Raw genomic sequence first — 72,089 nt, 5'->3', positions numbered from 1 at the left:
TCAACATTCTCTTTTGAATGCACGCTCTTGACGGGCGGATCGTGAAAAACTGGCACAATCACGCAAACATCACTGACAGTCAGAAAATTATCATTCATCAAGCTTTGGATGTCGTCTTGAACAGCATGGCAACCCAAAGGATCACGGAGGCATCCTAGACACTTGGCATGATCATGGCTGAACAGAGAAGCTTTGCACAGCTTGATGTGCAGAGGCACCAGAGGAGTTGCGACGTTGCGGACATCAAGTCTCGGAGCTTCCTCACACACTTCGATCATATTCACAGCGGCATGATTTGGTAGCGGATTGTCAAGGACATGTGGAACATTATTCTCAAAAGTCAGCTTCCCTTGATCAATGAGCTTCTTCACGATATACTTCAAAGCATAACACCCCTCGACATCATGACCTAAGGCACCTTGATGAAAGTCACATTTGAGATCAGACCTGAACCTCGGAGGCAACGGATCAGGTGGGGGCTTACCCTGTCTAGTTGTACAATGCCCTCTCTGGAGTAAAGTTGGAAGCAACTCAGCATATAACATCGGTATCGGAGGGAAAGTAGGCCTAGCTTGCTGATTTTGTTGTTGTTGTTGAACCGGCATCTGTTGTTTCATCTGTTGGGCAATCGCATTGACGGGCACTTGAGGCTGGCCCGGCGGCAAAGGGTACTGATGATAAAACGGCGGGAAGAACGGATGCTGAGAATACGGCATATATGGGTATGACGGAGGCATTTGAGCTGCATTGATAGGAGCAACAGTAGCCATTGATTGACCGGCTCCAGCTGACACCATCCCCACTTCCGTTTCTTTCTTCTTGTGGTGTCCATTACCATATCTCTTCGACGCATTTACAGAGGATTCAGCTTTCTCAAACACAATGATTCCATCCCTGACGGCTTCCTCAAGACGGGTTCCCATGGTGACCATCTCCGAAAAGTTGTTCGGGGCAGCGATGATCATCCTCTCAACATAATCTTTCTTCAACGTCTTTAAGAACGTCTGGGTCATTTCTTCCTCATCTAAAGCAGGAGTGATACGGGCAGCTGCCCCTCTCCACCTTTGCGCATATTCACGGAAACTTTCCTCCTTCTTCTGAGATAGGGACCTGAGAAACTCCCTATTTGGCCTCAGTCGAGTGTTAAACCCATAATGGCTCTTGAAAGCGGTGGCTAACTCATCAAAGGTATGGATGTCATTCTTACTCAAACTAGTATACCACTCTGCGGCATCCTCCATCAGACTATCCTGAAAACAGTGGATCATAAGGGAATCATTGTCTTTGTAATTGCCCATCTTCCGGACGTATTTGATGATGTGGTTTTGAGGACAAGTTAGCCCGTTGTACCGGTCGAAGTCCGGAATCTTGAACTTTTTAGGGACATCCACTTTTGACACTAAGCAAAGGTCTTGAGTTTTGACAGAGTCTGCATTCCCTCGATTGGCCTGGATCTCGTGACGGAGTTCTTTAGCAAGTTCCTCCATCATCTCTTCCATAGTCTTGGTTACGGGGATGCTTCTGTGCTGTGTGTTGATGTTAATACCTTGAGGCAGAGTATGTATCAGTGACTCAGTGACAGCAGCTGTTGTTTGTGGCAAAGTAGCATTGATAGAGGCAGCATTTGTTGCAGGGATCAGAACATTGTTAGCAGTGCCCGAGGTGCTTGCTGTAGCAACGGGAGTGAAGAACGGTGGAAGCCCATACGGAAACCCCACTGGCATAGTAAAGCGGTTGTCTGCAGAAGTGGTAGGGAGCACGCTTGTAGTTACTGGTGCAGCTGTGGTTGTAGGGATAGCTGTAGCTGATTGCTCTTGAGCAGCTAGTAGAGCAGTCATGACGTCATTAGCTTTAGCCAATTCCTCCTTTAGAGAGGCTAACTCGGTGCGAAGCTGAGCGTTCTCTTCTTCCATAGCCCTTTTCTTTCTTCTGTATTCTCTGGTTCGATCAATTCTATCTGGTTCGTAAACTCTCTGAGCACGAGCCACTTTTCACACTGCGGCAGAGGAACCAGGAGATAGTGAGCACTTGGAAGCCTTTGTGACCAATGCATGATGCATATGATGCATGATATGCAAATGCGAATGCAAAAGACTTATTTTTTCATCGAAGGATTTTAAAACAAATTAGAAATCTTGCAAATAATCAAAACTACATAGTATCTTTAACAGGAAGACTTTGAAATTTCAACAAGATAAACACATGAAGCTCTCAAGCATAGGAAGTAGTCGGAGGATCATCGGACTCGGAATCTGAATCACAGTATCTGTCAAAGAAATCTCGTCGTCCTCGAGCTCTCTTGGAATCCCTCATAAGCAGCTCGTCTTTCTCTTCCAATTCCCTCCGGGCCTTAGCTAGCTCTTTCTTCAACATTAGATTCTCATGAGTCTTCTGCTCATCTCTACCATCCAAAGTCATGATTAGATTTTCGGCTTGATTGTACCGAGCTTTCCACACTTGCTTCTCACGACTCTCCATGGCTAGATGCTCCTGATACATATCCTGAGTCGCAGGGAGCAAAGGTAGAGGCATAGATGGAGTGGATGAAGATACGTATCTCATAGCTGGATAAGGCATACCAATCTCCTCAGCTCGATCTATCACCCACTGAGTATAGGCCTCATGAGCGACACCGGATCTCACACCTAGATGCTTCACACTCTTCCTTCGAACCTTGGACCAAGCATCCATGAAAGCTTTCCTTTGTCCGGTAGGAGCATTCGCATAGAAGAAGAACTCTGGAGATGTAGCAAGATTGATGGGCTTCGACTTCATAGGAAAACCAAACTGTCTCATAGCAAGCTCGGGATTGTAGTTGATTCCTCCACGAGTACCAAGAAGAGGTACATTGAGAAAGTCTCCACAACCCATAATGATTTCCTTCACTTGAGCGGCAGGAGTGAGCCAGACGACCTCATTAGGAGTGAGGGCCATAATCCGCTGAGAGTAGGACCAGTTCTCCGAGTTGTCATGGAAGGAACTCGGAAGGTGCGAAATAAACCACCTATACAAAAGAGATGTGCAGCAAAGAATATACCCACGGCCCTTGAGAGTCCTGTCATGAATGGCGTGGTAGGTATCTGCTAGCAAAGTAGGAACCGGGTTCTTGGAATGAAAGATCTCGATAGCATTCATGTCCACGAAGTTGTCGAGGTTCGGGAAGAGAATGAGCCCGTAGATAAGCAAAGCAAGAATAGCCTCGAGCGTATCCTGACGAGTAGTACCGAGATTAGCCTGATCAAGAAGATACTTCGAAGTGAAACCCCGGATGTGAGACTTGGTAATAAGATGGTTGGAGACGTCGGAAGTCTTGAGGTAGAGATCCTTAGCAACAACCAGAGGAGTAAGAGGAGTCCCGGGACCGGCGAAAGGCGTCTTCTCGGCTATAGGTAAACCCACTAGATTGGAGTAAGCCTCGAGAGTAGGAACCAACTGGAAGTCCGGGAAAGTGAAGCAACGGAAGCTCGGATCATAAAATTGCACTAGAGTGTGCACTAGCTTCTCATCCACATCGGTTCGGAGCAAAGTAAGCAATCCCCCATACCGGAGTCGGAACCCTGTTTGACTCTTGACCTTGAGTGCCAACTCTCTCAAACCAACCAGATCCACTTCCTTGAACTTGTAGCACTTAGTCTTCTTCATACCTGTGATTATTTACAAAAAATTTCTATTTGTTTAAGCCCTTCGATGAATGCATGAAAAATGTTTATGCATGAATGCATGTATGTATGATGGTGTTGTTTAGTTTACAAAGGACAAGGTGGGTTGAGATTCAAAGTAACGGATGGACACGGCGTCCTGTGAACTAAGGCTTTGGATAGTAGTAACCAAGGTTCTAACACAGTTCCCAAACTGCAACCTCTCTCACATATATCATGGTAGTACAGGACGACACCCGTTCCATGATTATTTGTGAGAAGATCTAGTTTGAGTGTAGTATCGCGTGACGACTAAAGTTTTGAGACAACACTCAATTTAGCCACCGCACTACGTCCTAAAAAGGCTAGGATGGGTTTGGTAACTACGGTTCATAGCTTCGTCGAACAATTGAAAGTGAAGTGCCTAAGCATGACAACACACGCCGACAATATCACCTTCAAAATACCTCAGCTATGTGAGATTGATCGCATAATCCAATACACGAGGCAACCCCCGGATCGAATTGTCGATTATATCTCTACCTAAACATAAGTTCACTCAGCCCGGGTATAGGACTTTTGATATTCTCACCCCACACGTCAAATGAAAGTAAACAAGTATTCACATATGTAAGTAATAAAACAAAGCGTAAATATAAACTAAGGGAAACTAGGCGCGACCCGCTAAAAAATGTCCCCAGTGAAGTCGCCATTTCTGTTATCATGGTTTTGGGGTGCCAAGCCATTAATTGGACTTGAACCTTTCGACCGTTGATATCTCTCTTTTTTCTTGGGAAGGGTGAAAGGAGAAAAACCCTTGAGTTTCCGAATTCGGGGGTCGTTTTCGCTACGGGAAGGTGTTAGGCACCCGGAGCGATTATGGTATTCCATAAGAACCGCTCTCCTAAGTCGATTTCTACGCTTTATTTTTATTGCCTACTTATTGAAAGAAAAGAAGTTTTATTTGAGTGAAGAATGGGGGTGAGAAGAAGTAGAATTTGATTTTATTTCGGCTTGGATGAGTTTTGACTCATTGCCTACGTACCCTTTTAAGGGATCAAAACCGTTCGTAGTTCTTGCTAAAAAACTTGTTTTTGTTTTAATTGTTTGATTTTAAGTTTTGAAAATGGTTTTGAAGAAGGAGATTGGGAGGCTTCATGAGCATTAGATTTAGCAAAAAAGTGAGGTTTGATTAGTGATTAGAAAGAAAGTCTAAATGGTTAAGATGAATTGAATTTTCCTTAAGAAAAAGAAAAGAAAAAAAATGAAGTGTTGACTTCATATTTATTATGAAATTTTTTGAAGTGAAGTTCAATTGTTTTTTTTGGAAAAAGATGGATTTTCTCTAAGTGTTTAAAACCTAAACGCTTATTTAACCATACAATCCTATGCATACATCTAAGGTGAGTGTGTGCGTGTCGGTACGCCATAGTGTCCATAGTCCATATTACAACATTTCCTAAATACATTCTATGGCCTCTTTGCCAAGCTACAAACCAATGGTAAATTACATCTCTAAAATGAATTAAAACTTGCAAAAATAAATGCTAGACTAAAGAGGGTGGAGGGAATGCTAAATGAGATGCATGAAACATGGAAATAAACTTGTTAGTGAAAAGAAAAAAACATAACAAGTACTAAGAAATAAAAGCATGCAAGATGGCACAAAAAGTTAACAAAATGACATTAAACCCTAAAAACTTAGGTATGAAACCTAAAGCATTCTTGGCCTCTAATTCTCATGCTCTAACAAATTTTGAAAGAGTTTTCTTTATCTCAAGTTATAGCATGGAATTATTGGAAATATGCAAGCATGGTTTCATGCCATATTTTCTAGAATAAACTTGGCATTTCATATCTTTCAAAATATGCATATATTGTTCATAAAATCAAGAACTTATAAACCAAATCAAAACAGCAAATCAACATGAAATTATAAGCACGAATCTCTCATATTATCATATCAAGTAGCTTTTATCACATATTCTCACATCAAGGACAAATGTGTGAAGAAGAATCCATAACAAATAATTCAAAGAGAATTAAAATGCTATGAATTAATTATACAAAAAATTTCATAGATCCTTAATGTTCAAAAATGTCATAAAAACACTAAGAAAATATCAAGAAACATGTGATAATTTTTCTAGGAATTTTATCACAATTTTAATCAAGACATAGGTGCAGGTAGCAAAGACAGGCAGTGCAAATAGCAAGGAAATAGCAAAAAAAACGTACAGAAAAACTAAGCCCAGACCAAAGCCCACACTCAAAAGATCCGGATGCACAGGGGACGTACGATTGATCCAGGGTTCTGAAACCCTAGATCAAACGGCCAGGAACAAAGGGACTGGACCGGTCTTGGACCGGTCCGGTTCACTAGCTTATTTATAAGGCATGGCACCGGTTTTTCCCATTTGTAAACTCTCTTTCTCTCTCTAAGTTCAGAGCCTCTCTCTCTAAACTCTCTCAGCTCACCTCTCTCCTCCCTTCTCCGGTGGTTGTTGGCCGGAGAAGATGAAGGTTCCACCGGAAACTTCATCTTCTCCGGTGAGAAGTTAGGGTTCCGACGAGCAAATCACCCAGAATTCCAATTTTTTACACTTTTCTTGTTCGCCTTTAAACCCTAAACACGAATCTGACCTTGATTTTCACAAATAAAGCTTGAAACGACGTAGATCGGAGAATTTCCAAACGGTTTTGAAATGATTTTTTTTTTAGGGTTTTGAACGCGTGCGTTCAATACTCTTAAGGATCTACATCGTTTCGTATTTGTTACTTCTCTGATGCTTATTCCTGCTTACAAAACTTGGATCCTTATGGATTTGTGTTTTGGTGTTTACGGTTATGATTTTCTTTATGATTCTGGAAATTTTTTTTGGATCTTGTTTGCAGGTTTAACAGTGATTATACTTTTTAAAGAGAGAAAAATGAGTTTTACCTGAATTTGGTTGAGATTCTTGAAGGAGAAAATCTTTGGAAAACTTGAACGTTCTTTGATTCTCTCTGGACCGAAAATAAATCGGTTTACTGGCTTGGTTTCTTCATCTTCTCCGATTCTTTCTCTGATTATACGTTTGAACTTGCTTCTTTGATTTTTTTTGTGAGAGGCTCTCTGTGATCAACGCTTGAGCTTGCTTTGATGCGAGCTCGCGTTTGGAATTGCAGAGAATCAATCAATTCAGTGATGAAGATTCATACGAATCTCTGAGAATTGATACGAAAAACACTGAAACTTGATGAATTTGTGACCTTCTGGAAACGGTTAGGGTTTTGTTCTTGGTGTTCTTGATGAATCTGGGAAATTTTTCTGTTTTTGATTCAGTTGCTGAGAAAAAGAAACTTTTATTTGTGTTTATGAGTTGGCGTGTAGTTGTGGCTTTGCGTGGCACTGTGCACCTTTTATAGCATGACATGTGTGCCTCTGAACAAATGAGAAAGTGACACCTGGACCTGAAAAAAAAAGTGACACGGCCTTGTACAAAAAAAAAAAATGGACTTTTCTGCAAAAAACAACACTTAAGGACTAAACTGTAATTGACCAAAAAAGGACTAAAATGAAAATTGGAAAAGAAACTGGACTGACATGTAATTTTGGGACCTCATTTGAGGGACCAAACTGTAATTAAAAAATAAAATTGAATAAAAACGTAATTTGACCAAACGTAAAGTGAAACAAAAATAAAACTGACAAAACGGACTAAAACGAACCAATGGCTTAAATGAGGTACTTCAAAGTAACCTCCCCATGCCAAAATTTCATGTGAAATGACCAAAATGCCCCTAGGGCTAAAAACGACCTAAACTGAATCAAATTGACTTGACACTGACTCAGATGCAAGTTTGAAATGAATTTTAACAAAGTTTACTGATGAAATGTTTAAAAGTAATCCGAAAAGACTCAGAGACAGTCACAAGGATGAAAATGGGTCCCACTGCAGGAAATGACCAAGATACCCTTCTGTATGACTTTTTGCAAATTTTGAAATAAACTGTAGAAAAAGCAATGTAATGATTCAGAGACACTTTTGAACAACTTACAAGACAAGTAAAGACATTTCAAAAGGTTTTATGCAAGAAAAACATAGGTAAAATTGTGATTGAAAATACTGCGAGGCAGAGACAATTTGAACTGTGCAGTTGAAATTTGACATTTGACAAAGTTTGAAATGAAATTGGGCCCAGTATTTTTAGGTCCAAAAACAGGGTATAACAAGACTCAACCAAACTTTTTTTTTTTTTTTTTGTAGATAAACGAGATGACAAAGTCATCATAAACTCACGCACACAAAGTCGAGGTATCGGATTCGAACTCCGATCATGACGTCTGGCCTAACAATTTCAGCATTTTTACAGGTTAAGCGAATTTATGGGACTCAACCAAACTTAATTAACACAACTAAAACGTTTTTAGGTGATTTCAGGATGATTCAAATCACACAAATATTCTTGCTCCATATAAACAAATAAGACTCAGCCCGTCCATAATATTTGGTTCTCGCTCTCGTCGGCATTAATAAAAGGTTTCCATTTATGAATGTCAAAAATATTTTCTTAGGGAATATGAATGTCAAAGGTATTTTCTTAGGGAATATGAATGTCAAAAGTAATATCATAAGAAAAGTTAGGAATTAATAAAAGTATTTGAATTTTTCCAATCCTCGTAAGAAAAGTTAGGAATTTAACACATTTTTCACCTAATTTTTTAAATACCTTCAAAAAATTCAATGCACCTTTAAACATTAAGTAGGCAAAGTTTTGTGACATCATTTACCGAGTAACATAATACAATGAAGTACCTTTCAAAAAACAAATACAATGAAGTAAAGTTACAAAAGAATTTGGTTCAACGTAAAAACATTTAGAATAAATTAGTTATTTCAACAAAAGCAGAAATAACAAATCAAACAAAAATAAATTTTAAACCCTGCATGTCAATAGAAATAAGGCTGATTCTAAAAATAGAAAAATCCAAAGTCGATCTAAAAAAAATAAATACACTCTCTAGTCACTATTATAAACAAAAAGTCAATTTTAAATTTACTGAATAATTAACATATCTGATTATTATTATAAACCAAATGCACGCCAATTTTATTATACACGCTAATCATCATCTATTTCAATGAAGTGGATCCAAATAACTTCAGATTGATATATACATGTAGAAAGTCCACCTGCTATCATATGAATTGAAGAGTCATTTTCATGGTGACTTTAATACTCAACAAAAACTTTCAAGTGATACTTTGGATTTAAGAAATTAGACCTTCCCTTATACGTTTGGTTCGAGAATCAAAAGGGGAGGGGAGGGATTTTAACGGAGGGAAGGGGAAGGGGAAGGGGAGATATTTTAATAAAAAGTGTGTTTGGTTCACAAGGGGAGGGGAGGTATTTTAAAATTATTTTACTGTTTTACCCTTAAATTTAATTAAATAAGGATAATAAAGTAATAAAACGATAACGATGTAATCGATAACAACACGATGTAGATGATGAAATAATGGATTAATAATAGAGTTGTTTAAAGTAGTGATAAAAGTTGTTACAAGGAAAAATTGTTAATAATATGAAATAAAAGTCGTTACAAAGATTTCCCTAAAAAAAAAAAAAAAATTGTTGCAAAGATAATATAACCTAATAATAATAAAGGTTGTTACAAAATAATATAACATATAACATAATAATAATAATAATAATAAAATTAAAATTGTTACAAGCCTTTTCCTTAAAAAAAATTAAAAATAAAAGTTGTTACAAAGATAATATAACCTAATAATAATAATAAAGGTTGTTACAAAATAATATAACATATAACCTAATAATAATAATAATAATAAAATTAAAATTGTTACAAGCCTTTTCCTTTAAAAAAAATAAAAATAAAAGTTGTTACAAAGATAATATAACCTAATAATAATAAATGTTGTTATAAGGATAATATTGAGATTTTAAATTAACCAAAGGATAATTTTGGCAGTGTAATAAAATTTACTCCCCTCCTCTTCTAAAAATTGAACCAAACACGTCAAATTAATAATTTTTCCCCTCCCGCTTCGAAACTTTCGAACCAAAAGGACGTTACCTCAGCTTTTTTTTTTTTTTACTGATTCTACTTGTTCAATTGCCAACATATCATACATAATTTAAATGTGATACAAAATACAAATAATATCAATAAAATATTCTTTATTTTAAAATAAAATCTTGCATGGTCCTAACGTATAATATGGCGTAATCCAGTCTATTTCCACTTGTAGGTAAGAGTGATATATCTTGACACGCCATATAAAATAACTCACAGCAAATTCAGCATGTGCAATATTGTTGTAACTTATTAATTTCAAATTTCCAGAATTCTTTCAAAGATTGCATGAGCATACGTGCAAAACTATTTTTCAAGAGTCTACGAAACGTGCAAATTGAAAACAATTGTGGACTTTTTTAGTGTTTATTAGTTAAGAAATGATAAAAACTTGCCAAACCCGTCAGTCGTCGATACATCATTCTATATATATACATATCAACCATCTTATGATTTACATACTTCTCATATTTAAATATAACTATATCATAATTATATTATTTTATTCATAGAGAAATGGCCTGTGAGACTAAAATATGGTTAGTTTTGCATCTTCTTCTCTTGGTTGCATGCTACATGCAACATTATGTCCACGGACAAACACAAACATCTCAAGTGCCTTGCATATTTATATTTGGAGACTCCTTGTCTGACAATGGAAACAACAACAATCTTCGAACCAATGCAAAATCTAATTACAATCCGTACGGCGTCGACTTTCAAGAAGGTCCGACGGGAAGATTTACCAATGGAAAAACATCAATTGACATGATTGGTAATATTATTATCTGCACTATTAAAACCAATTATAATCACAATCTATCTATTTTTGTACTTTTAGAGATGTTAATCGTATGCTCACTATCAAGATTTTAAATTGCCTTTGCAGTTTTGGGAACTTCTACGATACACCTCATAAATTGAGGTGTATCGGTACTCTTACTTCTTAAATTTATAAATTAACTACCATTTCATAAAATAAAAAGCTATTTGATAATATTTATATTTTAGAAAACATAATTTCATAGGAAAAAAACATCATTTCATTGTTTATAAGAATTATATTAAATTTTTAACAATTTCTCATAAAAAATAATCAATATTCTTTGTTATGAGTAATAAAAATACAAAAAAAAAAGTAAATTTTATTTCGTCGAAGCTTTTGATAAATAAGATTGAATTATTGTAATTGTCAATGATAGAAAATAATTCATTTTCTTAAAAAAAAAAAAACAACTTATTTTATTAATAATTTAACGATTTGATGTACCGGTACACTCAAATTTTTGGATGTACCATAGAATTTTCCCATAGAAATATGTCGTGTTTGTTTACCAAACTTCTTTTAGGAAAATCGATTATACAAAATGATTTTTTTTTTTTAAAAGTTACTTAAAACAATTTCTCATTTGTCGTGTTTGTCTTCTTATTTCACCTTTTAGAATATGTGCAACAAACAAATGACTTTTTTTAAAATAAAAAAAAAATAGTTATTATCTAAAAGAATTGATATTCCGAAAAATAAACTATAACGAACATGCCCTAAATTGCCTAATATCTTGACCTTTCAAACTGTTGGTCAGAATCGTAGCAGTATACTTTTGGTAAACTTACAAGTATTTATAACTAACTATACCCACTTGTAAAAAATAAAGTATAACTAGACCGTAATTAATTTAATACTTCAGGAAAAATGCAACCACTGTAAATAACTATATCTAGGCCTTGAATATCAATATCTCAAAATCAGGATCGGTCCAACACATTTTTGATGTCTACATTGAATTTAAATGTGAGACTTTTTACGTGAAAGAAATAAAATGAAATCGCGAATTCTAAAAGATTAACAAAAAATATGTCTGAAAACTGGATTATCGGCATTTTATATTTTGTAAAGGGACCTTTTGGAAAAATAATAATTAAAAAAGGCTTTATTTAGGGGGCGTTTGTTTTTGGGAAACACAAACTATTCCCAGGAATAATATACTCGGGAATGAAAATATAAAAATTTGATTCTTGGATATTTGTTAAAAAAAGTGTTTGGCAAATAACTTGACATTCTTGGAAAAATTGAAAGTTACAATTTTTTTTTTTAAATCTATGCATAATATCATGGGAATGCACATTCCCATCTCTTTACATGGGAATAAATTCATGGGAATAATGGAAGTTATGGGAAGTTACTCCATTCCCAGGAACCTTTATACCCAAGAATATTTTTTTCTCAACCTCATAACAAACATGGGTATAATCATTCCCTAGCCATGTATTCCCGGGAATGTCATTCTTAACCTTGAAACAAACACCCCCTTAGAGATTTTTTATGAAGGGGCTTTATTTAGAGATTGATGGGTATTTTTTATATATATAATAAATACATTCAAATCAAATGTTTTGTTCTCACGTAAGTTTTATAAATTAATGTTTTGTTCTGATGTATTTCATTTAATAAATGGTTTTTGATATATATAACCTTAGATTTAATTTAATGGCTAGGGTTTATTTTTGAGAAAAATTGAGATAAAAGTGGATCGAGAGGATTTGGTTCCCTTAATGTCATCAAAAGTGTGTATTTTTCTTAATTCTATTTTTTTTGTTGAACTCACATAAGCTAACATTTTACCGTTGTAGGTGAAATGCTAGGATTTGCAAAATTCATCCCACCGTATGCAAACATTAGTGACTCAGACGACATACTTGGTGGTGTAAACTATGCATCTGGTGCATCTGGAATCCGCCAGGAGACCGCCAAACATATGGTATTGTGTGTGTATTTTACAATTATTAGATCAAAATAATTGTTTAAGATTAAAAGGTGACTTAAATAACTCATGTGTCCATCTTTCCCGTCCCATTTATATTTTTATACTACTTTATGAAAATATCGTTTTTTCTCCCTAACACCTTACAAACATTCTTCCTCAAGCACGGACGTACAACTTTATATTTAATCATTTCCCTCAAAAACATTATATATATTCATATTTTCAGTGATAGTAAATGCGACTAAATTTGTGTTATATTTGCAGGGTGATAATGTTGCCTTTGGATTACAAATATCACACCATAAAATCATCGTTGCCAGAATTGCTATCAGACTTGGAGGTTTTCGAAATGCCATAAATTATCTAAATAAGTGCTTGTATTATGTGAATATTGGCAGCAACGATTACATAAACAACTACTACTTGCCCCAATTTTACCCAACAAGTCGCATCTATAACACCGAGCAATATGCTGAAGTTCTTATCAAGCAGTATTCTCCTTATATAAAGGTATATCTCTTTCAGCTTTTTATATACGTGTGTGTTATTTGTATATATACTAAATATCATCCCGTTAGAGAAATATAAACAAGGTGTGAGTTCATTATAATACTTTAGAAGCAAAACAAGGTGTGAGTATTACTTTAGAAGCAAAATCATAAAAAAAGAACGTGTATCATTGCTAAATTGCATCATTTTTTAAAGAGTTGATTCATGGATTCAACTTCCGCTACCGATTTTTGGATGATCTGTAAATACTTTTCTAGGTATTCTTTAAACCTTGAGGCTTATCTTGATCTGATGAGCCTTCTAAGTCCAACTCGCATAAACTTTTTTTTTGGTCAAGTAGCCTAGTGGTTAGAGCTCACACAATTAAATTGTGGAGAAGTGGGGTGTCCGGGGTTCGAACCCCGGCCCTTGCATATAATATGCAATATCCCTGCCAACTGAGCTAAGCTCACAGGGGCATAAACTTTTTATTATAAGAAAAAATGACGTGTATCATTAAATATAGAGTTAAATATGATTTTAGTCCCTATAAATATACAAACTTTTTGGTTTAGTCCCTCTAAAAAATTTCTTCAACTTTTAGTCCCTATAAAATTTTCAATCACTACTTTTGGTCCCTATTTTTAATTTAATTTTTGTATTTTTTTTAATGAAATTGTGCAAAAATGTGTAAAATATTCTAAAAAAAATTAGAATTTTTTAACAAAACACAAATTAAATATGAATTTTTTACCGTAAAAAATATAAAAATTCATATTAAATTCATGTTTTGTTAAAAAATTCTAAATTTTTTTTGGAGTTATTCTTATAATATTTTGAATTTTTATGGAAAATTTGATTAAAAAATATGAATACTACATATGAGTTTACTTTAAAAGAGAGACCAAAAGTGAAGATTGAAAATTTTATAAGGACTAAAAGTTGAAGGAAAATTTTAGAGAAACTAAAAGGAAAAGTTGACATATTCATAGGGACTAAAAACATATTTAACCTTTAAATATATTACTAAATTATAAATTATATACATAATATAGTACCTAACAGAGGTGGACAATTTTAAGCTCTAAAACAAACTTAATTGTGAGACTTTTTATATATTAGAGAAATAAAAAAAAATCATTAGTGTGCGAGCAAAAAATTAAGAGACGCACACATCATAACAAAAGTAAAAATATGTTGATTCCTCGTTGAAAAAAAAATCAATTTTACTATTTTTTTTTTTAAAAAAAAAAAGATAAAGCAAAAATATGTCAGAAAAATGCATTATCAACAATTTATGTTTTGTAAACGGGCTTTCTTTGAAAAAAATTGTTTTGTAAACGGGCCTTTTTATCAAACGAAAAATTAAAAATGAGAATTTTTTTTACCATCCTTCTCATTTCATGTGCACCCTCCAAATTTATTAACGTGTTTGTGGTGTTTTTGATTATGCAATCCTAATTATGTAAACACTTAGACATAAATGAACAAAGAGCTATGTTCACAATCGTACCATCACTAGAATAACCGCACACCAGTTTTTGAGATGATATGAGTGTTCAACAGTGACCATAACATCTTAACAACGAACACACACTACAACTACCACCTAAAGGAAAATTACGAAAGAGAAGAGAAGAAGAAAACAATAGGAGAATTGAAATTAAAATTGAGAAGAATGAAAGGTTATTTATAGCCACAACACCATCCAAGATTGTAACTACACGCAAAAGAAACATGTCTAATGAACAAAATCTGCCACAAATGCATTGTACACACCATAAATCGTCCAACCTTGCTTCTACCGCCACAATTCAAATTCTGAGTTGATTCAGATTATATGATTTGAACACATGTCCAGTATTGGTTTGAATTATATAATCTGAAATGTACATATTTTGTTAAAAGTGGTGATTTGGAGGGTTTTACATGTTTCCGATTATATACTTTGAACCATGTTCAAAACACAAAAAATAGAAAAATTGTCATTAAATCAAGTTCTACAACATCAACAACAACATAAATTAAACATAACAATTTCAATAACATATCTTCAACAACAAAATACAACAAATCAAAACAACACATTTAAACACAAACAAGATCAAGGAATAACCAAACTACATTCTTCACCTGAGCTATCCATGTAAGCATTGATTTCTTCATAGGTGATGAGCCGAATCAAACTTTTCCCAATATCATGAAAAGATCCGATGAAGGAAATGTCTAACTCGATCGATCTCTGTGAAATTTACTGACCAAACATAGAGAATATGGTTCTCACGTCGTCGTTCTTGAGCTTAATCCAGATGAACTAAGCGCACCCATCGTAGCCGATCGACGGACGATGACGCTCAACATTGTTCACCCTTCTTGTGTCTCTGTGGTTGAGATGATCGTTAATTTACTTCAGTTAATCATTTAAACCAAACTGTCTGACATCATCATGGATCCTAAATAGACTAGGTTTACCTATGTTGTAGTAAACTACAACTAACTTATCGTTCATATAATTTGGATAAGTGTTCATGGTTTTGTGGTATGGTATACATATGAACCAAACACCAATTTATAAAATTTTATATTTGTCATGGACCACAAAAATTGCTGATGCAATGTGAACCATAATAAAATCATGTATTTGTTTGATTCAAACTATATAATTTGAAATATGTCAAACCCTCTATAACACAAGTTTCTACACAGTCTCAACACATTTTAGATTATATAATGTAAACAATTCTGATAATGATTTCGGATTATATAATTCAAAATGTACCTAAACTGTGAATGAATTCTCGGTCAGCAAGGTTGGTCGGTTTCATGCACTTTTTGAATGTTTGACCACATTTTGTCTGTTTGACCAACGTTGAAGAAGCATTCATGTAATTAGTCCTTCAACATTTGATAATGCATGAGAATCTGAGAGTGAAGTTTGAAAATGTAATAGGGTAACATGATTTATTTTATTTTTTTGCAACAATGATTTAAATGGCATTTTTTGTGGACAGTCTTTGTATGATAATGGGGCAAGAAAATTCGTGCATGTTGGAATTGGCCTTATAGGTTGCACTCCAAATTCAATTGCTACTTGAGGGACAAATGGATCATGTGTTGAAGAGCAGAATGCAGCATCATTAATATTTAGTCTCAAGCTTAGATCTCTAGTGGATCGATTAAATAACCAATATCCAAATTCTAAATCTATCTTTGTAAACAGTACTGCTGGATCCATAGACGAATCACTTGGTAAACATTTTAATTATTTTTATTTTATATTCTAGATTAACACTCCTTCCGATCTTATAAATAAGAAAAAGTTATATCAACAAAAGTTAATAATATTCGATCCAATTTTTGAATTAGATAGATCAATTTTTGTTGATAAAACTTTCTCTTTAGGATCGAAGGGTGTAATGAAACAATTTATAAATGTATGATATAGGTTGTTATAATCAATTAATGCAACTATGATATTTTGTATTTCAGGTTTTACGAATATAAATGCTCCTTGCTGTCAAGTGAGGTCAGATGGGATGTGCGCTCCTGATTTAATTTCATGCTCAAATAGAAATGTGTTTGTTTTTTATGATGCATTTCATACCACAGAGGCGGTGAACTTTCTCATTGCATTAACATCGTATGATAGTTCTTCTGCTCCAGGAACGACCTATCCAATGGATATAAAACAACTTGCTCAATATCCCATAAACTAAGTCAAGACACAATGTGTCCTTTAAATAAGCTCAACATGTTTGCATAAAAATAAATAAGTTCAACTTATCATGTATAAGCAAAAACAATGTATAAGCAATAAGCAATCATATGTTCATGAGTATAATAAATTAGGATTGGTGTCATAATCCATAATTGTACTAATGTTATAAACTTTAATAGATTTGAGTCTCTCTCTCTCTCTTTGTACTCAATTTGAATATATTTTTTTATAATTGAAAAAGGATTGAATATGACTTTAACAACATAATCCAATTAATATTCTAAAAGTAATAATCTAATTAATGAAGAAATGTATCAGTGCGGTCTCGGTGTCTGATCGCATCAACAACGTAATTCAAACATAAATTTCTTTCTATTATTTGAGTTAAATTCTTACAAACTTAATATTACTCATTTACCTTAATAGTTTTTCTAGACGCATCTTAAAAATATCTTGTTACATCCAAAGTTAATTAAAATTTATTAATAATACTGAAATTGTCATTGTTCGTATAAATTTATTAAAATATGTTTTTCATCTTTCATTCTAAACCTAGCTAGTATCCATGAATACGTGTTCCCTCAAAAAAAAAAAAAAGAATACGTGATCAAGTTCAATAAAAAATTAAAGGTTGGATCATGATGTATTCCATTATAACTCTATTACATATGATAGTGAACAATTGTTATTTATAAAAGTTGAGCTTTATGAAGTTGTAAGAACTTAAATTTATGGCTTAAACAGGTCTTTCGTTCCAGCAAATATAGATCATTTGAATTTTCCTCTCTAAAGTTACTAATCCTTTCATTTTGCCATTGCAAATATTAATCATTTGAAAAATGGTCCTAATTACATCTGATTAGTAACTTCATAAACGAAAATTAAAATGACTTATATTTGCAGGGACGAAAGACCTATTTAAGCCAACCACCTCGCCCAATCATCACTTGCCACATGGGCACCACATCGCTAATGACAGTCTATCTCAGCAAAAAAAAACCTAATTAAGATCAAAAGTCAAATGATTAAATTTTGCAGTGCCAAATTGGAAGGATTAGTAACTTCAGGGACGAAAGAACTATTTAAACAAAAATTTATCTATAATTGACACTAAACTAAATATATTATCAATATTATATTATCAATATTTATGCAACATCATCTCCCTTTAAACCAACAAAATTGATTAGGGTAACCAAATAATATATTAATGGGTTAGCTATACATAATCTTATACCAATTATTCAAGTTTTTTTCTTCTTTTGGGGTAGCCAATGCTACCCCATGGTTATGAAACCAATCGCCTCTTCTTGCATGAGAATTTAATTTTAGTTTAAGGGCATTTTGATCATTTTAGAGTATAACCAAATTTTAGGGGTTGTGACTATAAAAAATCTTATCTTAACTACTAATTTCTTCAATTTTTAGAAGAAGAAAAAATCTTCAACTAAGCATGAAATAGAGAAATGATGACAACCCATTTCGGGTTGGTCTAGCAGTTGGCTTGAAATCTTGGAATTTGCTCCTTCAGAGGTCTCATATTCGATTCTCTCTGGTGTCAATTTTGGTGGGCTAAGTCCATATAGAGCTTGCTCTGACTTTAAACGGAGCTCCCACAAATGGTCGGCGGGATTGATCCCTTCAGATGAGTCGATTATTGAATCGGATACCGAGATGAAAATGATATCCCCATGCTTTTTGCAAGGTGATGAAAATGATATACACCACAGGCACATAGATAGATATCTAATTCAATGTTTTTTTTTTTTCCTATAAATGTTGAATACTACTAAAATTTAGGTTTTTTTTTTTAGGATCTAAAATTTAGGCTTATTTAGTTATAATTTTGTTCTCTTCATTTTGAAAAAAAAAAAAAATCTGAATAAGCCAAGTTTTTTTAAAAAATCTCAATAAAATTCTAATTTATCTTCCTTTAATTTTTACAGCAAAACAATTATGTAGACCTAATCATTATTTTTTACAACAAAAGCACCATTTTTTTATAAACATAATCTTATTAATATAAAAAGATTACATTTTATCAAAAATGTTATATTATTTGAGAGTAAATAGATAATTACCCCATGAAATTGTAAGTTTCGTCAATTACTCTCCTGAAATTAACGAAACTTCAATTACCCCCTCAAATTGCACAACGTTAATCAATTTATCTCCTCCATCAAATTCTTCTGTTAGTCAACATGACGTTTTGCAAATACCCCATGAAGTTTTGCAGTTATGTGGGAAATGTCACCTGAACTTGAAAATTTATATATTTTTTTCTTATCCTTGACTCAAAAGATACTAAAGGCAAATAATTAACAATTAACTTAGGTCATAGTAGATTTTACAATTATCATTTTCTTCATAATTACCTTCATAGTAGATTTTACAACTTCCAAAACATGTTTCACAAGGAACAAGCTTTATATCACCGCAAGTCTCACATCCACCATCACCGTCTTCAATGTCATCAATCCTTTCACAACAATCAAGCAATTTCTCAAGCTTCTTGTTATCATGAAGTTTCTGAATTTCCTCAACTCCACCAACTTATTTATTTTCAATAAACACTTTTGGTAATCCTCCTTTACCATAGTATCCTTCACCAAGTAACTCTTTAAGTTCTTTCTTGAATCCTAAATGCATTTATCAAGCTTCCCTGTTTGCCTTTAATGTCTTTTGAGTCAAGTATAAGAAGAAGAAAAATATAAATTTTTAAGTTCGGGGGGCATTTTGCACATAAGTGCAAAACTTCAGTGAGGTATTTGCAAAATGTCATGTTGACTAGCAGAAGAATTTGACGGAGGGGGTAAATTAATTAACGTTGTGCAATTTCAGGGGGTAATTGAAGTTTTGTTAATTTCAGAAAGATAATTGACAAAACTTACAATTTCAGGAAGGTAATGGCCTATTATTTGAAGTTTTCTTAATTCAATCCAAATATCCAATAACGTTGTAGGTGCCAAAATTTAGAGCAATGATATATGAACAATCATTGGTGACAACTTCAATTTTCTCTATTTCTATTGGTAAAAATTAATAGAGAAAAAAAAAAGAATAAAAATATAATGTGAATATGAGAGAGAAAATTATCAAAAAGTTGTTGCAAAATGGATGTACTGATATCATTTCTCCAAAATTTATCAGCTGTCTGCCAAACGGAAACAAACGGAAACAGTCCTTTTCAATGTTCACCGCACAACATACAAATGGGGCCAACGATAGTATTTATTTATTTTTATTTTTTGAAGGAGGGACCAATGATAGTAATCGTTCTAGTTGTGTCAATTGAAATTAATTAAAAGTTATAGCAAAATTTAACTAAAATTTAATCGTGATATCAAAATTGCCCTGGTTTCATATAATTTTTTTAAAAATAAATCGCATCATTCATTCTAAACTTTTGCCTCTTCTGTCTCACAAACACCATGAATATTAAATCAAGTTCAATAAAAAAAATGAATGATTGAATCATAATGTATTCAATTAAAGTTACATATGTTAGTGATTTATAGGGTTTAAGACATTAATTTGTGTGATTTTGTTTTTTTTTCTTCGGATGCAATAAATCGAAGTGAATTTTGTTCACATATGTGTTCAAATATGTCTACATTATTAAAGTTACAAACTTTTGGAAAATTAAATTTTATGTAAACTTAATTTGCGGAAGCTTATGTGAACTAAGTTTGTGAAAATTTAAGTGAACTGAGTTTACACTACTTTTGTAAACCAAAATTTGCATTTGCAGAAAACGATAAACACACTTTACTGCACAAAATCGAACACAAAATCAAACTAATCACAAATCATAAATAATCAACAATAGGAAATATACAATTGAATAAGGGAATTTAATTTTAAATTAAGTGTATTTTGGTAATTTTCAATGTAACCAGATTTTTAAGGGACAAGACTAGAAAAAATCTAACGTTAACTAATAATTTCTTCCATTCATATAAATTGTGATACTAAAAGAAATTTTTTAACAAAGTAACCTTGAATGACTATAAACTTGGGAAAGAATATATGTATATTGACGTTAATATAGGTAAGTATGTACATATCTTGTAGAGTGCTTCACAACATATCAGCCATTTTCCTTCAAAAAAACATATCAGCCATTTATTTGTTGATCGTCTTCTCTCCTAGGGTTAGTAGTGCCGCCGCTGTTCATCCCTCATGAGTGTATTGTTGTGGTTCGGTAGGTTCATGCCTCACCTGAACGTTTGTTTTGCTTTATGCCATTCCAGTGATTGTGTTCCTTATGAGTCTCTTATCATCAATTTGTGTTCTTTTATAAGGTGTTTCCTTTATTTCAAGTATTCCTTTATTTCATTATTTCACACACTTGCGATGACTATGTGATTTTCTCACTACCCAAAAACCCATATAATTTTGGTTTGTTGACAATTTAGTAGTTGCTGCACCGTTTTCATCTTGTTCCCATAAAATCCTGCATTCATTCAATCTTTGTTGGTCTTCTCTATTGCTGGAAATAGGGTTTGTCTATTTGGTTGACAGATGAGTGTCATTAGTTTGAACTGTCGGGGTTTAGGGAGCCCGAGTGCAGTTCCTAACCTTAAGTATCTGGTTCGATTCTATAAACCGTCCATCCTCTTCTTAAGCGAGACATTAGTCTACCGGAATAAAATAGAGGAATTTCATTATGTTCTTGGTTTTTCTAATTGTTTTGCTGTTGATCGTGTCGGTAGAAGCGGTGGTTTAGCCTTTTATTGGAACTCTTCTTTAAATTGTCAAATTATTAACTATTCTCAAAACCATATTATTGTTGAAATAATTGATAATGAGAAAGGACCTTGGCGTCTTACAGGGTATTACGGGTATCCTAATGGGGGTCGTCGTCGTGCATCCTGGGATTTTATCCGTCAACTGTCATGTCAATCTCCCTTACCTTGGTGTATTTTTGGGGATTTTAACGACATAATGGATGCTAGTGAAAAGCGAGGTCGTACTACTCACTCAAACTGGCTTATTAATGGGTTCAGACTAACAGTCATTGATTCTGGTCTCTCTGATGTTCGGATGGATGGTTATCCATTCACTTGGTTCAAAAGTTTGGGGACTCCAAGAGCGGTTGAAGAAAGGCTCGATAGGGCTTTGGCTAATGTTGCATGGTTCCAGAATTTTCCTAATGCTTCTCTTGACAATCTTGTGGCACCAGCATCTGACCACTATCCAATCATGCTTAATTGATGTCCAGTTCTTAAACAACACGGTATTCAACGTGGCTTTCGTTTTGAAAATGCTTGGAAGCTTGAACTGAGCTTGAATGAATTAATGCACGACAGCTGGCTAATGTATAATGAGTTTCCTGTTGTTGACAGATTGCAAAGATGCGCAAATTATTTGTCCTATTGGAGCCGCACACATTGTAATATGGTTCGGAAAGATATTACTGAGTGTAAGAAACAATTAGAAGCTCATTGCACTAATCAGATGGGGGTGCATCAAAATCAGTCTCTGTACTTAAGGAAGGAAATGCAGCAGCTCCTCTTGCAAGATGACACGTATTGGCGGCAACGTGCCGAATCTTTTTGGTATAAGGATGGAGATCATAATACAAAAATTTTCCATGCTTCCGCAACTTCTAGAAAAAAGGTAAACCGCATTCTCTCCCTTGAAGATGATCATGGAGTTAAATTCTCTAATAATGGTGGTATGTGTAATGTTGCTAAGAATTATTTCCTGGAACTGTTTCAAAAAAAGAATAGTGTACTTGATCTTGTTCTTGATACTATTCCGCAATCTATTACACATGATGATAATGAACAGCTTTCGAATGACTATTTTTTCGATGCATCCAGACAAATGTTCCGGTCCGCACGGGTACAACCCGGGCTTCTATCAACATTTCTGGAATCTGTGTAGTGATGATATTGTGAAGGATTGTTGTACTTGGCTTAACACAGGGCAGTTCCCTACCTCTTTGAATACCACAAATATTGCTTTGATCCCTAAGGGTAATACTCAAACAACAATGAAAGATTGGCGACCTATTGCCCTTTGCAATGTCCTATATAAACTGGTTTCAAAGGTCTTGGCTAATAGACTGAAAGTTGTACTTTCAAAGTGCATTTCTGATACTCAGTCAGCATTTGTTCCAGGGCGGTCAATTCTTGACAACGCTATGATGGCTATTGAAGTTATTCATTTTATGAAAACTAAAACGCGTGGCACGAATGGTTGTGTGGCTCTTAAGCTAGACATAAGTAAAGCTTATGATAGAATAGATTGGGAGTACTTAAAAGGGGTTATGCACAAGATGGAATTTTCTGAGAAGTGGATTCAGTGGATTATTATGTGTATCGAGACGGTTGATTACTTGGTGCTTGTTAATAATGAAGTGGTGGGTCCTATTATTCCGGGACGAGGACTGAGACAAGGGGACCCTCTCTCCCCTTATCTGTTTATTATGTGTGCAGAAGGACTCTCATGTCTTATCAAGCGGGCTGAAGCAAGGGGAGACCTTTGCGGTACGTCTGTCTGTAGAAGTGCTCCTCCAGTTTCTCACCTCCTATTTGCAGATGACTGTTTTCTTTTTTTCAACGCCGAAGCGTGTCGGGCTAGAATTATGAAAGATATCCTTACAATGTATGAGACAACATCAGGTCAAGCCATCAGTCTTCCCAAATCTGATATATTTTATAGTCGTAATGTACCTGAGGATTAGAGAGATGGGATCACTTCTATAATGGGTGTTCAAGCTGTTTTGGGCACAAGTAAATACCTTGACCTCCCGTGGTGGGAAGAGATCGAAATGCTATTTTCTCTTATATCAACTAGTAATAAACTCGTGCTAATGCACGGGTACAGTAAATGTTTGTTATTTATAAAAGATCATTAAATTTTAATAAGAGTTTTGATATAATTGAGTTCTATGTCAATGTAAAGTAAATGTCGAATTATTTATGTATTACTTGTTTGATGGTATAATGAAGTAAAATTGCATTGATTAAGTAATTTAAATATTTTTTAATTAGTAGAAGACACGTACAATCTTGGGAATAAATAGTCGTAAATATACTAATAGAAAACAGCTCATATAGTCCTATTTTATACGAAATACATGACAAACATAACAATTATTAATAGAAAATTAAATCACATAGTGCATCTTGGTCGGAATTCATTGATTTGGGAGAAGTTATTCCACTTTGGTCCAATTTGTGTAGTTAATTTGCTATAAGTATTGACAATATTGTTGGAAATTTTGGGTTTCTCCATTATCTCCACATAATATGAGGCTATCACATATAGTTAATTCGTGTTTAGTAGTAATTTTTAAAGTTGACAGTGACAGCTTGTTTCGTGTATAATAATTTATTTAAAGTTAACACATGAAATAAAGAAGATAATGAGTTTTAATAAGGACGGTTATGAAATTTTGGTGGACTTTGATTTTTATATATTATTATTATTGTTAGTAGAAGTAGATGTTAGTAGATTTGTATCAGTGAACGACTTCGCCCGTGTATAAAAGTAATTATTAGTAGAAGTAGATGTTAGTAGATTTGTCTCATTAGTGACGACTTCGTCCGTATATAATAATAATTTTTAAAGTTAATAGTGACAACTTGTTTCGTGTATGATAAATTTTCTATAATATATCACTGATGACATGTCACATGGTTAATTATTATCTTGAAATTTATATAAGCTACAATTATCTCTTTTTTTATAATTATTTTAAATTTCTACTCAATGATAACATGTATCAGGTATCATACTCAATGATTAAAAAATGGAGTATGCATCTTATTCTACTAACAATATATACAAAAATCGAAGCCCATCAAAATAAATAAATTCATAGTTATCAGCGGAAATTAGTTACTCTTGTGATGACCATTGTCCGTGATTAGTTTTTAAAAAAATCAATTTTGCAAAATGACAATTAAATGCATTTTAGCAATCCACGGCTCAAGGTGTGATTATCAACTTTTTAGTTATAATTTGCTAAAAGACACCTTCATAAAACTTCCTAATAGACATCTTCACCGCCCCCCCCCACACACACACACATAATGTTAATAATTATCTTGATATTTATATGAGCGACAACTTGCCTATTATGTTGTAATTATTTTTAATTTGTACTCAAAGATAACATGTATCATGTACAATACTGTTTTTTTATTTTTATTTTTAAGTTAGTTTTTCACTTATATTATGATTAAAAGAATGGACATTGCATGTTTTAGCGATTTTTTTCCTCACGACTCGTTTATATATATATATATTATAGCGAACTAATTTATTTGTTTTTAAAAAACTTATTACAGATAATGGTAATGTGTAACTAACTTCCACTGATAACTATAGACTAATTTATTTATTTTCATGGACTTCGATTTTTTGATATTGTTAGTATAAGTAGATATTGGTAGATTTGTATAAGTGATGATTTCGCCAGTGCATGATAATAATTTTTAAAGTTAACAGTAACAATTTGTTACATGTATAATAAATATTTTATAATATATATCAGTGATAACATCTCACATGGTTAATAATTATCTCAAAATTTATATCAGTTACAACTTGTCTCTTTTGTTATAGTTATTTTGAATTTGTACTCAATGATAACATATGCAGTGTATAATTCTATTTTATTTTATTTTTTTAATTTTTAAGTTAGTTTTCCACTTATATTATGGTTTGAAGAAAATGAGAATAATGTTTAACAATATATATCTGTGTATCTCTTGTCCCGTATATAATAATTATCTATAACATACATTAGTGATGACAAATCATATGTTTAATAATTATTTTAAAAGAGAAAGTGTGGGTAGAAAAATAGAAATTTATTGTTGAAATAAAATGAGTGTATAATAAAAAAAAAGTGCAAAAATAAACTTTATTAATTTTGTGTTATTATTCAAAAACAACATTTAGAAAAAGTATAAAATAACTCAATTAATAAAAAATTCATTTTTTCACCATGACACTTCACTTAAATCCTCAGACGTCCTTTTACAATCCCACATCAATGACATGTTAACTTTTTATTTATTACTTTACTTAATAAATTATTTTAACAAAACCTTATTCATTTCAATATCTTTGGCTCTCTTTGTAGCTATTTACGTTCTCTCTCTCTCTCTCTCTCTCTCTCTCTCTTGTTTGAAAACCACTTTTTTTCTTCATCCCCACCGTAAACCACCAACACCGGTCATCTTCTGAGCAGATCTACATCTTTCCGGCGACCTTTACTTAACAAAAATTATATATTATTCATCAGCTCGCCCTCCTCTATCTTTCCATCAAATTAGATTTTCAAAAGGAAATAACTTGATAATTTCACATTTTTATAAATCAGAGCCACCATTGACAACCTTTGGATGCACCACCACCACCACTAAACTAATCACTCCCTCCTTTATATGACACTTTTATTTTTATGATCTATCAATTTAATTTTTTTCAGACCGCCGGCTTTAGAGGCCATTTCCGGCAACTTCGACGTTGCTTTGTGAAAACAAATATTGGATCTGCACTCTTGACCAGCTGAATAACAAAAACCCCAAAGAAAAATCATGGTCTCACAAACTTCGTCGGAAACCACCGCACCACCACCGGCAGCCACCACACCAGAGTATTATCTTTCTTTTTCTTGGTAAGCCCCCCTTCTTCTCTATTTTATTGGTACAATAACTCAGCATTCTCATATTTCTACTTTAAATTGTTAGGGCCTGTTTGAAACACTTTTTAAAAACACTGTTTTAGTTTTTAAAAATTAAAAAATTAAAAACTTGTTTGATTACCTATTTTTAAAATATAATTTTTGAAAAGTGTTTTGGGTTTTTTAGTTTTGGGAACTAAAAAAGGAAAAGAGCTAAAATGAGTTTTGCTTTTCTATTTTTAGTTTTGAGTTTTTAAATTAGAGAAAAAAAGAAGAAAAGAGTTATGACGGAGATGTGGTTGTTTTCTCCAATGCCATAGTTGTAAATAGGTTCAAAGTCTAGGGGTATTTTCATTTTTTTATCAAAAAAAATTTGGATCAAAAATCATCTCTCAGAACACTCACGCAGAACAGAGAGAACACAAAGAGAAGCGAAAATGGAGATTCTTCTCCGATCTCCGCCGTGACTTTTCTCCGATCTACACCGCGCTTCTTCTTATCTGCGGTTCAGGTTACATCTCACACTTGATTTTTTCATTTTTAACTTGCTTTTTGTTCGTTGATTCAAAATTTTGCATCTAATATAGCGATATTTTACTTGATTTTGTGTTTATTGGCGTTTAGATCTATGATTTTCAATATTAGGTTAATTTGTAAATTTTAGATTGCGGTAGAATTCGAAATTTGTAATGCTTTTTATATGTTCTTAGTGTTTGATAAACTCGGATTCATTTTGATAAAAAAACTTATTTGCAGCTTATATGATTGATATTTTCAACTTATTTGCAGCTTATAGATCTGGATTAAGTTCATGTCTAGATAAAAAACTTATTTGCAGCTTATAGCATAAGTGCTTATCATAATAAGCACTTATTTATAAGCATAAGCTATTTTTATACCGAAAGTAATACTGCATGAGATGTCAACTGGTTGCATTTGTGAGTTTCAACCGACAAAGACAAATGCCGGTTTGGGTCGTTTGTGCAACTGGGTTCACAGTTGACCCGTACACATGAACACCTCTAGCTCTAGGTATAGATTTTGACTTTCACTTTTCTTGTCTTACAAAATCAGCACGCGAAGCTGCCTCAGCACCTCGACACTCTCCGCCATCTGATCAATTCCAATTTTACCCTTCCTGTCACCGCCTCTCTTAATCCTCACTTTCGGTACGCTCTTATTCCTTAATCTAATTATATTATATCTCATTCTGCACAATCCGATCTAATTGTCTTTTTGAATCTGTCACTAATCGAGGAAATTATTTGATTAGGTTAATCGATTTCACAGCGTAATGGTGAAATCATACAAACAAGAACACGTATATAACCATCCATGGGAACGAGTAACCTCAGCATCATGGCGAAAATTCACCGATGCTGAAAACAAGCGTGTTTTACCACACATTCTAGATTGCAATACATTGAACACCAGCCTTGATTCATCCTCCGGGAAGCTGTACGCTACGCGCGCGATAACCGTTCGTTGTCCGTGGCTGGTACGTAGGATTATCGGTGAAGACATTTGTCATTGTGTTGAATCAACAATTGTGGATGCAAAATTGCGTTCGATGCAGATTTGTTATAGGAATATTAGTATGGAGAAGTTTATTGAAGTGGAAGAGAAGACTAGGTATGATCCACATCCGGATAATCCGAATGGATGGACTGTTTGTCGGCAGGAGACGAGGATTCGGATTAAGCCGTTGTCTGCTTTGGCTTCTATGGCGGAGAAAGTTGAGCAGAGGTGTGCTGATAGGTTTCTTCAAAATAGTGCTAAGAGTAGAGATGTTATGGAGAGGATTTGCAAATATCTTGAGGCTGAGTCTAGCTCATTTTCTTTGTGATTGTTTCTGATATAACTTTGGATTTCAATTATCTGCAGACAAACCAAGATCAGTTGACTCATATTACTCTCTAGTCTCCTGTTAGTGTTTGTTACTTATTCTAAAGCATTGATTATGATTACAGGCACTGTTTTAATATATTGGTAGTCGGAGGTGTAAGTGATTATATGTGATGGCTTATCAGGTATTTTTGAGAGATAAACTTGTGATTATCTGGTTTTTTGTATAACTTTGACAATAAATGTTAGTTTGTTTTCCATGTTAAGTGTTAACACTCAATATTGACAGTGTGAAGAGTGGAAATGAAGTTATAGTTGATTACTAAGTGTGTGGTTCAACGATGGCGAAAATTGATTTTGATTGCGTTGAGCTGTTTGTTTTTCTCTTTACCTATTCGAAAAATGTAAGTTTGAAACTCGATATAATCTGCGTCCGAATAATATGGTTGGTTGGGACTTGGGAGTTATATGTGGTTGTGAGCTGTTGCATACACAGGCTTAAAGAGTCTTCACTTCCACCTTTGCCTTGATAGATATTAAATTCCGTTATATTGTTGTAGCTTTTTAGCTATCAGGATGAGTTCACGATTTGCCTTTGCCTATAGGTATAAAACAGTGCCTGTAATCATAATCAATGCTTTAGAATAAGTAACAAATAAGCTAGAGGTGTTCATGTGTACGGGTCAATTGTGAACCCAGTTGCACAAACGACCCAAACCGACATTTGTCTTTGTCGGTTGAAACTCACAAATGCAACCCGTTGACATCTCATGCAGTATTGCTTCAAACCGTTTTCAACATTCCACAGAAACAATCTCACGCAATTTCAAGGAAGTATTAAGGGCAGTGTGTCGATTAGGAAAAGAACCTTCATAATCAACAAGATAAAAGTCCAGAAGAGTTATTTAACTACAGGCACTCGTCTTTAAGGATGACAATTGAACGTTGTTTTGGGGTGTTGAAAAACAGATTTCCTATTTTAAAGTTAATGCCTTCCTACAAACCTTCAAGGCAAAGACTCAGTAACTGCTTGTTGTGCTATTCACAATTACATATGCAAGTGGAATTTGCCTGATGAGTTGTTTAGGATATGGGAGGAAATGGATGATATAGAACTTGAGGCGGTGAACGAGGTTCCTAACCTTGAAGGGATGAGCTCGAATGTTGAAAACTTAACAAGGTTATCTGATGAAGGTGCAGCCGAGATGGCAATGGATAGGAATCATATTAGAGATAGGATGTGGGTACATCGTCATAATTAATCGAACTAATTACGCTTTTTTTAGATTTTCTTATATGCAACAATGGAGTATGGAGTTTTGTTAGTTATTTTGCGGATGATTGTTTTTGTTTGCTTATTTGATGTTTATGTTATTGACATTAATATGCTATGATATTTTTATGTGTTTCACATTTTTCAATTTTGTATCGCTTGAACAAATTATGTAATATAATTTATATAGGTTAAAAAAAAAGATTTTAAAAAATTTGATTACCAAACAAGTTTTCTAATTTTCTATTTTTTAAAACTGTTTTTTGAAAATTATATCACCAAATGGATTTTCTAATTTTTTCATTTTTAAAACAGTTTTGAAAAGTCACATTACCAAACAAGTTTTTTCTTTTTCTCTTCTTGAAATCACTTTTCTAAAATTGATTTTTAAAACATATTTTGAAAACTAGAAACAAAAAGTGTTCCAAACAGGCCCTATTGATTTGTTTTTTTTACACAAGAAAGTGTGTGTATCAAAGAAAGTAGAAATATTTCACAACATGATATTTATGTAGATTTTTTTTTTCTTGTACTATCTTTCTTTTAAAACAGCAAGTATTTATAAATTTAATGGAAGTGAAAAATAATTTTTTTAAAGGTCAAGTATTTCTCTTTTCAAAACATCAGTATTTCTTTGTGTAAAAAAAAAACAGCAAGTATTTCTCTTCATTTACTTACCCGTAATTTTTTGTTATTCTTTATGTAGTTTGGTGGGGACATTAGAAGATCATTCAACATTCCTGCAAAATAACATTTTCAGTAGAGATATTGAAGAAAAAAGTTGAGATGAGACAAAAGCTAAACAATAAAGATGAGAAGAAGAAAAAATGTAGATGATAATAAGTGAGAGGACAAGGAAGATGAGAAAAAGACGAGACAATAAGAGAGTTTTGAATGATACATATAAAGTGTAAAGTGTATTTGAAATTTGAAATTGAGAATTTGACTCCAAAGATATGTATGAGTTGAGAATAGTGAAACATTTGATTTATTGGGTTCCGCGTCAACCAAAATCTGTCATATAGTTGGCGGTTTTGTCGAGGTTGTCTTCCCATTCGTGTTAGACTCCAAGATAAAGGGGTGAATTGTCCTTTAAATTGTGTTTCGTGTGAGGCTGGTGTCGAAGATATCGATCATGTGTTCTTTCACTGCCCATTTGCAATGCAGGTATGGCAGCGAAGTGGTCTTTGGCATCTGTTTCAGCAAGCGCTGCTGCAAAGTACTACAACAGTCGAAGCTATTTTTCAATTGTTACATGATTTGGCTTCTAATAATTCGCGACGTTTTGCTGTTACTATATGGAGTCTTTGGAAGCATAGGAATCTTAAACTTTGGAACAACACTCCGGAAACTATGGCACAGGTTGTGGACCGTGCAGTTAGAATGTTGGAAGATTGGAAGCCAGCAAACAATATCTCTAGCAATGCACATGCTGTTCATGACAGAAACAACAGCAATGATCCACAAGTTTCTGCTGGTTTAGGACATAATTATCATGCTGCACCTGCTGTTATGAGTGACTCGGATAGCAATCAGATGCGGTGGCAGCCACCTGACATGGTAGAGTGAAATGCAACATTGACGCCGCTTTTTTCGAGCACTGAAACAACACGGGAATTAGCTTTTGCATTAGAGATGAGGAAGGTACTTTTATCTTAGCTAAAATTATGCCTTTCATAAGAATCGGGTGGATGTTACAGAGACTGGTCATATCCTCTCAGCTTGCCGACGGATGTTCGCCACACATTTTACAAACTCTAAGGTCGAGTTTAGTAGGCGACAAGCAAATGAGGTAGCTCACACTTTAGCGGGAGCTGCCACATTATCAGCTAGCCCTATCTCTTATTATCATATACCTCGTTGTATTGAATAAGTTATTATTATTAATGAAATGCAATAAGTATCTTTATTTTAAAAATAAAAAAAAAATATTTAATTGCACATATGGGTAGTCAATTGACAAAAGTATGCAGCTGTGCAAATAGAGAAATGATGACGTTAGACAAATACACACCACATATGATGAAAATGATAAACTAAATTACATCCAAAGTTCTTTGAATTATTTAATTGTAATAAGTTGGTTTTGATGATTTTTGCGAGGTGATGTAAATGATAAACACCACATGCACATGTAGATATCTAATTCAATTTTTTGTAGAAATGTTGAATACTAGAATTTATAGCTTACTTTTACTCATTTTTTTATTTTTTTTTATTTTTTTTTATAGCTTATTCAATTATAATTTTGGCATCTTCGTTTTGATCTTAACCTTCTTTATAAATAAAAAATCTCAACAAAATCTTAATCTTATCATTCTTTATTTTTTACAGAAAAATCATTATTATTATTTTTCTTTATAAACATAATCTTATCATTCTACTAAAAATTTCAAGTTTGATAAAAAAAATGTTATATTATTTGAAGTTCTTGTTCATCATTCAATCCAATCCAATATTATAGTAGGTACCAACATTTATCAGCTACAACCCCAACTGAAACAGTCCTTTTTCAATATTCACCACATAACATAAAAATGGGACCAATGATAGGTAGTATCAATTGAACATGTTGATAATGTTTATTCTAAGATAAAGTTAGAAAATTAGTGTTTGCTTTTAGAAATCGTGGTTGAGCTTAACACAACTCCATAAAACCGGCTTATAAGGTGAGAATTGCTTCCATTTATAAGCACATTGTTAGACCATCCAATATAAGACTCACGAGCAACATTATTGGGTTTGGTTCATGGACATAAAGGGGGGTGTGCCAATGGCGGAAACCTGATAGCAGGTGTGACCCAATGGATCTTGAAGAGGCTCTGATACTATCTTAAAATCGTGATTGAGCCTAACACAATCCCGCAAAACCGACTTGTGAGGTGAAAATTACCCCACTTATAAACACGTTGTTAGATCATATCTTATCTGATATGAGACTATTGACATTTGCAAACTCCATCTATATTTTTAATTTGGATGAGGTGAGTTAGTTTATCTAACTTTATGGTTTAAGTGATTGATTCAATTTAAAATTAGCTTTTATAGTTTTATGGTATGCAATATGAAGATATTTGCAACTCCAAAGACGAGTTCTACCGGTAAAATCATTAGTCTTGGATTCGATAGTCATGGATTTGTATCATGTTGGTATCTTGTTAAGAGCATCTATAATGAAGCCATCTATTTTTGGGTATTGGGTCTCACACGAACACATCACTGTAAAGTCTAATTAAAAATTGTTCTAAGGGTTTAAATTTGTATTTAAGATCAATTTAACCTTAAACTTTGTATTTCTGATCAATTTAACCTTAACCCAAAGTCAATAATCACTTGATCGTTAACATTGCATTTAATATCATCAATTTAATTAGATAGATGGTCTCGTATCAGGAGTAGTGCGTATGTCTATTTAATGTAAAGTAGCTTGCCAAAAATAAACATGTCTTCATCTTGTTATCGGCTAGTACCTTAGTTATATTTTCTTCTTAGAGATGGAATCTATGATAAAGCCATGGTTGGTGTTTCCTATTCTTCTCTTGTCTGCAAACTATTTGCAGCAATCTGTCAATGGGAAATCCCAAGTTCCTTGTCTTTTTATCTTTGGAGATTCTTTATCTGATGGTGGAAACAACAACAACCTTCCTGCTAACTCTCCAAGATCAAATTACAATCCTTACGGGATCGACTTCCCGATGGGCCCAACCGGAAGATTTACCAACGGTCGAACTACAATTGACATAATAAGTAACATTCTTTTAACTTATCCATATTATGAAACATGAAGTGTTTTTCTTTGTTCTTTTCTCTTGTTACCTTAAACTTTTGATTCAGCTTAAACTATGAACTTCTTATTGCAGCTCAGTTACTTGGTTTTGAGAAATTCATTCCACCATTTGCGAACATTAATGGTTCAGACATACTCAAAGGTGTGAACTATGCATCTGGCGGAGCTGGAATTCGTATGGAGACATACTCGGCTAAGGTTTAAATTAGTTTTTAGTAGATGATTAGAGTATTTTTGTTACATTACTCATACACATGCCGCAAAAATAACATTATGTCCGTACAGGGTTATGCTATTAGCTTGGGATTACAGTTAAGAAATCACAGAGTTATAGTTTCTCAAATTGCTAGCCAACTTGGAGGAATTGACAAAGCTCAAGAATACCTTAACAAATGCTTGTATTATGTGCATATTGGCAGTAATGATTACATAAATAATTACTTTCTTCCCCAATTATATCTATCAAGCAACGTTTATAGCCCTGAGCAGTATGCAGAAAATCTAATTGAAGAGTTATCTTTGAATTTACAGGTATCCACTTGAACTTTGTGTTTCACTTTTGCTTTTACTAAATGATTTATGAATATCATGGTTTATAACAGAAGCATTTGGTATATGTAACAGGCTTTACATGAAATTGGAGCAAGAAAATATGTGTTACCTGGGTTAGGCCTATTGGGCTGCACTCCAAGTGCCATCCTTACTCATGAGACATATGGGTCTTGTGTTGAGGAGCAAAATGACATTGCATCCATTTTTGATTTCAAGCTTAAATCTTTAGTGGATCATTTCAATAATAAGTTCTCTGCTGATTCCAAATTCATCTTAATAAACAATACATTACAGTCAACTGCCGAGCATTCATATGGTAATAATTTTAGTTTACTTCAATTTTCAATTTACATACTATATAATTAACTACAGTTTAATGTGAATGATCGAGGTTTATACAATGCATAATCAAGCTGCATGTTCAATGAATCTCAGGTTTTTCGGTTTCAATGGCTCCTTGTTGTCCAATAAGCGCGGTTGGATTGTGTATTCGTGATGAAAGGCCATGCTCTAATAGGAGGGAGTATGTGTTTTGGGATGCAGTCCATCCCGGCGAGGCTTGGAACCTACTCATTGCAACAACATCTTACGATTCATCTAATCATTCAGGGTTTGCTTATCCAATGGATATTAAGCACCTTGTTGAACAAGAAATTGAGATGGAATTGGATTTCACTTCACAGCTTAGTTCCTCGAGTTAAATATGTTCAAGTTATTAGCATTCACATGGAGCTTAATAGCTTTTATATAAATCGGCCCTACTCATATGCTGTTACAATAATATATGGATTGTTTCTTTTTCCTACCGACATTTGAAGCAATCTTTTCATATCAAACAGCAATATTGTAAACTGGAATAAATGTAACAAGTTTAATTGGTTATACCACCTTAAGCTTGATTTGATTTGTGTTAAATAAATTATTCGATAACTATATATAAGTGTGTATCTGATGATATTATCCCATATATTTATACAGTAAATAATCTACATTAAGTGTGATAAGGACGAAGGTAATTATTTGATTAGGAACTGAATGATTAACTAATGATTGGGTTTCATTAATTTCAAGCATCTGTCTGAGTTGTTGCAGACGTAATACTATAGTTAGTACTATACTAATATTACTACAAATATCACATGACGTGTGATAGTAGAGAGTTGTCTTTCTAGTCCCACATTACTAGCAAAGAAAACATAACATGAACTTGTACTATATAATATGGCATGGTAATTTGGTAAACATCAACAATCGTACTTGCATGACGGTGTCTGATGTTGTCCCAATGACACTGATCTTAGTTGGTCATTGACCCTGCAAAGTTATTAAAATTTATTTACACTTTGTTTGAGAGGTTTTTAGTTTTGGAGTTTGGAGGAGAGAAGTTTAGAGGGTGGAAAACTATGAAGCCGGATATGTTGTATAAGCGTGGGTACGATATGGATGCGTTGATACATAATTTTTTAAAAATTTAGGATACGATGCGGTTAAGATATGTTAATAAAAAATTTATACTAAAACTTATATTTATGCAAATTACTTGAAGAAAATAAACAATGATTACTTTTAATTATTATATCATCATAAAAGTCGCGTCTTTCATTCTAAACTTTTGCCTCTTATGTCTCACAAATACCATGAATATGAATATGTAATCAAGTTCAATAAAAAATAAATGATTGAATCACAAGGTATTTTATTAATTTTTTTTTTTTTTGAAGAAGCTAAAATGGAATATACTATCAACACAAAATGTCTTTCCTACAATAAGGTATGCAAAAGAAAAACACTCAAATCTGTACAATAGTTACAAATCAGGAAAAGAAAGGAGAGTTGCTATACGGTACGACAAATCAACACACGAATTTGCACGACAACTTCAATTTCATGTGGTATTCTCTTTTAATGAGTGCTACCTTACAATATTTTATAATAAAACATCATCCTGGTTAATATATAAACGTTTACACTATGTTTGGTTTGAGAGAGAAGTTGTGAAGAGAGAAATAAGTGAGAGAGAGTATGGAAAGAGAGAAAGAGGTGAGAAATAGAATAGATTTAAGGTATTGTTTGGTATAAGAGAATAAGAAAAGAAATAGAAAAGATAGAAGTGTATTAATTTTTTGAAAGTACAAGAATCCCTTAAAATAAAAAAAGGACATTCAAATTTATTTTTATCTTTATTCAATTATTTAATTACATAATCAATTATTTTTATCTGCAACTAGCCCTGTACAAAAAAAAGTTACTAACCCATTTATTTTCTTAAATGCAAAATACATTGTAATATTAAGATGAAAAAAAAACGTTAAAAAAATGCGAAGTGTGAGGACTCATGATAAAACGAGGGTAAAAGTGGAAGTTTGAGAAAAAGTGTGTTATTCTTCCGGTTTCTTCGCATGCCAGAGGAGAAACAAAAAGTAAAGTAAGTGGGCCCTACCAGTTTTTATCTCTCTTTTCTTTTTCTATGCTAAACCAAACAGGGTAACATTGCTATCTCTCTTCTATATATATATATATATATATATATATATATCTCTCTCTCTCTCTCCTATTTCTCTCTTTGCAAGTTCTCTTCTACCAAACAGACCCTTAGAGAAGGCAAACGGTGATAAACATTCTTGTTTGCTGCAACACATGGTAATCAACAAACATCAGCAACTCACAAAGATACAGTGATGAGGAGAGAAGTGTTTGTGTTTTCTCATAGACAAACACATATGCTAGACTACAGTGATCGTTTGAAGTAAAAGCATAATTAAAAAAGTATTCTAACTACAACTTACAACTCATTCGTGCAATGGTGAAGAAATTTTATGTCGTGCGTTTTAGCTTTTTCCAAAAGAAAAAACAACAAAAAGCAACGGAAGAAAATAACAACTAAGTGTAGCCTAACATAGTGAGGGGACTAAGCCACCAACCATGGTAATCGAAAGAGAATTGAAAAACTTTCTCCTTTAACCATAAAAAGGAAAGAGACTTCATTTTGTCCACTATTCGCATAATCGAACATTCTTTAACCTTGAAAATTTTGTTATTTCTTTCTTTCCATCTTTCCCAAACAGTAGCAAACCAAATGACGTTTAACAAAGTGGACCGTACCTGAGAGCCACCCGCCACCATCTATGAACTGAATAAAATGATCCTTAACATCGAACAGAACGACCATGGAAATAACAACCCAATGAAGAATACCATTCCACACCGATCCAAAAAGAGAGCAATGTAAAAATTGAAGGAGGGACCAATGATAGTATGAAAATTTACGACATTAATTTTTGTGTTTTTGTCTTTTCTTTGTTTATAAATCGAAGTGAATTTAGTTCACATACATGTTCAAGTATACCTACATTATTAAAGTTACAAACTTTTGGAAAGTCAAATTTTACGTAAACTCAGTTTGCGGAATCTTATGCGAATCAAGTTTGTGGATATTTAAGTGAATTGAGTTATACTACTTTAGTAAACTAAATAAAACTTGCAGAGAGAACGATAAACACTACTTTCCTACTCAAAATCGAACATAAAATCAAACTAATTATAACTAATTAACAATAGGAAGTATACAATTGCATAAAACCGTAGTATTGAACTATTGATCTTCAACATAAGTTTAGAAAGGGGAAAATGATTTTTATTACATAAAACACTTAAAAGGAAATTTATTATTAATTTGAGGGTATTTTGGTAATTTTTGTGCAAGTAGCTTTTTATCGGACGAGACTCAAAAAAATCTTACCTTAACTAATAATTTCTTCAATGCTCAGAAGGAAAAATAATTTCTTCAACCAAAAGAATGATACTAAAATAAAAATTTTAAGGGCACATGTGTGGTAGTCAATTGACAAAAGTATGGAGCAGTACAAATAGAGAAATGATGACGTTAAACATACACACACCACATATGATGAAAATGATATCCCCATGCTTTTTGCGAGGTGATGTAAATGATACACACATGAAGTCCGGATATGAGATACGATACAGATACGATACTGCACCGATATATTAATATTGGAAAATTTCCAAAATCAAGATATGATACCGTACGGTTGGGATACGTTAATAAAAAAATTATATAGTTAAATGTACAATATAATTATAGCCATTTTTTTAATATGCAAATATATTAACAAACAAAAGAAATCAATCATAGACTCGTAACACATCAACATAAATATAAATAATATTGATGATTAAGAGAATGATGATTAGTCAATTACATACACAATATATCCCGAAGAGAGCACCATAAGTGATATACTGTATGCAAAAGAAACATTGTTAGTGTTATATTATATCGATCCAAAAAATAAGCACTATACGCAAGAGTTAAGTTATTTTAGTTAACATTAATTGGGAAGTGTTGGGGCAGGTATCGGTGTAGGATAATTATTGGATACTCTCATGATATGTATCAGGAAGTATGAGACAGGTATCGGTGCAAGATACAAAGAGGATACGATACGTCATCCATTTTGAAGTATCGGAGCTTCACAGTAGATATCTAATTCAATTTTTTTTTTTCTTCATAAATCTTGTTGAATACTAAAATTTGTAGCTTATTCAATTATAATTTTGGCCCTCTTCATTTTGATCTTATCATTCTTTATATTTTGCAGCAAAATAATTTATTTTATATAAACATAATCTTATCATTCAATTCAATCCAATATTATAGTGGGTACCATCATTTATCAGCTACCACCCCAACTGAAACAGTCCTTTTCAATATTCACCACATAACATAAAAATGGGACCAATCATAGTAATCTTTCTGGTAGTGTCAATTGAACATATTGATAACGTTTGTTTTTTATGATAAAGTTAGAAAATTAGTGTTTGGAAACTCCATCCATGTTTTTAATTTGGATAAGGTGAGTTTTTTAGTTTAAGTGATTGATTCAATTTAAAATTAGCTTTTATAATTTTATGGTATGCAATAAGAAAATATTTGCGACACCAAAAACTTGTTCTACCAGTAAAATGATAAGTCTTGGATCCGATAATGTCTTTGTAAGCTCGTTTTGAACTCGAATGTCTTCCTTATCTTGGATTGAGGTACAATCTCCTCACCCTAAATTTTTATTAGACAAAAATAAAAAATAGGAAGATATTTTGTGTGACTCTACTTATTTTTCCACTATTATTATTAATATTATTATTTTTGATAACATGATATTGGTATGAAGTTTCCACCGCCGCATAGCGGTGACTAATATCAAGGAACATGTGGGGGACACAAATGTGTTCTCCTCTCTCATATTAGGAGTAGTATGTCTATTTAATTTAATGAAAATTGCCAAAAACCAATATGTCTTCATCTTGTTATCAGTTGGTTCCTTAAATATTTCCTGGATTAGCTAGCTTCATTAGATTGTCTGCTTAAATATGGAATTTATAATCAAGAAATGGTTGGTAGTTCTTATTGTTTTCTTTTCTGCAAACTATTTGCAACAATGTGTCAATGGGAAATCCCAAGTGCCTTGTCTATTTATCTTTGGAGACTCTTTATCTGATAGTGGAAACAACAATAACCTTCCTACCTCTGCAAAATCTAATTACAATCCCTATGGAATCGACTTTCCGATGGGCCCAACTGGAAGATTTACCAACGGTCGAACTTCAATTGACATAATCAGTAACATTCTTTTAACTTAACCATATTATGAAACATGAAGTGTTTTTCTTTGTTCTTTTCTCTTGTTACCTTAAACTTTTGATTCAGCTCAAACTATAAAGTTATTTTGATTGTAGCTCAGCTTCTTGGCTTTGAGAACTTCATTCCACCATTTGCAAACATTAATGGCTCAGACATACTCAAAGGTGTGAACTACGCATCTGGCGCAGCTGGAATTCGTACCGAGACAAGCATGGCTAAGGTTTACATAAATTAGAAATCAAAGAGCCTTTTCATTTCTTTGATTGTTCATCTTTAAATAAATTCGTATTGCTACAGGGTTTTGTCATCAGTTTGGGATTACAGTTAAAAAATCACAAAGTTATAATTTCTCAAATTGCTAGCAGACTTGGAAGTCTTAACAAAGCTCAAGAATACCTTAATAAATGCTTATATTATGTGCATATTGGCAGTAATGATTACATAAATAATTACTTTCTTCCCCAATTATATCCAACAAGACACATTTATAGCCCTCAGCAGTACGCAGAAGCTCTAATTGAAGAGTTATCTTTGAATTTACAGGTATCCCCTTGAACTTTGTGTTTCACTTTTACTTTCACTAAATGATTTAGATAATTACAGTAGTAGCAAATTAATGGAAGTTACATTAGTTATGAATATCATGGTTTATAATAGAGGCATTTGGTACATGGAACAGGCTTTACATGAAATTGGAGCAAGAAAATATGTGTTATCTGGGTTAGGTCTATTGGGCTGCACTCCAAGTGCCATCTTTACTCATGGGACAGATGGGTCTTGTGTTGAGGAGCAAAATGACATCGCATCCATTTTTGATTTCAAGCTTAAATCTCTAGTGGATCATTTCAATAATAAGTTCTCTGCTGATTCCAAATTCATATTTATAAACAGTACATCCGAGTCAGATAGCCAGAATTCAAATGGTAATAATTGTCTAGTTTACTTAAACTTCAATTCATATACTATAATTAAAATCAATTTTACTGTGTTTGATTTCAGGTTTTTTGGTTGCAAATGCTCCTTGTTGCAAAACAAGGTTGATTGGAGGGTGTATTCCTGATGAAAGGCCATGCTATAATAGGGGAGAGTATGTGTTTTGGGATGAATTCCATACCACTGAGGCTTGGAACCTAGTCACTGCAACAAGAATGTATGATTCATATAATAATTTAGTCTTCACTTATCCAATGGATATTAAGAACCTTGCTGAACAAGAAACTATGAAGGATTTGGAGCCTATAAATGTAATCACATCAAAGCTTAGTGCCTCTAGTTAAATAGGTTCAAGTTATTATGCATTCATTCACATTGAGCTAAATAGCTTTTACATAATTAGGCCCTACTCATATGCTGTTACAATATTGTATGGATTGTTTCTTTTCCTACCTACATTTGAAACAATCTTTTCTTATCAAATAGCATTATTGTTAACTGAAATAATGAAATAAGTTTAATCTTATACTATCTTAAGTTTATCTGATTATACGTTAGTCGATAACTATATATAAGCGTGTATCTGAAATCTTGATAAGGAGAAAAGTAATTATTTGATTTGGAACTGAAAATATGTTGGCCGCACATTTACCCAGTGTCTCAATTCTTTCCAATGTTTTCGATTTTCTTAGTTGTTGTCAAAGACGATCAAGAACAACCTATTGATAGATCCAACAAATTGTTAATAGAGGGCTACCAATTCCATAGAGGACAATGATGACTACAATCTGCAACCACAAATGGTTCTAAAGGAGAATTAGGGACAATGGGACTCAATATGAAGATCATATATATGAATTAACAAAATTAGTGTTACTGTTTACTACAAATGCTACACCTTTGCACAAATGGTGGATGACTTATTCAATCAAAGAGATGAAAAAACAGTGATGAGAAACTGGTGAGCAAACGTAATATTAAAGATTGTACTAATATACTTAAAAGTTCCAAATGACGTGTGATAGTAGAGAGTAAAAATATGGTCATTCTAGTCCAACATCGCTAGCAAAGAAACATAACATATGAACTTGTTCTATATAATATAATAAAATACGGCATATGAAACATCAACTAACGTTTCCATGTTCTCTACATGGAAACACCTTCATGTGGGATTTCATTGTGTATGAAGGAAGGAAAGGAGAAGAGTTGCAACTTCTCACTTTCAAACTATAAAAAAAGGTACCAAGGAAGTGCTTCATTCACAAAAGTAAGATGCTCAAGCCTTCATACTAAAATAATAGGATAAAGTCTCCTCCATGTTGTTCCTACCACATGAATTTCAACAACTTATATATGTAATTCCATTTCATTACATTTAAAAACAAAGCAGAAAGCCAGAAACTGTAGCGCGTTGAAAAGAAGCTATTCCACGCATCCGTAAAATTTCGTGTGTTACCATAAAGCATTTTCCTATTAATCACATATCAATTGGCCTCAACGAATTATGTCATGTCAAGTGTATCTTCGTATACTATTTTGAATCGTAACATTTCCATTCAAATAACACTACTTTATTTATTTTCGTTATGGTTTCTCAACATTGGATTAACCGCAAGATAGAATTCAGAAGCCAAGCACAGGAGGTGATTGAGAGAATAATATATTAAAAAAAAGTTAATTAAGTAAATGGTACTTATAAATATTCATAATTTTATTTTTAGTCTCTATAAAATAAAATTGCACTTTTTAGTCCCTATCAAAATTTTCATCAGCATTTTTAGTCACTAACATAACATAATACTGGGGCCCGCGATAGTAATATTTCTGGTAGTGTCACTTTAACATGTAGATAATTTGATACCGTTTTTTTTCCTTCTTATTATATGAAGTTTGAAGATAGAATATTACTCTTCCGTCCTAAATTATACCACGTTTCGAACGTTTAATCCGTATTAAAATTGTACCTAATTTGTATGAGAAAAATATATAATAAATTGTTTTATAAAATTGTCCTTAATAATAAAATGTAAAAGATGAATTAAAAAAGGGTTAACAGTGTTTTTGGCCCCTGTAATAGTGCACTTTTGGTTTTAGCTCTTGTAAAACTTTTTTTTAGATTCCACCCTTGAAAAATGAAGATTCTTTAGGATTGGTCTCTCACCCCAATGTATCAATCTAATTTTTTTTTTTTTTACGAGGACTAAAACCAAAAGTGCACTATATTACAGCGGCCAAAAACACTATTAAACCATTAAAAAATTAAAAAATGGGTTTGTCTAACATGTGCAATATTGCACATGTTAAGGTAACTAAAAGTAGCAAGTTTTTATTGAAACCAACAATTATTTAACAAAAAGTTATATATTTAATACAAAATGTTCAAGTTCCAATGCAAAGTTACTATTTTAAATTTCTTAACATGTGCAAATTTGCGCATGATAGAAAAACCCTTAAAAAATAAAAGAGTAATACATAATTAATGATATAATAAGTAACATTAATGTTCCGGTGATGATGTTGTAAGGCGATCTATAATTTAGGATGAAGGGAGCAGTCTTTTGCAAACTTTATCGATTATTTTAAAAAATTCAGTATTGAATCCGAGAATAACCTATGAAAAGACCTCCGTCAAAAAAATAAAAAAATAGTAATGAAAAGAGTCTAATTCCACTTTCCATTTACAGGGCTCCATTTAAAGTCATCTTCTTGATATTCTCCAATTCTTCCATATCACATTTCAAGGAGCTAGCAAGATATTGATGCTGAGTTTGAGGTGATTATATTATTACTTGCTACGGAATTTGTGGCACCCTTAATTTGACAAAGGTGATTTTCTTAGTTTATCAAATTTTATGATTTAAGTTATTAATTCAATTTGAAGAAATTAGCTTTTATAGTTTTATAGCATTAGTATATATGTTTAGTTAATAATGTAACTTGCCAAAAACCCATCTTTCTTAAACTCAAACTCAGCATCGATATCTTGTTCTTGGTTGGTTCCTTAATTATTATCTGGATTTATTAGCTTCATTAGATTTTCTTCTTAGAGATGGATTCTATAATAAAGACATGGTTGGTGTTTCCTATTCTTCTCTTGTCTGCAAACTATTTGCAGCAATCTGTCAATGGGAAATCCCAAGTTCCTTGTCTTTTTATCTTTGGAGATTCTTTCAATCTTCCTACCTATGCAAAATGTAATTACAAACCTTATGCAACGGTCGAACTGCAATTGACATAATAAGTAACAATTCTTTCAATTTATCTATATTATGAACTCTGATTCTCTATTTTTTTTTTTTTGTTTGTGAGTAAACTATATTGATCGAACCAGTAAGTGTTTTTCATTGTTCTTTTCTCTTCTTATTTAAGCTTTTGATTCAGCTCAAACTATAAAGTTATTTTTTATTGCAGCTCAGCTTCTTGTTTTGAGAACTTCATTCTACCATTTGCAAACATTAGTGGTTCAGACATACTCTAAGGTGTGAACTATGCATCTCGTGGAGCTGGAATTCGTGTCGAGACAAGCATGACTATGGCATAAATAAAATTATAAACCAAAGAGTCTTTTTCTTTTTTACAGGAAAATCAAAGAGCCTTCTTCATTTCTTTGATTGTTCATCTTTATCTGCAATTAGTTTTTAGTAGAGGACTAGAATATTTTTGTTACACTGCTTATATACATGTCACCAAAATAACATTACGTCTGTACAGGGTTCTGTTATCAGCTTGGGATTACAGTTAAAGAATCACAAAGTAATAGTTTCTCAAATTGCTAGCAGACTTGGAGGTATTGACAGTTCTGAACAATACCTTAACAAATGCTTGTATTAACAAAATATTTTGGTCTGAATCAGTCTCTAAATCGTTCTCTAAATTAATTTCTGACTGATTTGTGAAAAGTCTCTCAATCACTAGTTTCTAGTTTCTAATGTGAGCAACCGATTTGAAATTTTTGGTTTCTAAATCGGTCCTTAAATTAGTCATTATATAAAAATCTTTTTGTACACACTATAATTAAAACAATTTATTGTGTTTGATTGAGGTGCATACAACATATATAACCATGCTGAATGTTAAATGAATCTCAGGGTTTTTGGTTTCAAACGCTCCTTGTTGTCCACCGAGGTTGATTGGAAGGTGTTATGCTAATGAAAGGCCATGCTATAATAGGAGTGATTATTTTTTTTGGGATGAAGTCCATCCCACTGAGGCATATAACCAACTCACTGCAACAAGGTCTTATTATGATTCATATAATTCAGGATTCACATATCCAATGGATATTAAAAACCTTGTTGAACAAAAAACTAAGATGGAATTGGAGTCCATAAATGAGAGCACATCAAAGCTTAGTGCCTCAAGTTAAATAGGTTCAAGTTATTTGTATACATTCATTCTTTTCCTACCTACATTTGAAGCAATCTTTTCATATCAAATAGCATTATTATAAACTAGAATAAAATCAAATTAGTGTAATTGGTTCTCTCGCCTTAAGTTTGATTTGATTTGTGTTTGATAAGTTATTTGATGAATTTAAGTGTGTATCCGACCGATGATGTGCTCAAGGAAATGCAAACATTGACTCGGTTTGTTAATAGTCTTTGTCTGATGTTGGAAAATGGAAGTGAGTGCAGAATGAAAATCAAAATGGGTTTTATACTGCAAACTAAACTTCATTGAATATTCTTCAGTACATGTATTTGATTCAGCAACGCAACTCTTCTAGATTCTTCCTTAAACTTGATGATACATTTCAAATACGAATGCCAAGCGAGGTATGAAAGTACAGAATAGAAATATGGTCTTTTAGTCCCACATTGTCAGCAATTTGTTCTATGTACGATGACATGTGAAGAAGAACCATCAGCAAATGTATTTGCTTGATGGAAAATGCTGGATAAAGCGAAAAATCATCTCACAATGTTTCACGACATGATGTAGCAGTTTGCAACTAGCTTATTATCACCCATACCGCCATGATTTCCGCCAAAGTCAAGGTAAATCGGTTTTTGATTTTTATATGACCAGATCGTGTGCTTTGCGATCCAGTTCGTGAATAGAAATTTTCTTGATATAGTATTGTTGCTGCACGATAGTGTCTATAATGATCCCAATCACACTGTTCCGGTGCTGGTCACCAAAACTGCCAACCTTTGATCATCTATCAGACAATCACCGAGCCTATTTGAATTTGTTCTTAACACATTTCATGGTGAGTACATTATTGCTCAAGAAGGAATATAAAGTGGCACCCTTAATTTGGCTAAGGTGAGTTTCTTTTACATTTTAAGTGATTAATTCAAATTGAAATTAGCTTTTATAGTGCACTTTGTGATTCTATCTATTTCTTTTTTTATTATGATGCCTTTTTTTAATAGAGCTATTTTATTCCAGGCTCTACATGACATTGGAGCAAGAAAATATGTGTTAGTTGGGTTGGAACTTTCAGGCAGCACTCCGTTACTTTTAATTTCCAAGCTTAAATCTCTAGTGGAACATTTCAATAATAAGTTCTCTGCTGATTCTAAATTCATATTTATAAACTTTACATTAGAGTCAGATGGTAATTATTTTAGCTTACTTAAATTTCAATTCACATACTATAATTAACTACTACCTCCGTTTTTTATTATAAGCAAATTTTGACTTTAAAGTTCATTCAATTAATGATGTATGTGGTCTAAATATTAAACCACATACATCATTAATTGAATGAATCTAAAAGCTAAAATTTGCTTATAATAAAAAACGGAGGGAATACATTTTAATGTGATTGATCGAGGTTTTATACAATATATATAACCATGCTGCTTGTTCAATGAATCTCAGGTTTTTTGGTTTAAAATGCTTCTTGTTGTCCATCAAGGTTGGATGGACTGTGCATTCGTGATGAAAGGCCATGCTATAATAGGAGTGAATATGTGTCTTGGGATGCAGTTCATCCCACTGAGGCTTGGAGCCTACTCATTGCAACAAGAATGTACGATTCATCTACTAATTCAGGGTTCACTTATCCAATGGATATTAAACACCTTGTTGCACAAGAAATTGAGATGGAATTGGATTTCACTTCACAGCTTAGTGCCTCTAGTTAAACATGTTCAAGTTATTTGTATGCGTTCATTCTTGTCCTACCTACATTTGATACCATATTTTCATATCAAATGACATTATTGTAAACTAGAATTAAGTCAAATAAGTGTAATTGGTTCTGCCGCCTTACATTTGAGTGAAATTTGTGTTTGATAGCTTAGTTGATAAATTTAGCAAAAGAGGTGATTCACAGTTAAGCGGATGATAATGATGATAATTAAGTTGGTTTTTACAATTGTTAATGGGTAGGTTGAATAAACAAAATCTGACAATTGGTTGGCTTCCAATTGCATAGAGGATAATGATAATTCATTTGCCTTCTCTTAGTCAGCCAAAGAGATGAATGAGCTGAAAAAAGTGATGAGAAATTGTTGCACATGTTTTCTGGCATAGTGATGTCTGAGTTGTTGCAAACATGATGCTTGCTTTGGTTTTGTTATTTGGGTGGGTTTCTTGGAATAGAAGAAAATGGCTTTTTTCACTTCCTAACTTGAAATAAAATATTAAGGATGGTGTACATCATCAATTGTTTCAAATACTAGAAGCCTCCGTACACTTCGATCACAGAACACTGCCTGCAAGTTAGTAGTATTGATACTATTAGCATTGTTGATACAGTTCAGTCAGAGAACACTGCAAGTTAGTAGTATTGATCTAGATTGTAAAATAAGATTGTAAAATAGCATCTGTTGGATCCTTTTCATCAGCATTGTTGATCCCTTGAATGGAGTATATGTTGAGATACACATGTTTGAATTCACAGTTTAAAAACATGTTGAATGAACTTCAATATAAAAACTGATGGCTCTGGATATTGATTGCATCTCAGAAATCTGATTTTACTAGTAGGTTCAAATATGAGTTATGTTTCTAATGGATAATTGTTATTCTGCATATTGAATGAACTCACTAAGTAGGATTCATTAAATTAGCATAAAATTTATGTGCTGTAAATTACTGCATTCCCTTATGATTTTAATAGTAAAATTGCACAATATGCTTCACACCATGTTTATAGAGGCTTCTAAACTGTAACATTTTAACAAAGTTTTGTGATACAGAAATAGAATAGGGCGGAGTCCATTCTATCTTAAGGGTTTTGTAATACAAAAATAGTGATGAGAAATTGTTAGCAAGTTTTGTGGCATAGTGAGACTGAGGACGGGTTTCATTTCATGTGTCAAGTGAGGTGTGGAAAGTAGAGAGTCTAAATTAAAAATGGAGTTTTAGTCCCACATTGCTTGCAAAGAAACATAACATACGTAGAGTTGTCCTATATAATAACATGGCATGTGTTGCAATAGCAATAACAACTTCATTTCCACAAAAAGGTTGATTGGTAGTTGGTGATTGTTGTCGAAATGACATTGTTGTTAGCCATCTTCCACATCGCACATCGGGACTTATACTTTCTTGACTCTTTTAGTTTAGTGTAGTCTCAGTGTGGTTGAACTCACAACTGATATTGAACAATTTACGAAGTTTTAATATTTTTTTGTTACTTATGTAACTAGTATCGGTTATGGTTGTCAAACTCGCGGGTTTATATGAATTTACGAGTATAGAAGGCAAAAATGAATACTCACACATATTAGTCTAGAAGAAAATAATTAATAGATTTGCACATAGAATTATTTTTGTGGTAGACTCGTGCAGTCTCACATAGAGAGTCTAAGATGAGTAAAGCCCAAAATACGGCACAAATTCAAAATCAAACAAAAAATTTAAATAGAAAAAATCTAGAATCTTATAACCCTATAAACAAGGATCATGTTAACTTGTGTCATAAGGGCACAAGTTAAGGATCTAAAAAGAGAATTAAAACATAAATTTTGTATTGAAAAAATAAGTTTTTAAACTTTCAAGATATTAAATGCACAATTTCCAAAATTAAATTTCGACATTTGGTTTCTAAACTTGTGCCTTAAGGACACAAATTAACATTTCCCTTTAAAGATTACTTTCTCTTGCAATTTTAGAAACGAAAAGCCACTCTATCGCAACGACGACTTCTAATCTCACCTTCATAGCCGGCAAACACTTCACCTTCGACGCTCTCCAGTTTATATTTCGTAAATCACTTACTTGTTTGTTTTCATCTACGGCGTTCACTTGCTTCCTTTCCATGTAATCAGTGTCTTGTTTAACGTGTTTCATCCGGGGCAGAATTTGATGATGACGATGATGCTAACGATGCTGGTGAAGATGATGGTGACCATGATGATGACGATGGTGGTGGTGATTTTGATGATGGACAATATTTCATTTGAACTTTGAATTTTTGACGATAATATCATATTTGTTTTATGTTTTTTTTTTCTTTATTGGATCGCGAGTCTCACAACCTTGGTCTCATCAATTAATCCTTCAACAAATACCCTATGATTATTACAAGTAAGTTTTGGTCCCTCGTTGAGGTGAACGTGATTAGTTGACGTATTTAATGTTGACTAAGATTTGAGGATGATGATTAAGGTGTTTTGACATGAATGGACTAAAATGCCTTTAATAAAACTAGTTCAAATAGTTAAAATAAAATAAAAAAATCTTCAAACGTCAACTCTTATCGACCATCAATCACCTTCTTCAAATATGAAGTTAGTATATTAGTCTTTGCAAACTCTTTCCATCTTATTAAAGAACATTTCAAGAAGCTAGCTAGATATTGATATGCTTCAAGTTTGAGGTGAATATATTATTGATGCTTCCATTTAATTTTCTAACTTTTCATTAGTAAGGTAGTGTAGTCTTGGTGGATTTTTGCTTCAAACAGTAACATTGGATGGACAGTTTAACAATAGTCTTGTTTCTGTCTTACTATATAAAATTAGAAAATTAGTCTTTTCAATCTTCTTAATAACCCCCAATTCATCCTTATCACATTTCAAGGTGTTGATGATTATATTAATACTCACAAAGGAATAATATAAATGTATTATTGCTCAAAAAGGAATAATATAAAAATTATATTGATTATACTATTTCTTACAATGGAATAATATAATTGTATTGATTATATATATTATTGCTCCCGAAGGATTTGGTAGCTTCATTAGTTTTCCTGCTTAGATGGCATGTGAGATCAAAACATGGTTGATGGTTCTTATTCTTATCTTTTCTGCAAACTATTTGCAACAATTTGTCAATGGAAAATCCCAAGTGCCATGTCTTTTTATCTTTGGAGATTCTTTATCTGATAGTGGAAACAATAACAACCTTCCCACCTCTGCAAAATCTAATTACAAACCTTATGGAATTGACTTCCCGATGGGCCCAACCGGAAGATTTACCAACGGTCGAACTTCAATTGACATAATAAGTAGCATTCCGTTCAACTTATCTATATTATGATTATGAAATCTGATTCTCTCTTTTTTTGTAAGAGTAAACTATACTGATTGAATCTATAAGTGTTTTTCATTATTCTTTTCTCTTGTTACATTAATCTTTTGATTCAGCTCAAACTGTAAAGTTCTTTTTATTGCAGCTCAGCTTCTTGGTTTTGAGAAATTCATTCCACCCTTTGCAAACATTAATGGTTCAGACATACTCAAAGGTGTTAACTATGCATCTGGTGCAGCTGGAATTCGTATCGAGACAAGCATAACTACGGTATAAATTGATCAAAGAGCCTTTTCATTTATTTGATTGTTCATCATTATCTTCAATTAGTTATTAGTAGATGACTTGTGTATTTTTGTCACATTGCTCATACATATGCCACCAAAATAACATTATTTCTGTGCAGGGTTTTGTTATCAGTTTGGGATTACAGTTAGAAAATCACAAAGTTATAGTTTCTCGAATTGCTAGCAGACTTGAAGGTATTGACAAAGCTCAAGAATACCTTAGCAAATGCTTGTATTATGTGAATATTGGCAGTAATGATTACATAAACAATTACTTTCGTCCTCAATTCTACCCAACAAGTCAAATTTATAGCCCTGAGCAATATGCAGAAGCTCTAATTCAAGAGTTATCTTTAAATTTATTGGTATCCACTCAAACTCTGTGTTTGACCTTTGTTTTTAGTTTTCACAAAATGATTTGGAAAATTACAATAGTAGCATATTATTTGGAGTTACACAGGATGGTTTAATAATGCCATCTATTATTTGTAACAGACTTTACATGACATTGGAGCTAGAAAATATGTGTTAGTAGGGTTAGGCCTTTTGGGCTGCACACCAAGTGCCATCTTTACTCATGGAACAAACGGGTCCTGCGTTGATGAGGAAAATGCCCCTGCATTGATTTTCAATTTCAAGCTTAAATTTTTAGTGGATCATTTCAATAATAAGTTCTCCGCTGATTCCAAATTCATATTTGTAAACACTACGTTAGAGTCAGATGCCCAGAATTCAGATGGTAATAATTTTAGTTTACTTAAATTTCAATTCATATACTATAATTAATTGCAATTTAATGTGATTGATTGAAGTTTATACAATATATAAACATGCTACATGTTCCATGGCTTTCAGGGTTTTTGGTTTCAAATGTTCCTTGTTGCCCATCAGGGTGTATTCCTGATGAAAGGCCATGCTATAATAGGAGTGAGTATGCGTTTTGGGATGAAGTCCATCCCACTGAGGCAAGCAACCAACTCTATGCAATAAGGTCTTATAATTCACATAATTCAGGGTTCACTTATCCAATGGATATTAAGAACCTTGTTGAACAAGAAATTGAAATGGAATTGGATTTCACTTCACAGCTTAGTGCCTCTAGTTAAATAGGTTCAAGTTATTTGTACACGTTCATTAATTCTTGTCCTACCTACATTTGAAACAATCTTTTAATATCAAATTGTACGGACTACTGTAAACTAGAATTAAATAAAATAAGTGTAATATGTTCTGCTACCTCAAGTTTGATCCGATTTGTGTTTGATAAGCTAGTTGATAACTTTAGCAAAGGAGGTGGATCAAATTTAAGTGGATGATAATGATGATAGTTGAGTTGGTTTTTACAATTGTTAATTTCGTCCCACTGAGGCTTGGAACCTACTCACTGCAATAAGGTCATATGATGATATACATATAGTTCAGGCTTCACTAAACCATGGCTTACTGTAATGGTCCTTTGATGCAGAATGAAAACAAAAATGGATTTTCTATCACTAAACTATCAAGCTAAACATCCTTCAGTATTAAGAGAACTCATGTGTTGTTCTTGTTAGTGTCGGACACCAAACACACCTTCTATTAAAAGTGTCGGCGCTACATATGCGCACTAACCAAGAAAAGTGCTTCCAACTTTCAAACGGAGTTAATTAACAACATATAAGAAATCAGAGACCATTCATTCAATCTAATAATGTAGAGTAATGATACATAGACACTCTTAGGTGGCAATACACCCTTTGACACCCACATAAAAATCTGACACGTAGTCACGTGGATCCCGCACAAGCACACTTTCTCTTTTCTCTTCCTAATGCATGGCGTGTACAAGGGTGTATGGGAATAAAGGGTGTCTATGTATCATTACTCAATAATGTACTACCAACATATATAAAAGTTGGCACCCCAACTGAAAGTCTGAAATAGTCCTTTTCTACCATTCACTACAGAACAGAAAAGTGGGGCCCGCGATTGCAATTTTTCCGGTAGTATTATTTCAACATGTTGATAACGTGTCTTTCTTAAGATATATACACCCTCCGGTCACTAATATAAGCAAAAATCTACTTTTTAGATACATTCAATTAATGATGTATGTGGTCTTTATTATATGTCACATATATCATTAATTGAATGTATTTTAAAAGTGAATTTTTGCTTATATTAGTGACCGGAGGGTATATATATATATGAAGTAGTTAGTATATAGTTTTTTCAAACTCTTTCCATCTTCTTAAGAACATTTCAAGAAGCTTTGAGTTTGTGGTGAATATATTATTGCTCGCTAACGCTAAGGAATAGTTGTGGCACCCTTAATTTGACTAAGGCGAGTTTCTTAGTTTATAGTATAATTTTATGTTTTAGTTTATTGCTTCAATATGAAGAAATTAGTTTTTATAGTTCGATGGCATGCCACACATGATACTTTGTAGTGTGTAGAGTAAATTAGCTTTTAATAATGTAATAACTTGCAAAAAACCAATATTTTCTTTTTTAAAATTGAGTGGTCCCATCATTAATATTTATGTCTTCAACTTGTTTGTTCTTGGTTGGTTCCTTAATTATCATCTGGATTCTGTAGCTTCATTAGACTTTCTTCTTAGAGATGGAATCTATAATCAAAACATGGTTGGTGGTTCTTATTGTTTTCTTGTCTGCAAACTATTTTAAACAATGTGTCAATGGGAAATCTCAAGTGCCTTGTGTATTTATCTTTGGAGATTCTTTATCTGATAGTGGAAACAACAATAACCTTCCTACCTCTGCAAAATCTAATTACAAACCTTATGGAATTGACTTTCCGATGGGTCCAACCGGAAGATTTACCAACGGTAGAACTGCAATTGACATAATAAGTAACATTCTTTCAACTTGGCTATATTATTATCAAATTTAATCTCTCTTTTTAATTAAGCTCAAACTCAAGTCCTTTTGATTGCAGCTCAACTTCTTGGATTTGAGAATTTCATTCCACCATTTGCAAACATCAGTGGTTCAGACATACTCAAAGGTGTGAACTATGCATCTGGCGGAGCTGGAATTCGTATGGAGACATACTCGGCTAAGGTTTAAATTTGTTTTTAGTAGATGATTAGAGTATTTTTGTTACATTACTCATACACATGCCGCAAAAATAACATTATGTCCGTACAGGGTTATGCTATTAGCTTGGGATTACAGTTAAGAAATCACAGAGTTATAGTTTCTCAAATTGCTAGCAGACTTGGAGGTATTGACAAAGCTCAACAATACCTTAACAAATGCTTGTATTATGTGAATATTGGAAGTAACGATTACATAAACAATTACTTTCTTCCCCAATTCTACCCAACAAGTCACATTTATAGCCCTGAGCAGTATGCAGAAGCTCTAATTCAAGAGTTATCTTTGAATTTACTGGTATATGACCACTCAAAATTTATGTTTTACTCTTGCTTTCACTAATTGATTCAATATATTTAATATGATTGTTTATTAGTTCCATTTGATTCCAGGCTCTACATGACATTGGAGCGAGAAAATATGTGTTAGTTGGGTTGGGACTTTCAAGCAGTACTCCGTCACTTTTCAATTACAAGCTTAAATCTCTAGTGGAACATTTCAATAATAAGTTCTCTGCTGATTCTAAATTCATATTTATAAACACTACATTAGAGTCAGATGCCCAGTCAGATGGTAATCATTTTAGCTTACTTAAGTTTCAATTCACATACTATAATTAACTACAGTTTAATGTGAATGATCGAGGTTTATACAATATATAATCATGCTGCATGTTCAATGAATCTCAGGTTTTTTGGTTTCAAATGCTCCTTGTTGTCCATCAAGGTTGAATGGATTGTGTATTCCTGATGAAAGGCCATGCTATAATAGGAGTGACTATGTGTTTTGGGATGAAGTCCATCCCACCGAGGCTTGGTACCTACTCTTTGCAACAAGAATGTATGATTCATCTAATAATCCAGGGTTCACTTATCCAATGGATATTAAGCACCTTGTTGAACAAGAAATTGAAATGGAATATGATATCACTTCACAGTTTAGTGCCTCGAGTTAAATGTGTTCAAGTTACTTGTACGTGTTCATTCTTTTACTGTAAACTAGAATTAAATCAAATAAGTGCAATTGGTTCTACCACCTTATGTTTGATTCTATTTGTGTTTGATAGTTTATTTGATAACTTTAGCAAAAGAGGTGACTCACAGTTAGGTGGATGATAATGATGATAATTAAGTTGGTTTTTACAATTGTTAATGGATATGTGGAATAAACAAAATCTGACAATTGGTTGGCTTCCAATTGCATAGAGAATATTGAACAGTGATAACTTATTTACCTTCTCTTATTCAGTCAAAGAAATGAAAGAACTGAAAAAATACGTGATGAGACATTGTTGCGCATGTTTTCTGGCACAGTGAGACGTGAAAGTAGAGAGTATAAATATGGTTAGAGTTCCGAGTCTCATTGAAAGATATGCAATCCCGGTTGCTACTACATTAAACAAATTATGGTTAAGGATATAACATAATATATTAGTCTGGCATTGGAAGTGTAAAAGAAGTGTCACTTTTTATTTGTGCTTGTGCAGGGTACTGGTTTTGACTATCTGTCAAAGTGTGTCAAATTCTGTAGTCTGTACTATAGTGTGTTTCTCAGTAAATTATGCTGTGTTCCTTACCTTAATATAAAATAGTTTTGAGTGATCAAGACTAAGAGAGCAGTTTAATGAGAATTAGGATAACTGATTAAGTGGGAAGTTGCTTAACCAGAATCTGTTCCAAAGGAAGTTCCTTCCGTTCCACATCAACGCTACCATGAGTTTAGTTCAGTCAAGGTAAGGGGGAAGATGTCACTCAAAGGGAGCTCGTGCACGTTGAGAACCTATCTCAATTGTTGCACGAAAATTAGGGGTTCGTTACTCTAATTCTAGTGTGCCTTATCTCACGTCTGAACCTAGAAATTTAGATTTAATGTTATTTTTTGGATGCTGGACTTCTGCATTTGTTTCTGGTGTTAAATTTTTCTTTGAACCATAAAGAAATGAACAAGCTATATGGATCTGAGCATTGAAAACATGAGAATGCAGAAAACAATTTATCAATAAGCAAAAGACTACAAAAATGATTTCTTGTTCTTTCGTTCCGTGTTAGAATCTGTAATGCCACGTTCTATGTGAATTCTCTTTTTATATATAGGAAACTCAGTTTTTTGGAAAAGATATATGTAAGCATGAGAATATAAAGATCTCACCTGTGTTTGATGGAGATCAGTGGTAAGGAATAATATGATATAGAATTCAAATATGAGTTCTGTTTCTGCTAGATAATTGTTATTCTGCTTATTGAATGAATTCACCAAGTAGGATTCATCAAATTAGCATGAAACTTATTTGCTGTCATTTACTGCATTTCCTTAGGATTTCAATTGTAAAATTTTACAATATGCTTGACAATATGTTCATAAGGACTTCCAAATTACAGTTATCAACTTTTGTAAGAACTTCACGTGCATTATTACATTCAAGGGAGATGCTACCCCAATGCCTAGTGTTAAGAAGGCAAGTTCACTAGTTTATTTGCTGCACCTGTTTCGGTGAATTAAGAGCAACTAGAACGGAGATAAGAGTAAAGGTGAAATACCAATACAGTTGCACATGAGACAACATTTTAACAAAGAAACAGCGACTATTCAAATAAAAAGCGAAATTTTTCCTTTTTAAAATTTGCATTCAAAATTAATCTGGAATTTGAATTCAGAACTAGTCTTTTATACGGTGAATTTTCTGGTTAAATACTCATATCATAGTAACCCCTAAAGAATACCAAGCCTCAAATAAAGGGAGAGCTGAGTCCATTGTAACTTGTGGGGGTTTGTAATGTATTTAGTTTTAGTTCAGTACTGTGTTATCATCAACATCATCATCCCTTATTTATAGTAGGGGGGATGAAAAATCCCCCCTACTATAAATAACTGGTGTAAACTGTTTACTACAAATGCTACACCTTTGCACAAATGGTGGATAACTTATTTTCCTTCTCTTATTCAGTCAAAGAGATGAATGAGCTGAAAAATAGTGATGAGAATTTGTTGCATAGGCAGGACTGAGTTTCATTTCATGTGTGTTGCAATTGTTTTCCAAATGCCAAGTGAGGTGTGAAAGAAGAGAGTAAAAATTAAACATGAACTTTTTTTTAGTCCCACATTGCCAGCAAAGAAACATAACATACGGGAAGTTGTTCTATATAATAACATAGCAAGTTCAATTTAATAAAGGTGTCTATTGGCTACTTCTGTTACAAAGACATTGTTGTGATCTAACTCAACCTAGACTTTTACTTTTCTATTTTCCATTAGTTTGGTAATGCAGTCTAATTTGAGTTGATTAGCATCTATGACATTGGACAATAATAAGTACAATTTTTTTCCGGACCTCATTTGCATCTAATTTGGAGACTCTTTTTTCAGATAATGGAAACAACAACGATCTTCCAACCACTGCAAAAGCTAATTACAACCCGTATGGCGTCAAGGCCCAACCGGAAGATTTACCAATGGGGCAACGGAAATTGACATAATTGGTAACAATTATAGGCACCATTACAAGCTCATTTGTTAATTATTGTTTTTTCTTTCAAAACTTCTAAAAAATCACTTTTTATGAAGAAAAAATATCACTATTTAAATTTTTATTATATTGGATCTAACTCATTCTTATAAAAATAAGTATGAAAAATAAGCAATGTTACTTTTTATTAACTTATTTCAAATTCTATTTTTATTATTTGCGGGGCTTAAATATTTTTTCAATATACCGTCCGTCTACACCAACATTATCCAGTTTGATGTGTGAATCTAAATTGTAGGTGACACAAATATTATTTAATACCATATTATATTTTTATACTGAGTCACACCCATTCTTACAAAATTGTCTTTTAAGTGATGATTGTGACTCTTTTTATGTTCACTGCAGACTCTATCTTTATTCTATATTTGACCATAAGTTTTTAAAATAATCACTATTAAATATTTAAATTCGTTTATTACTATTTAGAGAAAGAGTGAAGAAATAAAAATATATGCAAACCGTTTGAATTAATGTTTTTAGTAGCTTTACAATCGTGGGTCACATTTGAAAAATATGCTCATTATTATAAGTTTGTATAATATGGATCTATCAAAAATAGTTTGGATGTTGCTTTTTACTATTCTTAGTAAAAAAATAAATTCTATAATAATAAAAATCGAAGAATAAAAAAATCTGAAGAACAAAAACAATACTTTACTAAACTTTACCAAAAATAAGAGGATTTGCGGTTGTTATACTTAAGCTTTTCATCATTGAAGTTGTGGTCAGTCATAATGGTATATACTTTTCGTAAACACATGTTTTATACAAAAAACCAAATCATGTATATTATTAGAAAGAAAATTCAGAATACAATCAGAACAAAATACTTTTGGTACACACATAGGATATATAAAAATATATAACCTAGCTAATTTAATATTTTTGGAAAATTCAACCACGCCTATAAATAACTACATTTACATCGAGGCATTCATCTATATATATACAGTTTTTGGTATCAATTATAAACTAACTTTTTAATTTTTTACATTTATTGAATAAATGATATATATGATCTATATTACAGATAATGCATGTATTTTCTTATAACTTGTTGTTGAACTCATCACACAAGCTAACGATTAACCGTTGTAGGCCAACTACTTGGATTCAAGAATTTCATCCCACCATTTGCAAACAATATTGGCTCAGGCATACTTAAAGGTGTTAACTATGCATCTAGTTCGGCTGGAAGTCGTAATGAAACTGGCAAACTTACGGCGGTATTCTATTCTTTATGGAAAAAGATACATGTACCACTCTCTTTTAATACACCCCTTTGTACCACTGCTGATGTGGCAAGGGACATTTTAGAAATTTCATCTCACATCCACTCTCTTTTCATCTCCAAACAGATCTCTCTCACTTCTCTCTATCTCACCACCACACTCCTTAACCACCACCACTCCCTCTTTCTTTCTCGTCGCCCACCACCACTTCCGTCACCGGCCACCACCATAACGGCGACCACAGATCTCTCTCACTTCTCTATATCTCAACATCAGAACAGAGCACCGCCGTTAACGGCAGAGAGAGGTCATATACACAAACTGACCACACGTTGTGACTGTGTTAAACCTCTGCAAAAAGGGTCTCTTTACATCTTTGTTTCTCTTCTCTCTTCCTTTTCTATTTTTGATGAGATAGAAAATGGCTTAGATGTTGTTTCCAGATTTTGTAGGAATGAAGATTGATTCCAATTATTTATATTTCAAGTGACTGAAATTACAACATTGTATTGTAAAATTGCTATTCTTGTTGACATTGGTGAAGACATTTCCAACATAAAAACAACATACAACAAAGAGATCAAATTATAAAAAATAAAATGAAGAAGAAATCCGTGAAGAAAAGAAAACCCATGAAAATTGAATAACACACATGCTTTTCTCTCTCCTCAAAATTGTCACTTTTCCCCCCTTTTGTCAGTCAACCGCTAGATTAATCTAGCGGCTCAAAATTGCGCAGGGAGGGAGTAGTAAAAAGCTGGAGGGGACCCGTTTCCCATTTGTAAGAGTATTTTATATATATTTTTGACATGTTGGAAGGTGGATAAGGATGGTATGCCACCTATTGTGGTTTACCTATCACCACTCATTCTTTATTCGTCCATGACTGCATAATTGTAGTTTTTTGTAGGGGTACATGCATATTTCCCATGATATTAAATGCCACTAAATTAGTTTTACGTAATATGTGCAGGGTACTAATATCGCCTTGGGATTACAGATAGAAAATCACAAAACTATAGTTGCTCAAATTGCTAACGAGCTTGGAGGTTTTCAACAAGCTGCACAATATCTAAATAAGTGTTTGTATTATGTTTATATAGGCACCAACAATTACTCGTTAAATTATTTCCAACCAGAACTCTACAACACAAGTGGCACCTATAACCCTGAGGAGTATGCTCAAGTTCTAATTGACGAGTTATCTATTTATCTACATGTACGTGCGCGCGCGCGCGTGTGTTTATGTGTGTGTATGTGTATATATATATATATATATATATATATATATATATATATATATATATCATTCTTGTTAAAAAGAAGTTTTTAATTTCTATTTGGTTTACGGTGTCAATCAATCATTATATTTTTGATGAATAGGCTTTGTATGATGTTGGGTCAAAAAAATTTGTGCTACATGGGCTTGGCAAAATAGGTTGCACTCCAAACATCCGTCCGTGCTAATAGTGCGAATAATGGATCATGTGTTGAAGAGTTAAACGATGTTGAAGCAATATTTAGTGAGAAGCTTAAATCTCTAGTAGATCAATCCAACACCCTATATGTTGATTCCAAATCCATTTTTATAAACACTACTGCCATCAGAATAGACGGTTCACTTGGTAAAAATTCCAATTAACTCCATAATGAAACAATCGAAAATGTCTATGATTGAGGTTCATAATTATAGTCAACTAATGTCATATGATGTTTTGCATTTCAGGTTTTAGAGTGTTTGCTTCTTCTTGTTGTCCAATTAAGTCAGACGGGTTTTGTATTCGTGATTCAATACCATGCACGAATAGAAATGAATACATTTTTTATGATGGAATGCATCCCACATTAGCTGCGAACAATATCATCGCATCACTTGTGTATGATAGTACTTCTAATCCAGAGGTAACCTATCCAACGGATATCAAACGTCTTGCTCAACTCGTTATATAAATAAGTTCAAGTTATAGGCATGACCTTAAATAAGCTCAATTTATTTGCATAATAGAACGATAAGTTCAACTTATTACGTGTAAGCAATAAGCAATCATAAATTGAGTAGAATAAATTAGGATTGATGTGTCATAATCCGTAATATTGTGTTGGTGGCTTAATTTGATGTTGGAATTATTTCTCGTTAAATGTAATTATTAATTAATATTATAATGTTTACTAGATTTGAGTCTAGGTTCCAATATTTCTTAATCTAACATCGATTTATGAACTAGAGTGAATAAGTGGAAGTGTGAGAAGCATGACCTTTCTTAGGAGGAAGAATAGACAACGAAATGGAACAACGAAGTGAAAAATGAACTTTATATTCAAATACCAAACTAATTAAATTACCAATAAAAAAAATTGTGTCAGTTGAAAAAATAAAATTAAAGAAGCAGTTATTTAATTGCTCCGACAGGGCCAACTTGCCCGTCGACTGTTGGCCATTTCTTTAACAGGCTAACCGAAGATAGGTATAAAATCTCAACATATTATGTAAGATTTTTCTACTAAAATTCTCTCAAGACATCAATTTGGTCGTCTTCTCTAATTTTATCAAGGCACTAATTAATCCCTCAAGATACCATCTAAGGCTTTATTTGAGAGTTTGGAGTAGAGAGAAAGGGAAGGCTTTGAAGAGTTTGAAATATAGAAAAAATAGTAAAATCTTTCACATTTTTTGAAAGAGTGATTTTTTACAGAATAATAAATTAATCAGATATCCGTCGCCATCTTTTTTAATCTTCTTCTCCCCTCTCCTCTTGTAACCGCCCTCCGCCATCCCCATTGATTCCCGTCACCATCTCAGTCAATCACAACGTCGTCACTCTCCTCTATTCCATTCTTCGTTGTCTCGCTGCTGTGATCAAAAACAAATTCATCGTCGCTGCTGCTGTTATGGGTCAAGGTATTATTAGTGAAATATTTGATTGAGGAAATTTCTGCATACAATCCAAAAACAACAACCAAAAAGTGCTGAATCTGTATCTTGTAGCAGTAATAAAGAATTCGCAAGATTAAAATTAACAAGCAAACTTTTATGTTCAGAGTGCTTTTAGACGGCGGTGGCGGAAACAGGCGGAGGTGGAGGCGACGGTGAGTGGCGAAGAGAGGGGAGGGAGATGAAGATTGAGCTCGCGAGAGAGAGGATGAGAGATTTCATTTTTTTGTTATTAAATAAACTCTTATTTTTTTTAGGCTTAATACATGCTTTGGTCCCTTAACTTATTTTTGAATTTCATTTTGGTCCCTTAATTATAAAGTGTCTCAATTTGGTCCCTCATTTTTACTTCCGTCAATCAAATTAGTCCTCTCTGTTAAATTTTTGCAAAATCTGTTAAACACTTTCCACATGTCATTTAGGATTTAGGATCAATGGCTGGATTTAAAAAACACACATGGTATACAATGGAGACACAAACATATGATAACTTTTTATTGTCTTTCCATATTTATTTAATTTCCTAAAAATAAAAATTAAAAATTACTGCAATTTTCATCCTGTAGCAGCAGCACATACCCTTCTGCATCTTCTTCCTCTCATTCGCTCACTCCCTCTTCTTCAATGGCCATCCAATTCATGCAAAAACACCAGCAAAAACTTCCTTTAACGTTCAATTTGCAGCTTCTATGGCTCTATTCCTTCTTTGGTTGGATAATTAACAACCAAATCAAAAACATTATCCTCCGTTACCCTAACAACCAAATTCCAATTCAAACCCTTTAGAAGAAAGTCAAAACGCTAGATCTTCAAGGTAAAGCCCTTAATTGGATTTCCAAATACCCTTCTTGCTTCCAGTTTCAGAAAGATCACATTCTTCTCACTAAATGCATGATGGAACTTGTTCATGAAGAACAGTCCTTTAAAGATTCCCTTGAACCTGTTTTCGTTCAACATCTCGCCAAATTGCTCATGCTTTCTTTGAATAATTGTTTTAGTGCTATCAAGATCAATGAAATTAAGAATAGTTTAGGGTTTCCTGATGATTATTTGATTGGGATTGTGGCAAAATATCCGGATTTGTTTCGAATTAGGAATGAGAGTGGGAGGAGAAGTTCTATGGTCGTTGAGTTGATGAAATGGAACCCTGATTTTGCTGTTTCACAATGAAAATTGTTGTAATTTTTAATTTTTATTTTTAGGAAATTAAAAAAATATGGAAAGACAATAAGAAGTTATCATATGTTTGTGTCTCCAATGTATACCATGCGTGTTTTTTAAATCCAGCCATTGATCCCAAATCCTAAATGACATGTGGAAAGTGTTTAATAGATTTTGCAAAAATTTAACGGAGATGACTAATTTGATTGACGGAAGTAAAGATAAGGGACCAAATTGAGACACTTTATAATTAAGGGACCAAAATGAAATTCAAAAATAAGTTAAGGGACCAAAGCATGTATTAAGCCTTTTTTTTTAAATTAAATCTCAGCCCTTTGATTGTTTTTTGCCAGATGTCTTGCATCTAGACCCTAAATAGACTAAATTGAGCAAGTGCTAATAGGAGCATACATGGACTCTCTCTCTCAACATCATCTTATTTCTTCCACTTACTCCTTCATTTTTTCCAAATTCCTCCCCTCCCTTTCCCTCCAAACAAATCCTTAACGAATACATGGATCTTCATCAATAACATCTCTATTAAATGATACTAGGACCATAATATATCACAAGTTCATTTACATTGGATCAACCATCAACAAATTAGACCATCCCTAACCAAACCCATATCCGACTCGCGTGCCAAAACACTATAGCAAAATCATCAAGAACATGACATACGTGACATGCTATTATAATGGAGATGCATGCATTTAACATCAATCAACATTAACATTATCAATCTCAATCAAACATTATTATTAGAGTTTGTTTACACCTAAAAATAATTATCTAGTTAGCCGATATCCATAGATAGATGATTGGACTATTATGCAAGGAAGCCTCCCAACCGAATAAAAATTAGACAATGCAAAAGCAGACAACCAAGGGATTGATTCAATTCTTTCTTAAGGTTATTAACTCAAGATGTGGGTCGACAAGACCTCAGGATTGAGTCAAAACGTATATAGTGTGATTGAACAATGACATGAGAAACCCACATTTCATTGTTGGTCTCTAATAGTCAATTTATGTTGATATAAACTTGAAGCTTATGAACATTTTATGCTCAAAATGTGTCCAAATTATAGCCATCTATTATATTCAACCCTTATCTGTCCAATATTATGTTTTGAAGAAATGTCAAGGAATAACAAAATTATGTTCAATATATATAGGGATAAAAAACAAATGGACAATTTTGGGAGGATGAAAACAAATACGTACATGCATACATATCATGAAAGGATAATGTTTTATGTATACATTTTTTTCTATACACACATTGTACTATCCTATGTGAGAGTTATGAGACGATAAATATGAGTTTTTTTGTGTGTGTGGAGACCACATCGACACATGTCAAAATTATATATGAATGTATAAATGGTACATGCCACCTAAAATAGTCTATGTATCACTACTCATCATAAAAATATACAATGCTATCCCTCGAAGCAGCATACCCAACCTAGTGCAATATTTTACATGACAGCCAGCAAAACAATATTACAATACTCACATATTCCAGCCAGAAATTATTGAAAAAATGTCACAACAAGCATAAGGTCGGTCAAAATATGAAACCTAACCCTCCACTATCTAAAACAAAAGAGCACATGACACACACCAATTTTGTTTTGACCAAAATTTTCATTGTCATATTCACGTGAGCTAACAAATGAAATATAACCTTTCAAACAAAAACAAATAAAATATAACACTACTACAATTTTGGCTTTTAATAGCGCAAATTTAATAGCGTTTTTACATAAACGCTATTAAAAAGGCAACACAGATACCTTCTATAGCACTTTTGGTCGGGCGCTAAGATAAACTAGTCAAAAACATGAGTTAAATATCGCTTTTAGGAAAACGCTATTATTTAATAGCATTTGGAAAGCGCTATTATAGACTCCTAATCTATTATAGCGGGGGCTTTCTTAGCGCTTGGGAAGCGCTATTAACAGCCAAATTGAGTGCTATTAAAGGGGGCATTTTGTAGTAGTGTAAGGAGCCTTATCCCCTAAAAAAAAGTATAAGCATCCTTTCATACAATAAAATTATACTACTATAATGAGCCATGCGCTACACCATTGCCATAAATAATAAAATAAAAATGGTTGATCCTAAAAAAATAGCAAGTGATATATTTTCACACCTCATGGAAGATATATATAACTCAGCAAATTATCCCTAAAAAAACTCAGCAAATTGATTCACCAAAACACACGCAATTTTGTAAAGTAAGTTAAGATACAGAGGAATTTTTTTTTGGTGGTCAAGGTTTAAACTCGGACTTTCCATATATTATGTATTGTCTATATAAAAGATATTTTAATATTTTAATAAATTATAAATTAAATATAAAAGATATTTACATATTCTAAAAAAAAATTATAATAATCTAAGAGAATTCTTTATTTATTTATTTATTGATCATGATCTGTTTATTTTTGGTTTGTACGATAACTATTATTCTTTCAAGATTCGAAGATCATATATAAATACAAATAAAATTGAAATCAATCGTGAACCTTCATTATTTAATAAAAAAGAAATGATAAAAATTAACTTGCCAATCTCGTCGTCGATGCTTCATTACAATACATTGTTTTGATATTTTGGCAACAAACACCATATATATACACTCTCTATTTTGTGATCAATACATACTCATCATTTACTATATCCCAATTTTCATACTACTTAGAGAAATTAATGGCTTTTAAGGCTAAATCATGGTTGATTTTGCATCTTCTTCTCTTGCTTGCATATTTCATGCAACATTGTGTCTATGGAGAATTCACTCAAGTGCCCTGCCTTTTTATATTTGGTGACTCATTGTCTGACAGTGGGAATAACAACAATCTTCAAACACATGCAAAACCTAATTACAAACCATACGGCATCGACTTCTTAAAAGGACGTCCAACAGGAAGATTCACCAATGGTCGAACATCAATTGATATAATTGGTAATATCATATACACCATTAAATCAATTATACTTATATCTATTTATTTATATGTCTATCAATTTCTCTTACTTTAAAATTTATTGTAAATGATCAATATCAATGTTTTAATTTTGAGCAGTGCCATTAAGCACCACACTTTAACCCAGGACTTGTTAAATAAGTGGATGACACACACTACATTAAGAGAGAGAATAAAAGTGGCCCTGTGTATAATTTGCATCTAAAGATTATAATATTTCGTATCCTTTTCGTGCTTGTAATATGTCGTGCCAACAAGCAATATTTTTTAATTTTTGATTTAATTACCCTTTTGGTCCTTGCATTTTAACTAACTCACGAAATTGATCCTACCTCTTTTAAATCGTCCCTAAACTATATGTTTTTTGCAGTTTTAGTCCTATCTCCCTATTTCCAACTCCAGAAACGCACAGAAATGACAGTTTTAGTCCAACCACCTATGCTCAACCATGAAATAAACAAGGAATAAATCATGTAGGTACAAGGAATCTACTTTGTTCAGCACACAAACCAAGAAAAACCCTAATTTCTAAGACATGTTTCAGGCATAGTTTTAAAACTCGGACCGGCCATCGACTCGGTGAGGGTAGTGGGTCATTGGTCGAACCACTGAATTATTGGTCGAACCACTGAGTTATTGGTCGAACCGCATGAAAGAATCGGATGACTCGGTCATTTCACTCGGTCTGATCTTTGTATTAAACAAGTTGACTCAGTCTAAACAAATAAAAATAACACTAATAAATATTAAAGAAATCATCAAATAAATTAAGATAATTTCTCAAATTTGTTCTTCAAATTTAAGTCTAACGACTATAACATAATTATCTTATCAAACACATAAATTAATTATAATATAATTATGAGTATAATAAATTTGAAACACTTATTTTTACTATATATTATCAAGATAAAAATAAATTGAAATAAAAAAAAGTGAGAAAATATACATGTTAAAATTTGAATTAAAGCATGTATAATCATAATGTCAAAAAAAAAAAACATAATAATCACAGCATTTGGTATTTTAAATATATATAGCTAATAGCATCCAAAATTTATCACAACTAAGCGAATGCTGCAGTGGTGAAGAGAAACCCATGCCATATGCATGTCTCCAGTTCAAAACTATGGTTTCATGTATGTAACATGTCTTGGAATTAGGTTAGTGTGCTGAATAAAGTAGATTCTTTGTACCCACAACTAAAACTGCAAAAAATATATAGTTTAAGGACGATTTTGTTCAATTTAAAAAAGATATGACCATTTTCGTGAGTTGGTCAAAATGGTAGGACCAAAAGTGTAATTAAGCCTTAATTTTTTTGAGTGGGGTGAGTTGAACTTCTTAAAAAAGTATTTTAATTTTTTTGATTTGTAAATGACGGGGAAGAGATCCTCTCTTATGACATTTCTCTTAAATGAAATCTCATTCAATCATTTTCTTTTACCACCTGCAGTTTTAATTATTAAAAAAATAATTAAAAATGGATAAGGGTATTGAACTCTTGTGAATAATCACACGAGAGCGAATCTTTTTCTGACGTTGTTATCACCACTGAACCTCACACATTTGTTGGGCTAGACTTTAGGAACTCAAAACCAAGATTGTAAATTTGTGTCATGTTAACTTGTGCTCTAAGGGCACATGTTAAGCAACACAGAAATAGAAATAGTCTCTTAAAATTTGTGCATTTAATTAATTATTTCCTCCGATCCTATTTATAAGACATATTTGATTTTTTTGATTCATTGCATAAATGATGTATTTTGGTTTATATTCTAAACAATATACTCCCTCCAATTACTGTTATAAGCAAAAATCAACTTTTTATATTCATTCATTAAATTATGTATTTAGTCTATGTTATTGACAAAATACAACATTTAATAAATGAATCTAAAAAATTGATTTTTACTTATAACAGTGATCGGAGGGAGTACATCAATTACTCAATGAATCTAAAAAGTCAAATTTTTCTTATAAATATGACCAAATGAAGTAAAAGTTAAAATGTGAAATTCAAAGCACGAATTTTAACAATTTTTCTTTACATTTGACTCATTAACTTGTACCTTGAGGGTACAAATTAGCATTGTCTTTAAATTTTAATCTGCATTTCCGGTAGTTAAGTGCACACTTCATATTGGTTAGAAACTTTGTTCCCGTGATCACGGTTATAAATTATGAAAATAGTGATTTTCATTTTTAATAATTTAGAGATCAATGTTTAGAGATTTTAAGAGAAACTGTTCAAAATAACTTATCCTTTGAAGCAATTTTAGATGTTTTGTTCAAATTCATATTTTTTCTTTTCCAAAAAAAAAAAAAAAAAAAACTAACAAACATATGATAACGTGTGTGTATTCTTTGTTGTATTTCCATATCTATCTGTTTTTTGTTGAACTTACACAAGCTAATGATTTACTGTTGTAGGCCAACTACTTGGATTCAAGAAATTCATCCCACCCTTTGCAAACACTATTGGTTCAGATATACTTAAAGGTGTTAACTATGCATCTGGTGCAGCTGGAATTCGCAATGAGACCGGCAAACGTAATGTGGTATGCAGGGCCGGGCATGAGGGGTGCAAACAGCTCTATTGAGCTGGGCCTTTAAAATCTGGGGCCCAGATATTTTTTTTATATACACTGCAAATAAATTAATATTATATACAAGTAGCGTGATCTTGATATCACTAATGCGGAAATGGCTTAGCGGTTTGAGTGTGAATTGATGACGTTTAGGACTTGGGTTTGAAACTCTGAACCCATGTTTTTTCTTAATTATTTTTTCTTTTCCTTTTTTCTTCTTTAATTAACCCATAACTCATGTTTTTTTAATTAACTTTTTTTTGGGTTAATGGTGCTTTATCCCCTGTAATATAGGTCATTTTTTGTTTTCCCCCTGTAAAATATTTTTTTTGATTTACCCCTTTATAATTTTTTTTTTTGAATACCTCCTAATAGGTCATAAAAAAACGACTTTATTTTTTTTCTTTTGCAGAATTTTTCGTTTTTTTATGACCTATTAGGAGGGTATTCCAAAAAAAACATATTTTACAGGGGGTAAATCAAAAAAAATATTTTACAGGGGGGAAACCAAAAATGACCTATATTACAGGGGGTAAAACACCATTAACCTTTTTTTTTTTTTTTTTTCCTTTTTTCTAGTTTAATTTACCCAAAACTCATGCTTTTCTTTAATTAATTTTTTTCTTCCTTCTTTCTTTTTTGATTATGTTTTTTTTATAATGAGAGAGCTTTATGATTTGGACATAATTTATCATGGACTAGAGGCTCATCTATTCTCAATCTTCTTTCCAATTCAGGAAAATTGTCCTTAACATATTGGATTATATATTTACAATTAAAAATGCAATATCATTTTTTATTTCTTATTTTTGTTAGAACACTTCCTATAATTTTTGGCCCATACTTATCGTATAAAATAGTAAAGCTCTAACAACAAATATTATAATTTTTTTAATTGAAAGAACAGATATTATAATTATTCTCTAAAAAAACATTATAAAAATTTTATTTTTACCTTTGTACAAATTAAGGAAAAAATTATGTTTTTATTTGATTAGAGGCCTATTTTTAAATGAGAGCCGAGCCTCCAAATACATAAGGACGGCCCTGGTGGTATGGTGTGTGTATCCATCTTTATTCGTTCACCTTCTATATATAATTGATTGATTTTTGATATGCTTTAGAATTTAGATGATGTATTCATATTTTCAATGATTGATAAATGCTTTAGAATTTAGATGATGTATTCATATTTTCAATGATTGATAAATGTCACTAAATTTGTGTTATACAATTAATATTTCATATTTTCAATGATTGATAAATGCTTTAGAATTTAGATAATGTATTCATATTTTCAATGATTGATAAATGTCACTAAATTTGTGTTATACAATTAATATATGCAGGGTGATAATATCGCCTTGGGATTACAAATAAAAAATCATAAAAAAATAGTTTCCAGGATTGCTGCTAAGTTTGGAGGTTTGCCACAAGCCAAGCATTATTTGAACAAGTGCTTGTATTATGTTAATATAGGAAGCAACGACTACATAAACAATTACTATCAGCCCTTACTCTACTCAACAAGTCACATCTATAACCCCGACCAGTATGCTAAAGTTCTTGTCAACCAATTATCCAATTATATAGAGGTATATATCTTCTATTTTTTCCTCTCAAAAACAATTCTTTTAAATTTTTTTTTTTGTTATATGTGTGTGCTGAATTAATAAAATCACAAAGAAATACCATCAATGCATGCAGGGACGGATTCAATGGGGGCAATAGACAGTAGCCTTGCCCCTGTCTCTTATATATACTATATAATCCCCACATTATAATCATACACATGATTTAAAAGTTATTATATCTATACAATTATTTTTTGTGAAGTGACCACGTGATTAGAAATTTACCCGTAAAGTGAATATTAATGGAGAATTTAAAGTTTGAACCACAACACCTACGTATATAATGCAATGTCATATCAGTTAAACAATGCTCACATAGACTATACTTTATATATTTTAATATATAATATATGTTACTAATAAATACTCTATATATATCGGAAGAAAATAATTGCATCGACCTGATGCTCCCCTACGAATGGATGTACCCATGATTTTTTTATATTTTTTTGTTAATGACTAGATTGTTTGTAATAAGATAACATAAATTGTTAATTTTGGTGAACAGACTTTGCATGAAGTTGGGGCAAGAAAATTCGTGCTAGTTGGGTTGGGACAAGTAGGTTGCACTCCACATGCCATTGCTACAAGTGGGAAACCTGGATTATGTGCTGAAAAGCAAAATATTGACACATTAATTTTTAGTCACCAGCTTAGATCTCTAGTGGATAAATTCAATATCCAACATCTTGATTCAAAATTCATCTTTATAAATAGTACTGCTGGCACTCTAGACAGATCACTTGGTAAGCATTTCAATTAATTTCAATGCATATTCTATATTAATAATGAAGCAATTGAAAATGTCTAAGATTTAGGTTCTTGATCAAAATCAACTGAATGCCATATATAAGATCTTTTTGTATTTCAGGTTTTAAAGTTTTGAATGCTCCTTGCTGTCCAATGGGGTTGGATGGGATGTGTATTCGTGATTCAAAACCATGCTCGAATAGAAATCAGTACATTTTTTATGATGGATTCCATCCCACATCAGCTCTGAACAACATCACTGCATTATCTTCGTACAATAGTGTTTTTAATCCAAAGATGACATATCCAATGGATATCAAACACCTTGCTCAAATCTAAAAATGTCCTTATACGCTCAACTTGTTTGTATAAAAGAATAAAAAGTTCGCTTAATCATCTATTTGTATTAAGCAATCACATATATTGAGTAGAGTGAGGATTGATATCATAATCCTTAATGTTATTTTGGGGTGTTGAAATTATTTCTCATCAGTTGTAATAATGTCATAAATTGTAACAAATTTGAGCATATCCTTGTAATCAATTTGAATTTATTTTTATGATTGAAAAAGGTTGAATATGACCAAAAAAAAAAGGTGGCAAATATGATCAATCTTCCTCAACTATCAACTGAACTTAAAGGGGTGGGATGGGTTCACCTCAATAGGTGGGTTCAAATTCCCGCTATCCTCCGTTCCACAACGAGTTGCCAAGTTAATTTATCGAAGTAACGAAAAAGTGGAATATACTAACAACTATGTGATTATATTAAATCAGTTGAGCCTATAAGTAATAAGGTCTTGAATCTTCTTTGAAGAGTTTATTTAATCCCATAAAAATATTCCTCCTAAAATTGTTTTTGAATTCTCCCATTTTACGAGAATTTTTTATTATTAAAAAAAAAATGAATTCCGACATTCAAGTTGGAGGACAATATTTTTCTTTTCCATTCCCCTTTTGCCCAAAGTTCTCCCCACCCTTCCCTCATATGCAAAGTCTAACTTGGTCCAAAAATTGGTTTTTAAATGGAGGGGACCAAAACTTCAATTTTTTTAAAATTGGAGAACCCACTAAATGGTGTGTTCTCTTATATAAACTTGGAATTCTTTAAAGTTGTCAAATTGCAGCAACATGTTTGGTCATAGAACCCTATTTCTTATGGCGATGTATTGTCTTGGTCCTCTGAGACTTATATTTATGTCTCTTCCCCAATTGGATAATGATGTGAGTAATGAATTATTATTAGCACTAATGCCACATCTTCTAATGGTAATTAACAATAAAGACGACGTGTACATCTTCTCAAACTTCCAATTGAGTATATACATACATTCCAACTAGGGGGAAATAAGATAGATTGGCTGACAAGAACCTACTGATTATTCTGCATGAGGCTTAAATTGGGCCAGACTTTTTCTTTAAGTTTTTTTTTTCTTCATGATTTTCATTATTTATGAACGAAAATATTTTAATTTATTTTATATAAAACCTCTGAAATAGTCTCTACTCTACACTTTTTTTAATCTAAAAAAACAAGCTTAAATTTAATAATTTGATACATTGGTATAAAAGTTACAAATTGTGGATTTGGTGGGTTTTTTTTGAAAGAATAAGCGTAAATTTTACCGTATGAAATATGGTCATTTCACATCATATTAGGCAAAAAATCAAAGTAATAATTTATTTTTTCAAGAGCCTGTCAAATTTATAGGAAGGACCAAGATTCATTGCATTAGAATTTTTTTTGAGAAAATGATGTTGAGATCTTGATCATTGATATCCACAATATCAACGGTCAAGATCTACTATTTTTCATTAGAGAATCCATTTTTTTTTTAAATAGTACAATCAATTATGAATAAATTATTAAGTCCTTTTGTCTATTTTAGGTCTTTTGGTGTTGGGTCTAGATTTAAGTCGAGATTGACTTTAAATTGACATTCAGTGGTGTGATTCATATTGGCATCACATAATGATATCATCTTCTTTCATTAGGTGAGATTGTGGCCACATAATATTTGGTGAATAAAATTAAGTTCTCCTT

General features: G+C 32.7%; 6 protein-coding genes and 1 pseudogene across 16 annotated transcripts; all 7 read left to right on the top strand.

Moving 5' to 3' along the window:
* The first annotated feature begins 10,172 nt into the window (after positions 1-10,172).
* LOC25486035 (GDSL esterase/lipase At1g29670-like) lies at positions 10,173-16,883 on the top strand (annotated as a pseudogene).
* Positions 16,884-25,768: 8,885 nt separating this feature from the next.
* Positions 25,769-28,528, top strand: LOC25486033 (PRELI domain containing protein 3A). 4 transcript variants are annotated; one of them, XM_024775965.2, is made up of 4 exons: positions 25,769-26,338; positions 26,754-26,855; positions 27,419-27,513; positions 27,618-28,528. In XM_024775965.2, the coding sequence occupies exon 4, from the start codon at positions 27,639-27,641 to the stop codon at positions 28,188-28,190; it is 552 nt and encodes a 183-aa protein (XP_024631733.2). In that variant the 5' UTR covers positions 25,769-26,338; positions 26,754-26,855; positions 27,419-27,513; positions 27,618-27,638; the 3' UTR covers positions 28,191-28,528. The 4 variants fall into 4 exon arrangements, with proteins under 4 accessions (XP_024631733.2, XP_024631732.2, XP_013462639.2 ...); XM_024775964.2 differs by lacking the exon at positions 26,754-26,855; XM_013607185.3 differs by lacking the exon at positions 25,769-26,338 and having other exon boundaries at positions 26,345-26,855.
* Positions 28,529-32,847: 4,319 nt separating this feature from the next.
* LOC25486030 (uncharacterized) lies at positions 32,848-40,879 on the top strand. The gene is made up of 10 exons (XM_013607182.3): positions 32,848-33,209; positions 33,323-33,447; positions 33,535-33,780; positions 33,874-34,117; positions 34,237-34,499; positions 39,178-39,442; positions 39,559-39,683; positions 39,761-40,006; positions 40,143-40,386; positions 40,463-40,879. Exons 1-10 carry the CDS (start codon positions 32,957-32,959, stop codon positions 40,738-40,740), a joined length of 2,289 nt encoding a protein of 762 aa, XP_013462636.2. The 5' UTR covers positions 32,848-32,956; the 3' UTR covers positions 40,741-40,879.
* A 2,110-nt stretch (positions 40,880-42,989) lies between these two features.
* On the top strand, positions 42,990-46,628 carry LOC25486029 (uncharacterized). 8 transcript variants are annotated; one of them, XR_005644063.1, is made up of 6 exons: positions 42,990-43,225; positions 43,811-44,186; positions 44,488-45,396; positions 45,496-45,667; positions 45,794-45,962; positions 46,229-46,628. XR_005644063.1 is itself a non-coding variant. In XM_039830289.1 (6 exons), exons 1-4 carry the CDS (start codon positions 43,449-43,451, stop codon positions 44,763-44,765), a joined length of 567 nt encoding a protein of 188 aa, XP_039686223.1. In that variant the 5' UTR covers positions 43,315-43,448; the 3' UTR covers positions 44,766-45,667; positions 45,794-45,962; positions 46,229-46,628. The 8 variants fall into 8 exon arrangements, 1 of the variants encoding a protein (XP_039686223.1); XR_005644064.1 differs by having other exon boundaries at positions 42,992-43,225; positions 43,816-43,878; positions 44,111-44,186; positions 44,488-45,667; XR_005644062.1 differs by having other exon boundaries at positions 42,992-43,225; positions 43,811-43,878; positions 44,111-44,186; positions 44,488-45,667.
* A 2,763-nt stretch (positions 46,629-49,391) lies between these two features.
* Positions 49,392-54,376, top strand: LOC25486026 (uncharacterized). The gene is given in 11 exon segments (XM_039830417.1): positions 49,392-49,811; positions 49,980-50,104; positions 50,241-50,486; positions 50,617-50,860; positions 50,977-51,224; positions 52,709-52,973; positions 53,060-53,184; positions 53,272-53,517; positions 53,613-53,793; positions 53,910-53,956; positions 53,958-54,376. Coding segments are annotated over 11 exon segments (2,355 nt in total). The 5' UTR covers positions 49,392-49,561; the 3' UTR covers positions 54,336-54,376.
* A 184-nt stretch (positions 54,377-54,560) lies between these two features.
* Positions 54,561-60,150, top strand: LOC25486024 (GDSL esterase/lipase At1g29670). Its single transcript, XM_039830416.1, is given in 11 exon segments — positions 54,561-54,602; positions 54,707-54,773; positions 54,888-54,952; positions 55,314-55,390; positions 56,531-56,646; positions 56,649-56,696; positions 57,845-57,972; positions 58,952-59,197; positions 59,362-59,433; positions 59,435-59,603; positions 59,705-60,150. Coding segments are annotated over 11 exon segments (1,254 nt in total). The 3' UTR covers positions 59,929-60,150.
* A 4,583-nt stretch (positions 60,151-64,733) lies between these two features.
* Positions 64,734-70,640, top strand: LOC25486022 (GDSL esterase/lipase At1g29670). The gene is made up of 5 exons (XM_013607173.3): positions 64,734-65,048; positions 67,504-67,631; positions 69,011-69,256; positions 69,804-70,041; positions 70,167-70,640. The coding sequence occupies exons 1-5, from the start codon at positions 64,793-64,795 to the stop codon at positions 70,382-70,384; spliced, it is 1,086 nt and encodes a 361-aa protein (XP_013462627.1). The 5' UTR covers positions 64,734-64,792; the 3' UTR covers positions 70,385-70,640.
* Positions 70,641-72,089: the final 1,449 nt, after the last annotated feature.

This window comes from Medicago truncatula, chromosome 2 (genome assembly GCF_003473485.1).
Source record: "Medicago truncatula cultivar Jemalong A17 chromosome 2, MtrunA17r5.0-ANR, whole genome shotgun sequence".
Lineage (NCBI taxonomy): Eukaryota > Viridiplantae > Streptophyta > Magnoliopsida > Fabales > Fabaceae > Medicago > Medicago truncatula.
Note: the sequence above shows the minus strand (reverse complement) of the source record. Positions and strands in the feature narration are given on the sequence as shown.

Excerpts from the sequence above, each read along its gene's own strand:
- LOC25486022 (XM_013607173.3), top strand. The coding sequence starts at position 64,793 with ATGGCTTTTAAGGCTAAATCATGGTTGATTTTGCATCTTCTTCTCTTG. Across the intron at positions 65,049-67,503 it reads AACATCAATTGATATAATTG|GCCAACTACTTGGATTCAAG; the intron begins GTAATATCATAT and ends TTACTGTTGTAG. Across the intron at positions 69,257-69,803 it reads AATTATCCAATTATATAGAG|ACTTTGCATGAAGTTGGGGC; the intron begins GTATATATCTTC and ends TTTGGTGAACAG.
- LOC25486030 (XM_013607182.3), top strand. The coding sequence starts at position 32,957 with ATGGAATCTATGATAAAGCCATGGTTGGTGTTTCCTATTCTTCTCTTG. Across the intron at positions 33,210-33,322 it reads AACTACAATTGACATAATAA|CTCAGTTACTTGGTTTTGAG; the intron begins GTAACATTCTTT and ends TTCTTATTGCAG. Across the intron at positions 33,781-33,873 it reads AGTTATCTTTGAATTTACAG|GCTTTACATGAAATTGGAGC; the intron begins GTATCCACTTGA and ends TATATGTAACAG.
- LOC25486029 (XM_039830289.1), top strand. The coding sequence starts at position 43,449 with ATGGATTCTATAATAAAGACATGGTTGGTGTTTCCTATTCTTCTCTTG. Across the intron at positions 43,594-43,810 it reads TCTTCCTACCTATGCAAAAT|CTCAGCTTCTTGTTTTGAGA; the intron begins GTAATTACAAAC and ends TTTTTATTGCAG. Across the intron at positions 43,879-44,110 it reads TGGTTCAGACATACTCTAAG|GGTTCTGTTATCAGCTTGGG; the intron begins GTGTGAACTATG and ends ACGTCTGTACAG.
- LOC25486033 (XM_024775964.2), top strand. The coding sequence starts at position 27,639 with ATGGTGAAATCATACAAACAAGAACACGTATATAACCATCCATGGGAA.